This window comes from Xenopus tropicalis, chromosome 10 (assembly GCF_000004195.4).
Source record: "Xenopus tropicalis strain Nigerian chromosome 10, UCB_Xtro_10.0, whole genome shotgun sequence".
NCBI classification, from domain to species: Eukaryota; Metazoa; Chordata; class Amphibia; order Anura; family Pipidae; genus Xenopus; species Xenopus tropicalis.
Window position 1 is genome coordinate 2,216,040 of NC_030686.2, and position 71,133 is coordinate 2,287,172.

Genomic DNA, 71,133 nt, shown 5'->3' on the forward strand with positions numbered 1-71,133 from the left:
CTCCACAGCTTAACACTCTAACCCCCCAGCTTACACTCTACCCTCAGAGCTTACACTCTAACCACAGCTACACTCTAACCCACAGCTTACATCCTAACCCAGAGTGGAGCTTACCACTTAACCATGAGCTTACACTCTAACCCACAGCTTCACTCTAACCCCAACAGCTTAACTTACCGCAGAGTTACCTCTAACCACAGCTTACCTCTACCAGAGCTTAAATCTAAACCCCCCAGAGCTTACACTCTATACCCCCCAGCTTTACACTCTAACCACAGTTACACTCTATCCACAGCTTAACTCTAACCCCCAGCTTACCTAACCCCCCAGTTTACAGACTCTAACCCAGCTTAACTCTAACCACAGTACATTAACCCCAAGCTTAACTCTAACCCGCCAGTTTTTACACTCTAACCACAGCTTACACTCTAAACCCCCAGCTTACACTCTAACCCGGCTTACAACTTACCCGTTTAACTTAACCATTTAACTCTAACCCCATCTTAACTCTACCCAGAGTTACACTCTAACACACAGGCTTACCTCTAACACCACAGCTTACACCTCTAACCCCATCTTACACTCTAACCAGAGGAGCTTAACTCTAACCCATTTACACTCTAAACCCCCATCTTACACTTTAAAACCCCCAGGCTTCTCTAACCCCAGGCTTACCTCTAACCCCAGTTTACATCTAACCCCAAGTTACTCTAACACCCAGAGCTTAACTTTAACTCCCCAGCTTACACTCCTAACCACAGCTTAACACTCTACCCCCGCAGAGCTTAATTTCTAACCCAGAGCTTACAACTCTACCCCCATCTTACAACTCTAAACCCCAGAGCTTTACACTCTAACCCCCATCTTACACTTACCCCCTTTTAACACTTTAAAACCCAGCGCTTAACTCAACCCCAGAGCTTACACCTCTAATACCCCCCAGTTCTCTAACCCAAGCTTACTTAACCCAAAGCTTACTCTAACTACCAGCTTACACTCTAACCCCCCAGCTTACCTCTAACCCAGAGCTTAAATTCTAACCCAGAGCTTACACTCTACCCCAGTTACACTTCTAACCCAGCTTACACTCTAACCGGCCTGTGTCTGTCTATTGGCCCCCACAGTCATATCTCTCTTACTATTGGCCCCATTACTGATCTCTTTCCTACTATTGGCCCCCACAGTCATATCTCTCTTACTATTGGCCCAAGTCTATTTCTCTACTATTGGCCCCATTACTGATTACTCTTTCCATATTGCCACAGTCATATTTCTCTCTTAAATAGGCCCATTTTGATTCTTTCTTTATTGGCCAAGTCATATCTCTTACTTTGGCCCATTAGTGTCTCTTTCCTTCTATTGGCCCACAGTCATGATCTCTTTACTATTGGCCCATACTGATCTTTTCCTACCTTTGGCCCCAAGTCAATATTCTCTTACTGATTGCCATTATGATCTCTTTCTACTATTCGTGCCCGCACAGTATCTTTATTACTATTGGCCAGTTACGATCTCTTTTCCTTTATTGGCTCCACAGTCATATTCTCTTAACTATTGGCCCATTATGATTTTTCCTTCTATTGGCCAAGTCAATATTCTCTTACTATTGGCATTCTGATCTTTTCTACTATTAGCCCCACAGTCATATCTTCTTACTATTGGCCATCTGATTCTTTCTTCTTATGGCCCCAAGTCATATCTCTCTATATTGGCCCATTACTGATCTCTTTCCTTCTATTGGCCCCCACAGTCATATCTCTCTTACTATTGGCCCCATTAGTGATCTCTTTCCTACTATAGCCCCCATAGTCATCTCTCTTACTATTGGCCCCATTACTGATCTCCTTGCTACTATTGGCCCCTACAGTCATATCTCTCTTACTATTGGCCCCATTACTGATCTCTTTCCTACTATAGCCCCCACAGTCATATCTCTCTTACTATTGGCCCCATTACTGATCTCCTTCCTACTATTGGCCCACACAGTCATATCTCTCTTACTATTGGCCCCATTACTGATCTCTTTCCTACTATAGCCCCCACAGTCATATCTCTCTTACTATTGGCCCCATTACTGATCTCCTTCCTACTATTGGCCCCCACAGTCATATCTCTCTTACTATTGGCCCCATTAGTGATCTCTTTCCTACTATAGCCCCCATAGTCATCTCTCTTACTATTGGCCCCATTACTGATCTCCTTCCTACTATTGGCCCCTACAGTCATATCTCTCTTACTATTGGCCCCATTACTGATCTCTTTCCTACTATAGCCCCCATAGTCATCTCTCTTACTATTGGCCCCATTACTGATCTCCTTCCTACTATTGGCCCCCACAGTCATATCTCTCTTACTATTGGCCCCATTAATGATCTCTCTCCTACTATTGGCCACAACCCTCACCTGTCTATTCCTGTAGGCCCAAAAACTCATTTCTCTCCTACTATTGACTCCTACAGTTGTGTTTCTCTCATTATTGGTCCCAACACTGACCTGATCTCTTTTTCTACAATTGGCCCCAACACTGACCCGATCACTCTCCTACTATTGGCCCATACAGTCATAGCTGTCTTACAATTGGCCCCAATCACTGACCCGATTTAGCTCCTACTGTTTTCCTCTACAGTCCATACTCCATTACTATTGGCCTCACCACTGACCGGATTTCTCTCCTACTATTGGTCCTGGGTTGATGTTTTATTATGAGATGAATGAAGTACAGGGCAGGCTGTGCCAGGGGCCCTTTTTTTGCCCCAAGTGCCACTTGAGGTTGAGTTCTGACCGTCCCTTATGGCATAAGGAGATCAGACCTTCCCTTTAGACCACAGAGCTGATATATTGTGTGAAAGAGGCAGTTACATTGCTGAAGCAGCAGGGGGCAGCACAGTCTCAAAGGTATCAGCCCCCCAGATATGTCTGTGCCCAACTCACATTGTCCTGTTGGGGGACATGGTACCGAGCAGGATCATACTGTTATCAGATATGTGTGTGCCAAAAATATGCAAAAGTGTGTGATTTTGGGGGTGGGACTTGCAGGGAGTAGGCGGGGTTTGGCCAGATCATGGGTGGGGTTTGCAAATTAGTGTTGTGACCATGAACCCAAGGGGCATTTGTTTTTATTGGAGCCTCATTGTACCTGTTGGGTCCAAGGTGGCCAATGGGCTACTAACTTGGGTCCCTGACCCTGGTTACCTGTCTGAGCTGTGGGTACTGATCCGTTGATGGTTTAGAAACCCATTATGAATCCAGTACCGGTTTTGCCAAGTTATTGGGGGATACTGGGAAATGTAGTTCAGCAGCAGCAGCTGGGGGGGGGCTATATGGAGCCCTGCTTGGTGCTGGGTTTAACCCTTTCCTGACTGGAGGCTGCACCTGCTGTAAGGAAGCGCATTTGGCTCTTTTGTTTGGGATTGTGACGGCGGTGCCCCTTTAAGACATTCTCTGCCCCTCCCTCCCCCCCACTCCCAATGGTGATCAGGGATCTGAGGGGTGGGGGGAGCAGCATCCCACTATGGGAATGAGCATCTGCTCCTGCACATCACCCCTCTCCCAGGCACTATGAGCCGGCAGGGAGACAGCTAGCCCAGGAGGAAGACTGCTAGCCCAGGAAGAGACTGCTAGCCCAGGAGGGAGACAGCTAGCCCAGGAGGGAGACAGCTAGCCCAGGAGGGAGACAGCTAGCCCAGGAGGGAGACAGCTAGCCCAGGAGGGAGACAGCTAGCCCAGGAGGGAGACAGCTAGCCCAGGAGGGAGACAGCTAGCCCAGGCAGAGACTGCTAGCCCAGGAGGGAGACAGCTAGCCCAGGAGGAAGACAGCTAGCCCAGGCAGAGACTGCTAGCCCAGGAGGGAGACAGCTAGCCCAGGAGGGAGACAGCTAGCCCAGGAGGGAGACAGCTAGCCCAGGAGGGAGACAGCTAGCCCAGGAGGGAGACTGCTAGCCCAGGCGGCTTGTGCTTGAGAGGGATTCCTGGCCAAACCCATGCCCCCCCAGCCTAGAGGATGGCCTGCTGTACTGGGAGATGCACCTTAATTCTACTCTGCACCCTCCAGCTGGTAAGTACCCTACTCACTTACCTAATGGGGGTTTCACTTTTATTCAAGGGTTAACTAGTAACCCAGTTTTGCGGAGCTTGCACTCTATTTCCGCTGGATGCCTGCCCTGAGCTTCCACTTATTTTACTTGCAGCCCTGCACCACAGAGCTTGCACTTTAACTTGCAACATTGTTCCACGGCGCTTCCACTCTAAACCTACATCCCTGCACCACAGAGCTTGCACTTTAGTCCTTTTAGAGTTTATCCTATATCCTTGTCTTGTAGAGCTTGCACTCTATTTAACCCCCCATTTAATTAACCAGTATACCCACTATGCAAACCTTGGTGCAACCTACATTCCTTCCATTCTAAACTCTCCAAATCCCACGCTCCAAATATAATCTTGCCCTGCAGAGCTTGCACTTTAATGGTAAAATAAAACTGCCAACTTTGGAAAGCTCTATGCCGGCACATTAGCTCTTTGGGGAAGCTGAGAGTTGTAGTTCAACAATAGCAGAACCTGCAGACTCCACATCACACCACAAAGAAGCAGAACTGCCCCCCCTGCCCCACCCATTTGCCCTACAGACAAGGTGCCAAAGGGACTATTATTGGGCCACAATTCCAAGTGATATAGGAATGTGCTAATCGACTTAGCGAGTAGAACCTACTGGGGGGTTTGCAGTTCCACTAAAGCCTTAAATAATTCATATTGCTGCCAGGTAAATAGAACTAGCACCCCCACTGCAAGCGAACAATGGAACAACCCGGCGGCTATTCCTGCTCGGTAGTCGTAGGGCGGGGGGGGGGGTAGATGGGGCACATTCTCCCCAACATCTAAGTGTGCAAGGTTCTCCGAGATCATGTAGCGGAAGCCGTCTCTCCTCTAGTTCCGCCGGCTTCTGCTACATTGTTTCAGGAGTCAGAACCAGCAGTGCAGGGAATATAAACAGCTTTCAGTAGCAATTACTTTTACACGTTCCATTGGAAACAAGGAATAAATGTATATTGGGACCTTCTTAGAATGATGTGTTTTGTTTTTTCATTGGGTGGATTTCCCCTTTATTCTCTTTCTTAGGGCCAATATCTGGGCAGATCTCGATCGGGCAGGTTTGATGCATACCTCTGTCCAATTGTAAGATTAGAATGTAAGCTCATCAGCACAGATGTGATTGAGAACTGGTCAGTGTGGAATATGTTGGTGCTATAGAAATAAAGAATAATAATAATAATAACTATAATTTGTTTTATTGGCCTCAGCTTATTACACCTGTCTGTAGAGTATAATATAATTACTCGCATCATCTCCTGAGGAGCTTACACTCTACTTAAGAAGCAGTCTGATCAGGGCCCAGTTACCCTATGGGGTGATATAGAGATAAAATGCACCCAGATGCCACTTCAGGACCAAGGAAACTCCACACAGCTGGGATCAAACCCCCAAACTGTAGGCTCAGCCAATGGAGTGGTCGGTATTGGGGTACCCGTGCAGCCCACCTATCACATCAATGGAAAGATAGTAGATCCCAGAGAGATTACATTGATTGGTCTTCATTTTTTTATTTTTCACTGTTTTTAGGTTATTCAGGTAGGTTGTTGTTCAGCAGCTCTCCAATTTGTTATTTAAGCGGCTATCTGGTTGCTAGGGTCTCATTAACCTTAGCAACCAGGCAGTAGTGTGAATGAGAGATGGGAATATAAATAGGAGAGGAGTCTGCATTGTAAAATGAGTAATAAAAAGTAAGAATTACAATAAAACTGGAGCCTCACGGAGCAATAGGGTTTGGCTGCCGGGGTCAGCGACCCCCATTTGAAAGCTGCAAAGAGTTTGAAAAAGAAGGCAAATAATTCAAAAACTATAAATAATATAAACCAATTGCAAAGTTGGTAGGAATAAACCATTCTATAACATAATAAAAGTTAACTTAAAGGTGAACTGCCCCTTTAAAATCAGATTTTTGTCGCCCCTGGAAACTGACCTCATGGCAGGAGTGGCCCTTCATTTTTTCCCTAGCAACAGGGCATTGGTTTGAATGACAGAATAGATCAGGAAAATCTGCTGTTCTGATTATAAAGAAAAAGTAATGATAATAACTCTAACCTGCCCGTGTGTATTGGGGTCCCCCCCACTGTCACAGTGTAACCCCCATATCATGTATGCACATAATGTAACTGTATAATATATAGGCACAGATATACCCCCCATCTTTCCCCCAGCCCCCCCCCACTGTCACAGTGTAACCCCCATATCATATATGCACATAATGTAACTGTATAATATATAGGCACAGATATACCCCCCATCTTTCCCCCCCCCCCCCCCACTGTCACAGTGTAACCCCCATATCATATATGCACATAATGTAACTGTATAATATATAGGCACAGATATACCCCCCATCTTTTCCCCCACCCCACTGTCACAGTGTAACCCCCATATCATATATGTACATAATGTAACTGTATAATATATAGGCACAGATATACCCCCCATCTTTCCCGCCCCCCCCCACTGTCACAGTGTAACCCCCATATCATATATGCACATAATGTAACTGTATAATATATAGGCACAGATATACCCCCCATCTTTCCCCCCCCCCCCCCACTGTCACAGTGTAACCCCCATATCATATATGCACATAATGTAACTGTATAATATATAGGCACAGATATACCCCCCATCTTTCCCCCAGCCCCCCCACTGTCACAGTGTACCCCCATATCATATATGCACATAATGTAACTGTATAATATATAGGCACAGATATACCCCCCATCTTTCCCCCCCCCCCACTGTCACAGTGTAACCCCCATATCATATATGCACATAATGTAACTGTATAATATATAGGCACAGATATACCCCCCATCTTTCCCCCAGCCCCCCCCCCACTGTCACAGTGTAACCCCCATATCATATATGCACATAATGTAACTGTATAATATATAGGCACAGATATACCCCCCATCTTTCCCCCAGCCCCCCCCACTGTCACAGTGTAACCCCCATATCATATATGCACATAATGTAACTGTATAATATATAGGCACAGAGATATACCCCCCATCTTTCCCCCAGCCCCCCCCCCACTGTCACAGTGTAACCCCCATATCATATATGCACATAATGTAACTGTATAATATATAGGCACAGATATACCCCCCATCTTCCCCCCCCCCCCCCCACTGTCACAGTGTAACCCCCATATCATATATGCACATAATGTAACTGTATAATATATAGGCACAGATATTACCCCCCATCTTCCCCCAGCCCCCCCCCACTGTCACAGTGTAACCCCCATATCATATATGCACATAATGTAACTGTATAATATATAGGCACAGATATACCCCCCATCTTTCCCCCCCCCCCCCCACTGTCACAGTGTAACCCCCATATCATATATGTACATAATGTAACTGTATAATATATAGGCACAGATATACCCCCCATCTTTCCCCAGCCCCCCCCCCACTGTCACAGTGTAACCCCCATATCATATATGCACATAATGTAACTGTATAATATATAGGCACAGATATACCCCCATCTTTCCCCCCCCCCACTGTCACAGTGTAACCCCCATATCATATATGTACATAATGTAACTGTATAATATATAGGCACAGATATACCCCCCATCTTTCCCCCCCCCCCCCCCCCCACTGTCACAGTGTAACCCCCATATCATATATACACATAATGTAACTGTATAATATATAGGCACAGATATACCCCCCATCTTCCCCCCCCCCCCCCCCCCCACTGTCACAGTGTAACCCCCATATCATATATGCACATAATGTAACTGTATAATATATAGGCACAGATATACCCCCCATCTTTCCCCCAGCCCCCCCCCCCACTGTCACAGTGTAACCCCCATATCATATATGCACATAATGTAACTGTATAATATATAGGCACAGATATACCCCCCATCTTTCCCCAGCCCCCACTGTCACAGTGTAACCCCATATCATATATGCACATAATGTAACTGTATAATATATAGGCACAGATATACCCCATCTTTCCCCCAGCCCCCCCCCACTGTCACAGTGTAACCCCATATCATATATGCACATAATGTAACTGTATAATATATAGGCACAGATATACCCCCCATCTTCCCCCAGCCCCCCACTGTCACAGTGTAACCCCCATATCATATATGCACATAATGTAACTGTATAATATATAGGCACAGATATACCCCCATCTTTCCCCCAGCCCCCACTGTCACAGTGTAACCCCCATATCATATATGCACATAATGTAACTGTATAATATATAGGCACAGATATACCCCCCATCTTTCCCCCAGCCCCCCACTGTCACAGTGTAACCCCATATCATATATGCACATAATGTAACTGTATAATATATAGGCACAGATTATACCCCCCATCTTTCCCCCAGCCCCCCCCCCACTGTCACAGTGTAACCCCCATATCATATATGCACATAATGTAACTGTATAATATATAGGCACAGATATACCCCCCATCTTCCCCCAGCCCCCCCACTGTCACAGTGTAACCCCCATATCATATATGCACATAATGTAACTGTATAATATATAGGCACAGATATTACCCCCCATCTTTCCCCCAGCCCCCCCCCCCCCCACTGTCACAGTGTAACCCCATATCATATATGCACATAATGTAACTGTATAATATATAGGCACAGATATACCCCCCATCTTTCCCCCAGCCCAGTGGGGGGGCAGTCAGACACTGAGGTGCATGTTTACCCAATGGCTGTTTGTTTAACAGGGGAAACACATACACAAAGCTGGATCCTGGGAGGTCAGGTTGGAAGTGGGGGGGGGGGGGGGGGTTGGGACACAGGAGGGGGTAGGAGGGGGGGGATGTCAGGTTATTGCCCCTGGGATCCCAGTTACTAAGCACCCTGGGAAGGAACTCAAGAAATAAGTATCTGGCCTCTCTGCCTAATAAATCCACATTCACTTTAACCTCTGCATTGCCAGGTGGCCTCTTGCCTTTGGGTACAAACTGTGACAGATCTTGTATTGATGTTGTCTATATTTTTAGATTGTAAGCTCATATGACCAGTGTAATATCTTTTTACCTTTATATATTCTGTTTATTGCTCATGTTTCTCTTTAGCTCTTTTCCATTTCACTCTTTGTGTTGCCATTCATACAACTGCCTGGTTGCTAGGGACAGCGGAGCTAGCTACCAGCTATCTTTTATTTCTAAATTAGAGGGAAAATAGTCTAATAATTCGAAAAAATTAAGACCAATTGCAACTGTCGTGGACTTTCAGTAGCCAAATTGATAAAAGTCAACTGAAAGTTTTCCTTCCCCTTTAATTCTTTTATCACTGAGACTGTGCCTGTCCCATATGTTTGCCTCAGGCAATGGGGGATGATGGGAAAGCCCCAGGGAAGTGTGGGATACCTGTGGGAATTTGGGGGTCCGGGGGTGGAGAGAGTGCGTTTGGATGTCAGGGAGGTGTCGGGGGCCGGGAGGGGGGGGATTTTCCAATTAAATGAAGTGCTAATTTCCCTGCCTCAGGTTGCTATGGAGAATCCCTGCCTCCCCCCACCCCAGCCCCCCTTCTGTCAGCCCCCCCCTTACATTGTTCTGTGAGAGAAGCGCCAGCCGCACACTCTCTATCTCTCTGTTAAACAGGTGCCGTGTTGTCGCTGGGTACTGGGACTGCCCCCGATAATGATCTATTTACTGTATGGATTGCGCTCATTGCGCTGCGGCCACTAACTGTTATACAATGTGGGGGGGGAACTATTTCCCAGGGCGCACTTGGCTACATAAGCAGCTCCCTGGATCAGAACCAGTGACCCACAAGGCAAACTTGTCGCTGGGTACTGGGGCCGCCCCCGATAATGATCTACTTACTGTATGTACTGCGCTCATTGTGCTGCGGCCGCTAACTGTTACACAATGTGGGGGGGGGGGATCTATTTCCCGGGGCGCACTTGGCTACATAAGCAGCTCCCTGGATCAGAACCAGTGACCCACAAGGCAAACTTGTCGCTGGGTACTGGGGCCGCCCCCGATAATGATCTACTTACTGTATGTACTGCGCTCATTGCGCTGCGGCCGCTAACTGTTACACAATGTGGGGGGGGGGGATCTATTTCCCAGGGCGCACTTGGCTACATAAGCAGCTCCCTGGATCAGAACCAGTGACCCACAAGGCAAACTAATTTGTCGTTCAGAGAGACTTATGCCCCCCAACTATAGTTGTACCCCAGTTTCCACCTCTGCAGTTTGTAGCTCACTGTCTATGGCATCAGTTTTGGGGTGTTCTGGTCTCTATTATTTTACCCCCGATGGTAGGTGGTGAACAGTACTGGATCTTACCCCACATGCACCCCTGTGCAGATACAGTAAGGATTAAACTTTCCAGCATTTATTGCTTCAACCCCATGGGGCAATTCCCCCCCCTCTCTATGCCATAATACCCCCCTTTTACTTGGTTCTGCCCAGAGCTCGCCGGTACATCCTTGTTGTGTCTATTAATTTACCCTTCCGGCCGCAACACAGAGCTTTGTAGGAACAATAATCGGAGAATTCAAGGCCCTGGGGAACCCGCAGCTACAGACAAAGGGAAATGAGTGTATTTGCCCCCACAGGCTTTATGGCTGGAAGATATAAATGAAAGCGCATACACTGTGGCATGGCTAGTTAAACAAACGGCAGCTGTACGGGCAGCAGCGGGCATTTGGCTGGGAGACAGCAGAGAAAATAACCCGTTTGGGCCGCACAATAAACCCACCAGATGGTCCTGTTGCCTCACTTGTCCTTTTTGTTTTGCCTTTGAAAATATTCTGGATTATTTCCAGGTTTAGGGTAGGGACCCCAGCATGGCACAAAGCCCGGGACCCCGGCATGGCACAAAGCCCGGGACCCCAGCGTGGCACAAAGCCCGGGACCCCAGCATGGCACAAAGCCCGGGACCCCAGCGTGGCACAAAGCCTGGGACCCCAGAGTGGCACAAAGCCCGGGACCCCAGCGTGGCACAAAGCCCGGGACCCCAGCGTGGCACAAAGCCCGGGACCCCAACATGGCACAAAGCCCGGGACCCCAGCGTGGCACAAAGCCCGGGACCCCAGCGTGGCACAAAGCCCGGGACCCCAGCGTGGCACAAAGCCCGGGACCCCAACATGGCACAAAGCCTGGGACCCCAGCGTGGCACAAAGCCCGGGACCCCAACATGGCACAAAGCCCGGGACCCCAGCGTGGCACAAAGCCCAGGACCCCACATGGCACAAAGCCCGGGACCCCCAGCGTGGCAACAAAGCCCAGGACCCCCAACATGGCACAAAGCCCGGGACCCCAACATGGCACAAAGCCCGGGACCCCAGCGTGGCACAAAGCCCAGGACCCCAACATGGCACAAAGCCCGGGACCCCAGCATGGCACAAAGCCTGGGACCCAAAGCCCGGGACCCCAACATGGCACAAAGCCCGGGACCCAAAGCCCGGGACCCCAACATGGCACAAAGCCTGGGATCCAAAGCCGGCATGGTACAAAGCTCGGGACCCCGGCATGGCACTCAGTATGGTTTGTGCCTATTACCCCCAGACATACCTCAGTATGGTTTGTGCCTATTACCCCCAGACATACCTCAGTATGGTTTGTGCCTATTACCCCCAGACATACCTCAGTATGGTTTGTGCCTATTACCCCCAGACATACCTCAGTATGGTTTGTGCCTATTACCCCCAGACATACCTCAGTATGGTTTGTGCCTATTACCCCCAGACATACCTCAGTATGGTTTGTGCCTATTACCCCCAGACATACCTCAGTATGGTTTGTGCCTATTACCCCTGGCATCGCATCATCCTGGTACTGAACCCTGAGAGGGGCAACTTGTGTGACATATTGATATTGGCACAGAGTATTACCCCCGTACTATTCCTGCATTGGCACTGCTGGGGTTAATATAATGGTTGTCAGGCTGTAAAACTGCACTTAACATCCCTGCTCCAGAAATGCAGCCAACGGGGTGGGGGGGGGGACTTTCTCCTAAGGCATCAATCACACATGACCTTTGGTGCCATGCAAAGGATGCTGGAACATTGAGGGACCCCAAGGAGTGTTACCATAGCAACCCCAGTAGGTTGTAAACCAATTAAATCCAGCAGTGAGTAGCAGCAGGTATATGTGGGGCGAGAGAGTGTGGGGCAGTGATTGGCTTTCCCCCGAGTCACTCCCATAATCCTTCCCTACATACCCCCCATCTTTCCCCCAGCCCCCCCCCCACTGTCACAGTGTAACCCCCATATCATATATGCACATAATGTAACTGTATAATATATAGGCACAGATATACCCCCCATCTTTCCCCAGCCCCCCCCCCACTGTCACAGTGTAACCCCCCATATCATATATTGCACATAATGTAACTGTATAATATATAGGCACAGATATACCCCCCATCTTTCCCCCCCCCCCCACTGTCAACAGTGTAACCCCCATATCATATATGCACATAATGTAACTGTATAATATATAGGCACAGATATACCCCCCCCATCTTTCCCCCCCCCCACTGTCACAGTGTAACCCCCCATATCATATATGCACATAATGTAACTGTATAATATATAGGCACAGATATACCCCCCATCTTTCCCCCAGCCCCCCCCCCCCCACTGTCACAGTGTAACCCCCATATCATATATGCACATAATGTAACTGTATAATATATAGGCACAGATATACCCCCCATCTTTCCCCCAGCCCCCCCCCCCCCACTGTCACAGTGTAACCCCCATATCATATATGCACATAATGTAACTGTATAATATATAGGCACAGATATACCCCCCATCTTTCCCCCAGCCCCCCCCCCCCACTGTCACAGTGTAACCCGCATATCATATATGCACATAATGTAACTGTATAATATATAGGCACATATATACCCCCCATCTTTCCCCCAGCCCCCCCCCACTGTCACAGTGTAACCCCCATATCATATATGCACATAATGTAACTGTATAATATATAGGCACAGATATACCCCCCATCTTTCCCCCAGCCCCCCCCACTGTCACAGTGTAACCCCCATATCATATATGCACATAATGTAACTGTATAATATATAGGCACAGATATACCCCCCATCTTTCCCCCAGCCCCCCCCCCCCCACTGTCACAGTGTAACCCCCATATCATATATGCACATAATGTAACTGTATAATATATAGGCACAGATATACCCCCCATCTTTCCCCCAGCCCCCCCCCCCCACTGTCACAGTGTAACCCCCATATCATATATGCACATAATGTAACTGTATAATATATAGGCACAGATATACCCCCCCCATCTCCCCCCCCCCACTGTCACAGTGTAACCCCCATATCATATATGCACATATGTAACTGTATAATATATAGGCACAGATATACCCCCATCTTTCCCCCAGTCCCCCCCACTGTCACAGTGTAACCCCCATATCATATATGCACATAATGTAACTGTATAATATATAGGCAGCAGATATACCCCCCATCTTTCCCCCAGCCCCCCCCCCCCCCACTGTCACAGTGTAACCCCCATATCATATATGCACATAATGTAACTGTATAATATATAGGCACAGATATACCCCCCATCTTTCCCCCAGCCCCCCCCCACTGTCACAGTGTAACCCCCATATCATATATGCACATAATGTAACTGTATAATATATAGGCACAGATATACCCCCCCACTGTCACAGTGCCCAATGCCCCCTACAGTGGGTATAGGAAGGGCAGGGGGGGCAGGATGAGGGATGGGGCAGCAGTAGAACAGGACACAGATATAAATCGTATTTCAGACGGAGACTGTTTGGGACACAACCTCTAGCCGGACCCATTGGCAGTGATCTCTGGCTACAAACTACCCCCGGGGGGGGGAGGGGGGGTAGAACAGCATATTCCTTCTCGGCTCAGTAACAAGGGCAGATTAATAAGTGTAATGCCCCGGTTGATGCCACGTCTGTGCCCTCACCCGTGTATCTCTCCCCCCAGGTCGCTGCACTTGAGCGCCAGGTCTTTGATTTCCTCGGCTACCAATGGGCCCCCATATTGGCCAACTTCCTGCACATCGTGGCCACCATCCTGGGCCTGTTTGGGACCCTGCAGTACAGACCCCGCTATGTCATCGCTGTGAGTATCGCCCACATTATTGCCCCACACAGGGCACTGTATGAAGAGGTGGCGCCATGAGAACTCCCCGCCCCTTGGCCACCCAGGGCTCTAACCGATCAGTACCCCAGTAACCCCAATAAGGATTGGCCCTTCTGTAGGATGCATTATGGGAATTGTATATAAACTGCCCCTTCTCTCCCCCCTGCCAGTATGCCCTGTGGGCCGCCGTCTGGGTCACCTGGAATGTTTTCCTCATCTGCTTCTACTTGGAAGTGGGAGATCTGAATAAGGTAAAAATGGGGATCATTGGGGTTCTGGGAGTTTAGGGCCACAAGATAGAGGGGATATATGGGACAATATAAAGGGGTATATAGAGCAATAGGAGTTATAGGGGGAAGTATATGGAGCAATGGGAGGAGTTATAGGGAGGAGTATATGGAGCAATGGGAGGAGTTATAGGGAGGGGTATATGGAGCAATAGGAGGAGTTATAGGGGGAAGTATATGGAGCAATGGGAGGAGTTATAGGGAGGAGTATATGGAGCAATGGGAGGAGTTATAGGGAGGGGTCTATGGAGCAATAGGAGGAGTTATAGGGAGGGGTATATGGAGCAATGGGAGGAGTTATAGGGAGGGGTCTATGGAGCAATAGGAGGAGTTATAGGGGGAAGTATATGGAGCAATAGGAGGAGTTATAGGGAGGGGTAATATGGAGCAAGAGGAGGAGTTATAGGGGGAAGTATATGGAGCAATGGGAGGAGTTATAGGGAGGGGTCTATGGAGCAATAGGAGGAGTTATAGGGGGAAGTATATGGAGCAATAGGAGGAGTTATAGGGAGGGGTAATATGGAGCAAGAGGAGGAGTTATAGGGGGAAGTATATGGAGCAATGGGAGGAGTTATAGGGAGGGGTAATATGGAGCAATAGGAGGAGTTATAGGGGGAAGTATATGGAGCAATGGGAGGAGTTATAGGGAGGGGTCTATGGAGCAATAGGAGGAGTTATAGGGGGAAGTATATGGAGCAATAGGAGGAGTTATAGGGAGGGGTAATATGGAGCAATAGGAGAAGTTATAGGGAGGGGTATATGGAGCAATAGGAGGAGTTATAGGGAGGGGTATATGGAGCAATAGGAGGAGTTATAGGGAGGGGTAATATGGAGCAATGGGAGGAGTTATAGGGAGGGGGTATATGGAGCAATAGGAGGAGTTATAGGGAGGGGTAATATGGAGCAATGGGAGGAGTTATAGGGAGGGGTATATGGAGCAATAGGAGGAGTTATAGGGAGGGGTAATATGGAGCAATGGGAGGAGTTATAGGGAGGGGTATATAGAGCAATAGGAGGAGTTATAGGGAGGGGTAATATGGAGCAATGGGAGGAGTTATAGGGAGGGGTATATGGAGCAATAGGAGGAGTTATAGGGGGAAGTATATGGAGCAATGGGAGGAGTTATAGGGAGGAGTATATGGAGCAATGGGAGGAGTTATAGGGAGGGGTCTATGGAGCAATAGGAGGAGTTATAGGGAGGGGTATATGGAGCAATGGGAGGAGTTATAGGGAGGGGTCTATGGAGCAATAGGAGGAGTTATAGGGGGAAGTATATGGAGCAATAGGAGGAGTTATAGGGAGGGGTAATATGGAGCAAGAGGAGGAGTTATAGGGGGAAGTATATGGAGCAATGGGAGGAGTTATAGGGAGGGGTCTATGGAGCAATAGGAGGAGTTATAGGGGGAAGTATATGGAGCAATAGGAGGAGTTATAGGGAGGGGTAATATGGAGCAAGAGGAGGAGTTATAGGGGGAAGTATATGGAGCAATGGGAGGAGTTATAGGGAGGGGTAATATGGAGCAATAGGAGGAGTTATAGGGGGAAGTATATGGAGCAATGGGAGGAGTTATAGGGAGGGGTCTATGGAGCAATAGGAGGAGTTATAGGGGGAAGTATATGGAGCAATAGGAGGAGTTATAGGGAGGGGTAATATGGAGCAATAGGAGGAGTTATAGGGAGGGGTATATGGAGCAATAGGAGGAGTTATAGGGAGGGGTATATGGAGCAATAGGAGGAGTTATAGGGAGGGGTAATATGGAGCAATGGGAGGAGTTATAGGGAGGGGTATATGGAGCAATAGGAGGAGTTATAGGGAGGGGTAATATGGAGCAATGGGAGGAGTTATAGGGAGGGGTATATGGAGCAATAGGAGGAGTTATAGGGAGGGGTAACATGGAGCAATGGGAGGAGTTATAGGGAGGGGTAACATGGAGCAATGGGAGGAGTTATAGGGAGGGGTAACATGGAGCAATGGGAGGAGTTATAGGGAGGGGTAATATGGAGCAATGGGAGGAGTTATAGGGAAGGGCATGCCTTTAAGATGCCTTGTGTTGTTCTTCCCAGGAGAGTGAGCTCCTCACCTTCCACGTGTCCCAACACCAGTCCTGGTGGAGTGAACATGGGCCCGGCTGTGTGAGGAAGGAAGCCCCCGTGGCTGGTGTGGCCGAACTGGAAAGTCACTCCTATGTCTCTGTAATTGGCTGCAATGTTGAGTACCAGTACATCGAGGTGATGCACAGCGCCCTGCAGATTCTGCTGGCGGTGAGTCTACAAAGCTATAGGGAAGCCTGGGAAAGCGATATGGCAGCTCCTATCCATATGTATAAATACAAATATACAGAGAAGGAATGTTCTGGGCACACAATAAGCTGTACCCCCATACTGTACTGTCTAAGGGAAACACTATGGCACCCCCTACCCATATGTATAAATACAAATATACAGAGACGAAATGTTCTGGGCACACAATAAGCTGTACCCCCATACTGTACTGTCTAAGGGAAACACTATGGCACCCCCTACCCATATGTATAAATACAAATATACAGAGACGAAATGTTCTGGGCACACAATAAGCTGTACCCCCATACTGTACTGTCTAAGGGAAACACTATGGCACCCCCTACCCATATGTATAAATACAAATATACAGAGACGAAATGTTCTGGGCACACAATAAGCTGTACCCCCATACTGTACTGTCTAAGGGAAACACTATGGCACCCCCTACCCATATGTATAAATACAAATATACAGAGAAGGAATGTTCTGGGCACACAATAAGCTGTACCCCCATACTGTACTGTCTAAGGGAAACACTATGGCACCCCCTACCCATATGTATAAATACAAATATACAGAGAGGAATGTTCTGGGCACACAATAAGCTGTACCCCCATACTGTACTGTCTAAGGGAAACACTATGGCACCCCTACCCATATGTATAAATACAAATATACAGAGAGGGAATGTTCTGGGCACACAATAAGCTGTACCCCCATACTGTACTGTCTAAGGGAAACACTATGGCACCCCCTACCCATATGTATAAATACAAATATACAGAGACGAAATGTTCTGGGCACACAATAAGCTGTACCCCCATACTGTACTGTCTAAGGAAACACTATGGCACCCCCTACCCATATGTATAAATACAAATATACAGAGAAGGAATGTTCTGGGCACACAATAAGCTGTACCCCCATACTGTACTGTCTAAGGGAAACACTATGGCACCTCCTACCCATATGTATAAATACAAATATACAGAGAAGGAATGTTCTGGGCACACAATAAGCTGTACCCCCATACTGTACTGTCTAAGGGAAACACTATGGCACCCCCTACCCATATGTATAAATACAAATGTACAGAGAAGGAATGTTCTGGGCACACAAAAAGCTGTACCCCCATACTGTACTGTCTAAGGGAAACACTATGGCACCCCCTACCCATATGTATAAATACAAATATACAGAGAAGGAATGTTCTGGGCACACAATAAGCTGTACCCCCCATACTGTACTGTCTAAGGGAAACACTATGGCACCCCCTACCCATATGTATAAATACAAATATACAGAGAGGGAATGTTCTGGGCACACAATAAGCTGTACCCCCATACTGTACTGTCTAAGGGAAACACTATGGCACCCCCTACCCATATGTATAAATACAAATGTACAGAGAAGGAATGTTCTGGGCACACAATAAGCTGTACCCCCATACTGTACTGTCTAAGGGAAACACTATGGCACCCCCTACCCATATGTATAAATACAAATATACAGAGAAGGAATGTTCTGGGCACACAATAAGCTGTACCCCCATACTGTACTGTCTAAGGGAAACACTATGGCACCCCCTACCCATATGTATAAATACAAATATACAGAGAGGGAATGTTCTGGGCACACAATAAGCTGTACCCCCATACTGTACTGTCTAAGGGAAACACTATGGCACCTCCTACCCATATGTATAAATACAAATATACAGAGAAGGAATGTTCTGGGCACACAATAAGCTGTACCCCTATACTGTACTGTCTAAGGGAAACACTATGGCACCCCCTACCCATATGTATAAATACAAATATACAGAGAAGGAATGTTCTGGAATGATCTATACCCACACACAGTCAGACACATTCTCCTCATTAAGGTGCAAACATCAAACAGTCGGTTGGTCTCTGGATGGGGGGGGGGGGGGGCCCGGCTGCGTTTCCCTATTAACCTGCTGAATTATTCACAGATAATTGGCCGAGTGCTGCCAGTTCTATCTACCCCCCCCCCCCCCCATGGGCTTTGTAAATCTCCCTGGCCCCTCCCCTGCTCCCATTTTGAGTCTATCTGATGTATCAGTCTATGTATCACCATCAGCTGCCTGTGTGCCAGAGAGCTAGCAATCTAATCGGGGGGCCAGATATATTCCTGCACTAATGTTTAAGTTAAAAAAACATTTTCTTTATTTTGATCCATTAAAACCCACTTACACCCCAAATACAAAGCCGTTGGGTTTATAAGGATATTATTTACTGGATATTCACTGGGTACTATATACAGATATACAGACGGGTTCCATTACTGTCCCTCTGCTAGTAATGTCTGCCCCCCATACCCAGCCATATGATGGGACCCTTTCTGCTAGTAATGTCTGCCCCCCATACCCAGCCATATGATGGGACCCTTTCTGCTAGTAATGTCTGCCCCCCATACCCAGCCATATGATGGGACCCTTTCTGCTAGTAATGCCTGTCCCCCATACCCAGCCATATGATGGGACCCTTTCTGCTAGTAATGTCTGCCCCCCATACCCAGCCATATGATGGGACCCTTTTATGCCTGTCCCATACCAGCCATAATGGGCCCTTCTGCTTTCCCCCCATACCCAGCCATATGATGGGACCCTTTCTGCTAGTAATGTCTGCCCCATACCAGCCATATATGGGACCCTTCTGCTAGTATGTCTGTCCCCCATCCCAGCCATATGATGGGACCCTTTCTTGCTAGTAATGCTGTCCCCATACCCAGCCATATGATGGGACCCTTTCTGCTAGTAATGCCTGTCCCCCATACCCAGCCATATGATGGGAACCCTTTCTGCTAGTAATGCCTGTCCCCCATACCCAGCCATATGATGGGGACCCCTTTCTGCTAGTAATGCCTGTCCCCCATACCCAGCCATATGATGGGACCCTTTCTGCTAGTAATGCCTGTCCCCCATACCCAGCCATATGATGGGACCCTTTCTGCTAGTAATGCCTGTCCCCCATACCCAGCCATATGATGGGACCCTTTCTGCTAGTAATGTCTGTCCCCCATACCCAGCCATATGATGGGACCCTTTCTGCTAGTAATGCCTGTCCCCCATACCCAGCCATATGATGGGACCCTTTCTGCTAGTAATGCCTGTCCCCCATACCCAGCCATATGATTGGGCCCTTTCTGCTAGTAATGTCTGCCCCCCATACCCAGCCATATGATGGGACCCTTTCTGCTAGTAATGCCTGTCCCCCATACCCAGCCATATGATGGGACCCTTTCTGCTAGTAATGCCTGTCCCCCATACCCAGCCATATGATGGGACCCTTTCTGCTAGTAATGTCTGTCCCCCATACCCAGCCATATGATGGGACCCTTTCTGCTAGTAATGCCTGTCCCCCATACCCAGCCATATGATGGGACCCTTTCTGCTAGTAATGTCTGTCCCCCATACCCAGCCATATGATGGGACCCTTTCTGCTAGTAATGCCTGCCCCCCATACCCAGCCATATGATGGGACCCTTTCTGCTAGTAATGCCTGTCCCCCATACCCAGCCATATGATGGGACCCTTTCTGCTAGTAATGCCTGTCCCCCATACCCAGCCATATGATTGGACCCTGCTAGTAGACTGTCCGCACACAGCCGAGTGTTAAGTTTTTACTGTGCGGCAGGTTTGGGCGAATTCTAAGCATCTTTTCCCCATGTTTGGCCGGCAGTGGGGAGATGATTACAGATGGGGTTCTCAAGTCCTATGTTATCCCTATGGAGAGCTGGGCTGGGGCTGATGAGACCAGACTGGTTCTGACTAATGGAGGGAGCTGCCCTGTCTGATACCTGATCCCCCGTTGGGCCCCAGTGTGGGGGAGATACAGTTTCCCTGCCCCTCTGTCTGCACTTCCAGGGCCGGCGATGCTTCCCAGGGGCAGGAATGTCCCCCCCCCGCCTGATACTGCCTGATACTTGCACATTCCTCTGCCCCTGCCCTCTCTCCCAGCTGTGGGGCAGGAATTCTGTGCCCCTGGGGGGTGCGACTGGCGACAATTCCCCTGGAACACACAGTCCATTAATATCAGCAAGAAGGTTCAGCAACCTGCCGGCCCCCTGGTACTGAACTGTAACTACCAACATCCCGGGGGCAGCTAAAGGCCTCTGGGGGTTCTGGAACCTTTAGTGAGGCACCAAGAATCCAATGGCCCCCCCTGAGCGCCTGATCTCTACACATTGTGTCAACCAATCAGATGACACTTTCCCCTCTCTGCTCTTTTGCAGCTCCTGGGATTTGTGTATGCCTGCTACGTCACCAGCGTCTTCACAGAAGAAGAGGACAGTTGTAAGTACCGGGGCATCTGTGCTGTAATGGGAGAGACCCTGATGGTTGGCAAGGCAGGGGGCTCCAAGGAAGGGCAAGTGAGAGAAAAATCTGGCAAGATGGTGACAATTGGACAAGATAGAGACAGAATGGGCAAAATGGAGACAGTAGGACAAGATGGGGACAGTAGGGCAAGATGGAGACAGTAGGGCAAGATGGAGGCAGTAGGGCAAGATGGAGACAGTAGGGCAACAGGGAGACAGTAGGGCAAGATGGAGACAGTAGGGCAAGATGGAGGCAGTAGGGCAAGATGGAGACAGTAGGGCAACAGGGAGACAGTAGGGCAAGATGGAGACAGTAGTGCAAGATGGAGACAGTAGGGCAAGATGGGGACAGTAGGGCAAGATGGAGACAGTAGGGCAAGATGGAGACAGTAGGGCAAGATGGGGACAGTAGGGCAAGATGGAGACAGTAGGGCAAGATGGAGACAGTAGGGCAAGATGGAGACAGTAGGGCAAGATGGAGACAGTAGGGCAAGATGGAGACAGTAGGGCAAGATGGAGACAGTAGGGCAAGATGGAAACAGTTGGACAAGAGGGAGACAGTAGGGCAAGATGGAGACAGTAGGGCAAGATGGAAACAGTTGGACAAGAGGGAGACAGTAGGGCAAGATGGAGACAGTAGGGCAAGATGGAGATAGTAGGGCAATATGGACACAGTAGGGCAAGATGGAGACAGTAGGGCAAGATGGAAACAGTTGGACAAGAGGGAGACAGTAGGGCAAGATGGAGACAGTAGGGCAAGATGGAAACAGTTGGACAAGAGGGAGACAGTAGGGCAAGATGGAGACAGTAAGGGCAAGATGGAGATAGTAGGGCAATATGGACACAGTAGGGCAGATGGAGACAGTAGGGCAAGATGGACACAGTAGGACAAGATGGAGACAGTAGGGCAAGATGGAGACAGTTGGACAAGAGGGAGACAGTAGGGCAAGATGGAGACAGTAGGGCAAGATGGAGACAGTAGGGCAAGATGGGGACAGTAGGGCAAGATGGAGACAGTAGGGCAAGATGGGGACAGTAGGGCAAGATGGAGACTGTAGGGCAAGATGGAGACAGTAGGGCAAGATGGAGACAGTAGGGCAAGATGGAGAGAGTAGGGCAAGATGGGGACAGTAGGGCAAGATGGAGAGAGTGGGGGCAAGATGGGGACAGTAGGGCAAGATGGAGAGAGTGGGGGCAAGATGGAGAGAGTGGGGGCAAGATGGAGACACTAGGGCAAGATGGAGAGAGTGGGGGCAAGATGGAGACAGTCATACAGTATATAATATCAATGTTGCCCAACCTGCAGCCCTTCAGTAGTTGAGTTACAGATTGTGAGACTTGTAGTTTAGCAGCAGCCGAAGAGAAAAAAAAATAAAGCACCCCTTTTCCTCGGGGGGGGGCCACTACAGCTGAAAGGGCCCGTATGTCGGTGCAGACAAATAGAAGAGGTTCCAGGCTGAACCCACATCTCTCAGTTTCTCACAGTTATTTGTCTGAATGAAATACGACGGGTTATTGGCGGTGCCACCATTTCCCATCATGCCCGGGGGCAAAGGCAACTCCTGTACCCAGCTCCTCTCTCCTAACTGCCTTCCCTCTGTGCCCCCCCAGGCCTGGCACACACAGCCGTCTGCCCTGGGAGTGGAATCTGGGTCAGTCAGCTGACACCCCCGGCACCATGTAACCCCCCCCCCCCCATGCATAACATTCCCAGCAACCTTTCCCGTTGGCTCAGCGTTCATTCACCAGCACACAGGGGGTTAATGTACTAGAATCCCCCCACCCTTTCCCCAACTGACCCCCTTCATTTCGGGTGCTGAGTTATTTAATGTCACACAGAGGGGAGTGAAGCCCCCCGGGGGGGGGGGGGTACAGTATTATGTTTGTCTGTGGTTCTGACCCAGAGTTACTGGTCAATACGGGGGGTCCGTCCCCTACAGCAGCAGTGACAGCGCCAACCCCCCCCCCCCCCCCCCCCCCCCCCCCCGGCTTCCCTGGGGCCCTAGTGGCTTCGTTTCATTGGAAGATTTCCATTTATTCATTTTGGTCCCAGTTTATTTTCACAAATGTTATTAAAAATTCAGTTTTGTTCATTTTTTTTTTATATATTTGTCTGCCATTTGTCTTCTCATGCACCATAAGCCTCATTTCTGTATATTACCCCTCCACTTCCTGTATCCTCCCCTCCTGCACTTCCTGTATCCTCCCCTCCTGCACTTCCTGTATCCTCCCCTCCTGCACTTCCTGTATCCTCCCCTCCTGCACTTCCTGTATCCTCCCCTCCTGCACTTCCTGTATCCTCCCCTCCTGCACTTCCTGTATCCTCCCCTCCTGCACTTCCTGTATCCTCCCCTTCTGCACTTCCTGTATCCTCCCCTCCTGCACTTCCTGTATCCTCCCCTCCTGCACTTCCTGTATCCTCCCCTCCTCCACTTCCTGTATCCTCCCCTCCTGCACTTCCTGTATCCTCCCCTCCTGCACTTCCTGTATCCTCCCCTCCTCCACTTCCTGTATCCTCCCCTCCTGCACTTCCTGTATCCTCCCCTCCTGCACTTCCTGTATCCTCCCCTCCTGCACTTCCTGTAACCTTCCCTCCTGCACTTCCTGTATCCCCCCTCCTACACTCCCTGCACTTCGTGTATCCTACACCACATTTCCAGTATCCTTTCCTCCTGCACTTCCTGTATCCTCCCCTCCTACACTCCCTGCACTTCCTGTATCCTCCATTACTCTATTTCCTGTATCCTCCCCTCCAGCACTCCCTGTATCCTCCATTACTCTATTTCCTGTATCCTCCCCTCAAGCACTCCCTACACTTCCTGTACCCTCCCCTCCTGCACTCTCTGCACTTCCTGTATCCTCCCCTCCAGCACTCCCTGCACTTCCTGTACCCTCCCCTCCTGCACACTCTGCACTTCCTGTATCCTCCCCTCCAGCACTTCCTGTATCCTCCCCTCCTGCACTTCCTGTATCCTCCCCTCCTGCACTTCCTGTGCCTTCTCTATTGATCCCTGCCCCCCATTCTGTGTGCCCCCCTCCCCATCTCATGTTTTTTTTTTGTTTGACCATTGGTTTCTTTCAGTTGATTTCATTGGTGGATTTGACCCATTCCCTCTGTACCATGTCAATGAAAAGTCCAACCACCTGCTATTCAAGCAGAGCTACCTGTAAGTATGAGGGGCCCCAGCTCTGTGTTACCGGGGCCCGGCCCCAGGAAGAGGCGGGGCCTAATACACAGTGCTACGTGGCAGCCCCAGGCTTTGTGTGGGGGTTCCTGGCACCTTGGCTTCTGTTCTGCCCTCACTCAGTGCCAGTTGGTGCCCCCTAGTGGCATGGCTCCTATATGCCCCTCCCCTGGGCACTTCCAAGGGCCCCACTGCACTTTTCTATTCATCTGAAGCTAAAATGGGACTCCCAGGCCCCCATATTCTGTGCATCTTTGTTTGGGGCCCTGTGAGATTGTTTCTGTCCCCAGTGTTGGGGCCGGAAGACAAATGAATGTTCTCCTGCTCGTTAGTGTAATTAATGTCGTTAGAGCCGGATGGCACTGTGAGTGCAGGTCATTAGATAAAACAATTGGAGCTACTGAAAGGCCTGAAGCCTTATTACTGTGTAGGGGTAAATAATCCCCACCCCTTGCCTGTATATGGGGGGGTAGGTAATGTGCCCCTTGGCATGGCTGTATGGGAACCAGAACGGGCTGCAGCCTACCTCATTAGCTGGGGTCATAGAAGGGATAGATATTGTGGGCAGATGGAGTGTGTTGGGGGGGCAGTTGCTTAGGGCTTTATGTCTTGCCGTGATGCCCAGCTGCCCTAATGTCTTTCTCTCCCCCCCCCCCAGGCCGGCGTAAGTGACCGATGCCCCCAAAACAAGGAAGAGGATTTCCTTCTGCCAACGACCCACAGCAATAATTGATCTTTCCAGCAGGGACAGGGTTAAAGCAACAGGATCTGTGCCCACAGCCCATGCCAACAAGTTCCTGTGCCATTCAGACTCCCAGAATCCCCCTGAAGTGTGACCAATGGCAAGAAGACCCCCCCAAAACTGCTCCTGTGCCCATTCTGCTTTGGGCCCTTACTGCAAACAAGTGGGACATTAGGAGTTAAATGTAGGCGGCTTTTGTAGCAACAGGTGGAACAGCGCAACATCTGTCTATGGCCGAACGGGCCACAGTAGGTTATGGAGACGACGCGCTGCTATGGGGGGGGGGGGGGTGTTGTTTATGGATCTGGGTGCAGGGTCTATACTGATTTGCCCCCCGTGTTACTGTCCAGTTTTATTCTAAATACATTTTTATAGTGTTTTCCCCTTTTGTCTTTTTATTCTTACATTTAGTGGGTACAGCAGGGAGCTGGGCATTTGGGGCACCCCTATTCCATTGACCCAAGTCTGCCTGCAGCCTCTGCTTTAAACATCAGAACCAACGTCCCCCTCTAGTGGACACTCAGGCTTATTACAGGCAGGAGTGAATAGAAAAGTCACTTTATTGCACAATATTATTACACAGCAACACGTTCACCTTTATTACAATAATTACCTTAATTAACTGGTTAAATAAATATTCTCTCAATGCAAATTACTCTCCAAACAGGGAAGAGGGGGAGGTTGCGGCATGAACGACACAGGGAAGAGTGCTGCCCCCCTCAGGTCAGTAAGCGCAGCAGCAGTCAAGGGCAAAAAGGGACTTGGTGAAGCCTCTCCTGTGTGGGGAGAGAAAGGGAACATTAAGGGGCTGATGATGCTCCAAACACGGGGTCTCTCATGGCTTCACCCACCTTCCCGTGGCATCAGGACATGAAGGCTCTGACGCTGCCCCTGATGGCTGCCCGGCAGATTGGGCAGTGCCTGAGGTTGGGGGCACACTCCGTACAGACCACTAGATGCCCACAGGGCACGAATACCATGGAAACATCATTATCCATGCACACTTTGCACATCCGCTCTTCCTTCAGCTGCCGCAGCTGCTCCTCTGTGCTGAGTGGGGGCGCTGCAGGGAGTTAGGGGCACATAGGGTTAATTACCAGTTTGCCTCATTATACACACACTATCCCCCCACCCTGCCCTACTACACACAATGACCCACAAGTCTCCTTACCTGGTTCCTTGGGTGGTTCAGGCCTTTCCCTTTGAGTTGGGGCCCTTGGGACACTCACCGACTCTGGCAGAGAAACCATAGGGTTATTTGAAATGAACCACTAGGGGGCAGTAGTGCAGAGCTGCATTGCAGGGGGGTATATGTACGAGACCCACTAATACACAGTATTTGGTACTTCTGCCTGCTGATTGGGATCTGGATCAGTACCCGCACACATTATGTCCCAATGGTCATGCCGCCCAACCAGCAATGAGCTCTGATCTGTCCAAAGCAACTAAACAGTTGAAAGCAAAGCTCTGATTGGATACTGGCCTGGCGTTGGCTAAACCCATTTGTGGCGGCCCTAGCGCTATACCTGTGCCGTGGATCTCTTCTGCCCGTATCAGGTCCGTGACCAATTCCGACACGGAGCCATAACAAGACCCAGTCAGGATAAACCGGTTTATCATCAGACTCGACACCCGGTTCCGCTTGAAGCCCATCTGCAGGGCGCCCTGTGCCACAGAGGTAGAGAGGAACGGGCAGACTGGGGGAGAACCTGCAAGCAACCAGGGTTTACTGCCCCTTTAGTCCGTCTCCCAGAGAGTCACTAGGTGGCGATAGTTCCCAACACCAAAGTCAGATCCCTTTCTACCCAGAAGCCCCTATAAACCTTAGAGAGTCATGAGCTTCTGTCAGTACCAGCACCAAGAACATGCACCGCTGGCACCCTGAGGCCCCACCCACATGCCGTGAATAAATGCCCAGTAGGGCAGGTAATTGTGACATCAGTGCAGGAAAGGAACAACAACTAAATGGTGCCCAAAGAAACTCAATGGCGGAGGCCACACTCACCTGCGGAAGAGACTGGACTCCCCTCATAGGACCCCACAGATTCAGGCTGTAAAGAGATAATAAGGGGGGGGGTTAACAAAAAAAAAAAAAAAAACCTGCCCTGTGGTGATGCCCCCCACCCTGATCATAAGCCTTAAAAGGAGATATATGGGCTAAACATTAACCCTATCTGTAACAATGGCCCCTTTATTGGAGCTCCCTATAGATCCTCTCAGGTCCCTGTCTGGGTTTCATATGAGGGGTGGGCGTGTCCTAGCGGTCCCTGCTAGCAGCACAGTAGGAGGGGGAGAGCCAATCACAAATTAGGGGTGGGCATGTCCCAATGGTCCCTGCCAGAAGCAAAGTAGGAGGGGGAGAGCCAATCACAGCCCTGCACTCACACAAGCACAGACAGGCTGCAGTTCCCTATCAGGTCAGCCTAGCTGCTGATTGGTTCCTATCCTACAGTCAAAACAAGGGGTTCATAATCTATTTGTTGGCCCCTGGCACATCAGGCTCCTCCCATTTCCCCCCAGGGGGTGGGGTCCAACTCACCGAGGTCTCCGGGCTGCTGAAGAACGACTCCTGAACGCTACGGATAAAGGCCTCGCCCTTGACCTGAAGCAGAAAGTCGCACCTGTAGGGGGAATAAGAGCCACAGTGATTGGTTACTGGACTCCCACATTGTTTCTCATTAGCCAATCAGATTTCCCGGGGCTTTTTGGACTTACATTGGAAACCATTTGGCATGTTCTGTCCAGGGGTCGTCGCCTTGTTCCCAGTTGCGCAGCCCCCCATCACAGTGGAAACACTTGACGTGGTCTCTGTGCCCTGCGGGGGGGGGGGGGGGGGAGGAAAATACATCCAGTAAATATGGGGGGCTTTATATACCCCGTCAGCAAGAGTGGCCCCAATATGTGCCAGTCAGTATTCTCCCACAGAATGCTTTGCAGCAGTGCCATATGTCAAGGACTTTAAAAGGCAACAAAACAAACCAGCCCTCCTGTCAGTCAGCTGTGTGGCCCCATGGGGTGCATTACCTTGGCGCATCTCCATAAGGCTCTATATATCTGTAATGGGACACCGGCCCTTTAAGGCTTAAGGGGGCAGGATACAAAACCAAAGGTTTTAGCCAGGGGCCAACAGTTGGCCGGTTCCCTGCCCCATTGCTAGTGACTTCCCTGCATTGTATCCCAGGCAGGAACCAGAACCTGCTGCACTCAGCTGACTGGGCCATGTGAGACCGGGGGTTCTGGGGCAGCCGGTGCAATAGAAGCTACAGATACCACTTAAAGGGGCAGTTCACCATTAACTTTACTTTTAATATGTTATAGAATGGCCAATTAACCTTTCAATTGGTCTTCATTATTTTTTATAGTTTTTTTTTTATTTTTTGCTTCTTTAACCACCATTAAGTAAAAATGAAGACCAATTGCAATAACTCTCTCTACATCATAACAAAGGTTAACTCAAAGGTTTATAGGATTAGGGTACAAAACCGATAGGATACCCCCAAATCCACATTTACCCCCCCACCATGTATATAAATGCCCCCTTACACTCCGGTGGGATTTAACTCCCACAGAAATACACTATATTGCCCCAAGGGTTCACATTCAGGCTTACCCCTTCCCTGAGCCCCAAGAGCTGACACTTACAGGTGTAGAAGAAGCCGGCCCCTGCCAGTTGCTGGGGGTCCCCGTTGGCATACCATTCATATTCAGGCTTACCCCTTCCCTGAGCCCCAAGAGCTGACACTTACAGGTGTAGAAGAAGCCGGCCCCTGCCAGTTGCTGGGGGTCCCCGTTGGCATACCATTCATATTCAGGCTTACCCCTTCCCTGAGCCCCAAGAGCTGACACTTACCGGTGTAGAAGAAGCCGGCCCCTGCCAGTTGCTGGGGGTCCCCGTTGGCATACCATTCATATTCAGGCTTACCCCTTCCCTGAGCCCCAAGAGCTGACACTTACAGGTGTAGAAGAAGCCGGCCCCTGCCAGTTGCTGGGGGTCCCCGTTGGCATACCATTCACATTCAGGCTTACCCCTTCCCTGAGCCCCAAGAGCTGACACTTACCGGTGTAGAAGAAGCCGGCCCCTGCCAGTTGCTGGGGGTCCCCGTTGGCATACCTGGGCCAGGTGCTGAAGGAACCCAGTCGGTCCCCTTCCCCCGCCATTTGGGGGCACACTGGCTCCCAGGTCCGGTCCGGTTCTTCCCCAGAAAGCTGCCCCAGTATCTGCCCATCCACAGAGTCCGTACCCTCGGGGGGGCCCCGCCGCACCTGGAGGAAGGGGCAGGAAGGGAAGAACTTGCGGTGCTCGGTGTCCGGCCGGTCCCCCGGCTCCCAGCTCCTCAGGACCCCCCCACAGGAGAAACACTGCACTCGGTCCCCCGGTCCCAGGTAGTAGAACCCCGAACGCGCAAGTTCCGCGGGGGAGACGGTGCGGCAAGTGTGAGGCCACGCCCTAAAGCTCCGCTGCCTCTCGGCTTCGCTCCTCATATTGGGGGGAACCCGGGGCACCCCCCGTCCGCTCAGCGTCGGTCCCCTATCTCCGTCCATACTCAGCGCTCTGTGCCGCAGCTTGGGATGCGCAGCGACTGACTCTCCCGTGTGGCTTCTGGAACAGACAGCGGCTGAGTCAGCGGGACCTGGGGGGCAGCGACAGGGTCAGGGCCGCCCCCCACCCACCGGGATCCCGGCGCAACAACGGGTGTCCCAGGTAATTATGGGGGGGCCGTTCACTTAACACCCCGGTAACTCAAACAGGGACCGTAGGACCTACAAGCCCCCCCCCCCCCCAAATTTCACTTACATACAGGCAGAATGGGGAGACCTTTACCTCTATATACGGAGCATCCTCCAGCCCTAATCCTACATGAGCCCCCCCCCCACACACACAGGGGCCCCTAATCCTACATGAGCCCCCCACACACACACACAGGGGCCCCTAATCCTACATGAGCCCCCCCCCACACACACACGGGCCCCCTAATCCTACATGAGCCCCCCCCACACACACACAGGGGCCCCTAATCCTACATGAGCCCCCCCACACACACACAGGGGCCCCTAATCCTACATGAGCCCCCCCACACACACACAGGGGCCCCTAATCCTACATGAGCCCCCCCCACACACACAGGGGCCCCTAATCCTACATGAGCCCCCCCCACACACAGGGGCCCCTAATCCTACATGAGCCCCCCCCACACACACACAGGGGCCCCTAATCCTACATGAGCCCCCCCACACACACACACAGGGGCCCCTAATCCTACATGAGCCCCCCCCCACACACACAGGGGCCCCTAATCCTACATGAGCCCCCCCCACACACACACGGGCCCCTAATCCTACATGAGCCCCCCCCACACACACACGGGCCCCCTAATCCTACATGAGCCCCCCCATCCTACATGAGCCCCCCCACACACACACGGGCCCCCTAATCATACGTGAGCCCAGACACAGGGGCCCCTAAACCAACATGAGCCCCCGACACACACAGGGGCCCCTAATCCTACATGAGCCCCCCCCACACACACAGGGGCCCCTAATCCTACATGAGCCCCCCCCCCCCCACACACACAGGGGCCCCTAATCCTACATGAGCCCCAACCCACACACACACAGGGGCCCTTAATCCTACATGAGCCCCCCCACACACACAGGGGCCCCTAACCCTACATGAGCCCCCCCCCACACACAGGGGCCCCTAATCCTACATGAGCCCCCCCCACACACAGTGGCCCCTAATCCTACATGAGCCCCCCCCACACACACACAGGGGTCCCTAATCCAACATGAGCCCCCCCCCACACACACAGGGGCCCCTAATCATACATGAGCCCCCCCCCCACACACACAGGGGCCCCTAATCATACATGAGCCCAGACACAGGGGCCCCTAATCCAGTGAAGGTACTTACCTATGGGCAGGTAAATAGGTTACTCTCCCCCAGTAGAACCTTTGTACTTCTGTGACACAAGCCACGCCCCAGTTCTCCCAGCCTGCTGCACATTCCCTAATTAGTGCCCCTCCCATATAACAGATTTGTAGCCCCACCCCCTTTCCCAACCTGCAGCTGGGACTCCCCCCCCATCTCATTTACATTTGACCCCTTCCTGACCAGAAAAAGACAATGACTGCTGAGTTTTTGGGGCAACTTGTAGCAGGTTGCAAATCCGTTGCACTGCTTTCTATGGGCCAGGCCACATGGGCTTTCATTTGTAGCACAGCCGGTCCCCCATAAGAAAGACGAGTATCTTTTTTTTTTATTTTATCTATTTTCTTTATTTATTTTTTTATCAAATAAATAAAAAACAAGACAATTACAAAATCTGTACAATGCAATGTGTTTTTATAACCAATAAAACTGCTATTGTGCTACAGGCCGGGGCCCCGACAGCTTGATATTCTAAGCAACGTCTGTCCCAAGCTGCACTGCTGGTTCTGACCCGTGCAATGATGGACACTCTCCTCCAGTGAGGGCCATGTCAGACCCAGCAGTAGTGAGGGTTTATATACCCTTTAGGAGGGCAATGTAGCTCTTTGTTGCCCCCCGCTGGAGACTGGGGGCAATAAAGCACCTTGCGGAAGAACCGGGGTCGGAATGGTATATAATATCAGGTCGGGCCCAACCCTTCGCGTGGGACTTCAGAACCAAATACTGGACCTTTTTTTGTGGCAATGTGGTTCCCCCCTATTAACCCAGTGTTGGAATGTGGGGCAGAAGGGGTCCCTATTCATTTCAGGCTCCGCCTATTTCTGCAACGAGACGCCTACAGACGCGCAGAAGAACCCATCATCATCATCATCACATTGCCTGACGGCAGGGTTGGACTGGGACACCGGAAAAAAACCCGGTGGTGGCCAACCACCTTGGGGGGTGTCGGGCACCTGGAGCTGCAGCCCCCGTGGCCCCCGACCCTGCCTGTTAATGTTATAGAATTCCCTATTCCTAGCAACTTTGCAATTAGTTGTCATTAGTTATTTTCTATAGTTTTTTAATTATTTCCCTTTCTCTTCCGACTCTTTGCAGCTTTCAAATGGGGGTCACTGACCCCGGCAGCCAAACCCTATTGCTCTGTGAGGCTCCAGTTTTATTGTTACTTTTTATTAATTATCTTTCTATTTAGCCCCTCCCCTATTCATATTCCTGTCTCTCATCCAACCCACTGCCTGGTTGCTAAGGTAACTTGGACCTTAGCAACCAAAACCTATTGCTCTGTGAGGCTCCAGTTTTATTGTTATTGTTACTTTTTATTCCTTATCTTTCTATTCAGCCCCTCCCCTATTCATATTCCTGTCTCTCATCCAAACCACTCCCTGGTTGCTAAGGTAACTTGGACCTTAGCAACCAAAACCTATTGCTCTGTGAGGCTCCAGTTGTATTCTTATTGTTACTTTTTATTGCTTATCTTTCTGCACAGGGCCCTCTGCTATTTATAATCCCATCTCTCATATAAACCACTGCCTGGTTACTGGGGTAAAAAAGACCCTAGCAACCAAACAGAGCGCTCAACAAAAACCTAAATAACCAAAAAAAAACCATCGATAATAAAAAATGTAGACCAACTGCTAATTGTCAAACAATATCAATGTCTACAACATATTAAAAGTTGAACTACCCCTTTAAAGGGTAAATAAACAAATGCTGTATGTGGAGAGAAAAGGCAGGAGTCTGCCGCAGAGCTTACAATCTACAGTTTGGCAGAGCCTATTGGGCAGAGTGGGGATTGGATGGCCTCTGAGTGCAATAGGAGCTCAGCGAATTGGGGGGTGGGACCCATAGGAAGGGGCCACATTGCTCTGCACCATGATTGGGGCAGTCAATCTCCCACTATTGGGGCAAATAATCAGGGGCCCAACTTTAAAACCCGCTGGTAGGAACCAGCCCTATGGGGAAACACAGCGCTACTCAGTAACAGCCAGAGAACCCCCTGCCATAGACAGTACTGGGAATTGCCCCTGCCATAGACAGTACTGGGAATTGCCCCTGCCATAGACAGTACTGAGAATTGCCCCTGCCATAGACAGTACTGGGAATTGCCCCTGCCATAGACAGTAATGGGAATTGCCCCTGCCATAGACAGCATTGGGAATTGCCCCTGCCATAGACAGTAATGGGAATTGCCCCTGCCATAGACAGTACTGGGAATTGCCCCTGCCATAGACAGTACTGGGAATTGCCCCTGCCATAGACAGTACTGGGAATTGCCCCTGCCATAGACAGCATTGGGAATTGCCCCTGCCATAGACAGTAATGGGAATTGCCCCTGCCATAGACAGTACTGAGAATTGCCCCTGCCATAGACAGTACTGGGAATTGCCCCTGCCATAGACAGTACTGGGAATTGCCCCTGCCATAGACAGTAATGGGAATTGCCCCTGCCATAGACAGTAATGGGAATTGCCCCTGCCATAGACATACTGGGAATTGCCCCTGCCATAGACAGTAATGGGAATTGCCCCTGCCATAGACAGTAATGGGAATTGCCCCTGCCATAGACAGTACTGGGAATTGCCCCTGCCATAGACAGTACTGGGAATTGCCCCTGCCATAGACATACTGGGAATTGCCCCTGCCATAGACAGTAATGGGAATTGCCCCTGCCATAGACATACTGGGAATTGCCCCTGCCATAGACATACTGGGAATTGCCCCTGCCATAGACATACTGGGAATTGCTAAACACACAGATAATTATCAGTAAATGATCAGCATTGTCTGTCTGTGTCGCTGCTACTAGTCGCTGGGGGCAGGACACACGGGCAGAGGAGGCGCAGGAAGCAATAAATCAGCCCCAGGCACAAAGGCTACTGAAGCCAGTGTCTCACAGGGTCACATGACTCGGCGCCCCGCCCACTCGCCTATCCCCAGGCCTCTCGCAATGAGCCCCCTCTGCACATGCTCTCGCTTTATACCGGTAATAGGAACTTGCAATCACGTGGTTCGCTGCAGCCAATGAGACACTTCCGGTTATTCCCCAAGTCTTGCGCTACTTCCGCCACTGGTTTGCGCGACGCATGCGTAGTTTTTTTTCATTCCTTCCCGACGTGCACTGCGTGGTTGCTGACGTCAGCCGCACTCTGCCCAGTCTCCGCCGCCATTGGTGAGTGTGAAGCCTGTTCCCTCCCGGGCCAGAACCGAAGCAGCGGGGCTCTCCGTCCGAACCGAACCTCCCCGCACCGCCGCGACTCCCCGGGCCCTCGCCTGCCTCCTCCATCCGAGGCCTACACCCGCTCCTGGGCCTCGACCTGCACTGAGGCCCCGGCCTGCCCAGCCCCTTGCGTCTCCCGGACCCGCTCTTCATGAAGGATGTCTGCTACTAGCGTGGATCCCCAGGTGAGTGAGCCCCCGTACCCTCTGCCCCGGGGTATCCCCCCCCCCCCGTACCCTCTGCCCCGGGGTATCCCCCCCCCCCCGTACCCTCTGCCCCGGGGTATCCCCCCCCCGTACCCTCTGCCCCGGGGTATCCCGCCCCCCCCCCCGGGGTATCCCGCCCCCCCCCCCCGGGGTATCCCGCCCCTGCCCCAGGATCTGCCCCAGGATCTGCCCCAGTACGGCCGGTACCGCTGTTCTACCCACTCCCAGGATCTGCCCCAGGCCTCCATACTTATTGCCCCGCACCCGTCTAAATACCCCGAGATCTGCCCCCTAATTCCCCCGCCACCTCCTAATTCTAATCTGTTGGCCCCGCCCCCGATTCTTCCTGCCCGCCACACCCATCGCATTGCCCCGCCCACTTACCCCATCTCTCTAACTTTACCCCTCCTGCCCGGTACCAGTCTCTGCCAGTTGCCCCAACACCCCCTTTATTTCTGCCCCAGCCTTACCCCCCGGTTTCATTTTATTCCCCTTAATCCCCATCTCACCCCCCCAGTTACCCCTGTATTTAACCCTTTATTATCCCAGCTCCCCCCATTCCCCCACCAGAAACTTGGTACCCTTTTTCCACCAGCCATATTCATTTGTGGGGCAATTTAACTGCCCTGGTGCTAGGGCACCCTATAGCCCCCCACCCCTCCCTCCTGCCCTGCACCCTATAGCCCCCCACCCCTCCCTCCTGCCCTGCACCCTATAGCCCCCCATCCCTCCCTCCTGCCCTGCACCCTATAGCCCCCCATCCCTCCCCCCTGCCCTGCACCCTATACCCCCCATCCCTGCCCTGCACCCTATAGCCCCCCATCCCTCCCTCCCTTCTGCCCTGCACCCTATAGCCCCCCCATCCCTCCCTCCTGCCCTGCACCCTATAGCCCCCCCATCCCTCCCTCCTGCCCTGCACCCTATAGCCCCCCCACCCCTCCCTCCTGCCCTGCACCCTATAGCCCCCCATCCCTCCCCCTGCACCCTATAGCCCCCCATCCCTCCCCCTGCACCCTATAGCCCCCCCACCCCTCCCTCCTGCCCTGCACCCTATAGCCCCCCATCCCTCCCCCTGCACCCTATAGCCCCCCACCCCTCCCTCCTGCCCTGCACCCTATAGCCCCCCATCCCTCCCTCCTGCCCTGCACCCTATAGCCCCCATCCCTCCCTCCTGCCCTGCACCCTATAGCCCCCCATCCCTCCCCCCTGCCCTGCACCCTATACCCCCCATCCCTGCCCTGCACCCTATAGCCCCCCATCCCTCCCTCCCTTCTGCCCTGCACCCTATAGCCCCCCCATCCCTCCCTCCTGCCCTGCACCCTATAGCCCCCCCATCCCTCCCTCCTGCCCTGCACCCTATAGCCCCCCCACCCCTCCCTCCTGCCCTGCACCCTATAGCCCCCCATCCCTCCCCCTGCACCCTATAGCCCCCCATCCCTCCCCCTGCACCCTATAGCCCCCCCACCCCTCCCTCCTGCCCTGCACCCTATAGCCCCCCCATCCCTCCCCCTGCACCCTATAGCCCCCCCATCCATCCCTCCCTTCTGCCCTGCACCCTATAGCCCCCCCATCCCTCCCTTCTGCCCTGCACCCTATAGCCCCCATCCCTCCCCCTGCACCCTATAGCCCCCATCCCTCCCTTCTGCCCTGCACCCTATAGCCCCCCATCCCTCCCTCCTGCCCTGCACCCTATAGCCCCCATCCCTCCCCCTGCACCCTATAGCCCCCCATCCCTCCCTCCTGCCCTGCACCCTATAGCCCCCATCCCTCCCCCTGCACCCTATAGCCCCCATCCCTCCTTCCCTTCTGCCCTGCACCCTATAGCCCCCCCATCCCTCCCTCCTGCCCTGCACCCTATAGCCCCCCCATCCCTCCCCCCTGCCCTGCACCCTATAGCCCCCCCATCCCTCCCCCCTGCCCTGCACCCTATAGCCCCCCCATCCCTCCCCCCTGCCCTGCACCCTATAGCCCCCCCATCCCTCCCCCCTGCCCTGCACCCTATAGCCCCCCCATCCCTCCCCCCTGCCCTGCACCCTATAGCCCCCCCATCCCTCCCCACTGCCCTGCACCCTATAGCCCCCTGCACCCTATAGCCCCCCCATCCCTGCCCTGCACCCTATAGCCCCCCCATCCCTCCCCTGCCCTGCACTCTATAGCTCCCCCATCCCTCCCTCCTGCCCTGCACCCTATAGCCCCCCATCCATCCCTCCCTCCTGCCCTGCACCCTATAGCCCCTCCCATACCTCCCTCCTGCCCTGCACCCTATAGCCCCCCATCCATCCCTCCCTCCTGCCCTGCACCCTATAGCCCCCCCATCCATCCCTCCCTTCTGCCCTGCACCCTATAGCCCCTCCCATACCTCCCTCCTGCCCTGCACCCTATAGCCCCCCCATCCCTCCCTCCTGCCCTGCACCCTATAGCCCCCCCATCCCTCCCTCCTGCCCTGCACCCTATACCCCCCCCCGCTCCGTGCCTGTAACTGTGTGCCACTTACGGCCCCTCTCTCTCTTTTTCTCTCCCCCATGTGGCCCCACAGCGACCAAAGGGACAAGACAGTAAAGGTAAGTTATAATAATAATAATAATTCTGTGTTGGGGGTGACCCTGCCCTGAATCCCCACCCTAGCTATATAATATATATATATTTCTGGACAGGGCTTCGTGGGTGGGACTTTGCCCCTTAGAGGCGGAATAGCGCAGCCCCATTAATGCCCCAATTTTCTCTAAACGGGGGGCTTCACCCAATGTAATTGGAAGCCGAGTCTCTGTCCATTTCTGTTCTGTGCCTGACTCATAATCCAGTGTAATGGGGGGGCTGGTCCCCCCCACGTCTGTTATTCAGCCCCTTCTGCTACATAGTTCAGGGGTCGGAGCCAGCAGTGCAGGGAATACACACGGCTTCCCATAGCAACGATATCTGCACAATAGTATCAGTGGGAATGTGTAACTAAAGGAGAAGCAAAAGTACAATCACTTCACTTTAAAGGATGTTATGAAGTTGCTTAAATTGATATTTTATCCCACTATATGGGTGGAGTTCCCCTTTAATTTTGCAATGCACAGGTTTGCTGGGTAAGCCCATCCGTTTCAGTTAAGTTGGGCAATCATTGCTCTGTGTGTGTGTGATTGGATTGATAAGACAATACTTTGCCATTGGCTGTATATATTAATACTTGGCCAGCCTTATTGCCCCAGCCTGGTATCTCATCGTCCTAGTGAAACTACCTTGGCACCTCGGCTGGCACTTAGTGCCTGTACCTTGGCACCTCGGCTGGCACTTAGTGCCTGTACCTTGGCACCTCGGCTGGCACTTAGTGCCTGTACCTTGGCACCTCGGCTGGCACTTAGTGCCTGTACCTTGGCACCTCGGCTGGCACTTAGTGCCTGTACCTTGGCACCTCGGGACTGGCACTTGACGGTGGCCTGTGGTACCTTGGCACCTCGGCTGGCACTTAGTGCCTGTACCTTGGCACCTCGGCTGGCACTTAGTGCCTGTACCTTGGCACCTCGGCTGGCACTTAGTGCCTGTACCTTGGCACCTCGGCTGGCACTTAGTGCCTGTACCTTGGCACCTCGGCTGGCACTTAGTGCCTGTACCTTGGCACCTCGGCTGGCACTTAGTGCCTGTACCTTGGCACCTCGGCTGGCACTTAGTGCCTGTACCTTGGCACCTCGGCTGGCACTTAGTGCCTGGGAGCTGTAGTGCTGTCTGCCCCCAAGATGGCGGCGCACGTGGCTGGTGCTGACGGTACATAAGGAAGTACCGGTGTCACATGTAATCCCTTCCCTAGTGGAACTCAAGGGCACAGTTACTTCCTTACCCTCCATGTCATGTAGTCGTGTTACACGCGTGCGCCAGTAGCTGTACATGTATGTGTGTGTTTATCTGCTTCCCCAGCCCAATATACTCCCATTCCTACAGGCAGATAATTGTTACTTGGGTTTTATTTCCCCTTTAACCACGTTAGTTGCAAACTTAATTTCTCCCCCAAAGTTTTTCCACTAGGGCGCTCAAACAATGATCTTATTTCAGTTCAAAACGGAACCCTGCACCAGAAGGACAGCGTGCACGATAATGACTTCGAGCAGTACCTGTCGGGACAGTCCAATCAGGTGAGCAGCCCGGCCAATCACCAGAGGCGCGCCCGGAAGCCGTGCAGCAGCAGCCGTAGGGCAGGCTTATCTATTATTAATCACGGCTATGGATATAGAAGCCCTTCCCAGTGACTGGGATTCCCTGGGGGCAGCGGCCATGCTGTATTCCTGCTTATGGCGCTCAGTACTGAAACGTATTAACCCCTATTAGTAGCTGGTTATATACACTGATTAAAACCTATTTTTCTAGGAAGGAGGCCATAAAGGGGTTAGAGTAAAAGTCCAACACAATTTGCAATTGGTCTTCATTTTTTATTATTCGTGATTTTTTAATTTTGTTCAGAAATTCCCCAGCTTGGAATTTTGGCACTTATCTGGTTACTAGGGATCAGATTACCTTAGCAACCAGTGGGTAGTGTGAATGAGAGGCTGGTATATGAATAGGGGAGGGGGTGAATAGAAAAATAATTAATTAATAAAAAGTAACAGTAACAATAAAACTGGAGCCTCAGAGAGCGATAGGGTTTGGCTGCCGGGGTCAGTGACCCCCATTTGAAAGCTGGAGAGATATAGATGAAGGCAAATAATTAAAAAAAACTATAACAAATAAATAATGAAGACCAATTGCAAAGCTGCTAGGAATAGTACATTCCCTAACTTACTGCAAGTTACTTTAAAGGGAAACTACCCCTTTTAAGGATTGGATCTGCGAGCTTCACCAATGCCCTGTGGGGTGCTCTGCAGAAAAGTGGGCACTAGGAACACCCCAAAAATAACGAAGCCCAATTTATCTTGTTCAGCATTGGCTTCCTGTCCCATAGGTACAGACCCCACAGGGTTAATCCATAAGCAGTAAAAGGGGCAGTTCACCTTTAAATTAACTGTTATGTTGTAGACATTAATATTCTGAGACAATTTGCAATTGGTCTTCATTTTTTATGGTTTTGCATTTATTTAGCTTTTTATTCAGCAGCTCACCATTTGGTATTTTAGCAGCTCTCTGGTTGCTAGGGTCTTTTTTTTTTTTTTTTTTTTTTTTACCCTAGTAACCAGGCAGCGGTTTAAATAAGAGATGGGAATATGAATGGGGAGGGGCTGAATAGAAAGATAAGTGATAAAAAGTAACAATAAAACTGGAGCCTCACAGAGCAATAGGGTTTGGCTGCCGGGGTCAGTGACCCCCATTGGAAAGCTTGGGTCAGAAGAGAGAGGCAAATAATTCAGAAACTATAAAGAATAAATAATGGAGACCAATTGCAAGGTTGCTAGGAATAGGGCATTTTATAACGTACTAAAGTGAACCCTCACTTTAACCCTTGCGCCCATTGGTGCAGAGGCCTTGTGAGATTACGTTTGTGACCCAGTTACGCACATCTCGGCCAATGGGACGAGGGATACCTGCCGTAGTTCTGCCCCAGGCTGTTACATGTTGCCCTAGGCACCTTGTAGTACCTGCTTACTGCCATAGACACAATAGGAGGCCAATGCGCGTAAACTTGAACCCTCATTGTGATCTTGTAAGCTTAGAATCCCACCTCCCTTTCTATGCAGAACTACAACTCCCAGCATCCCGTGCTGCTCAATAGAGGGTTAGGTTAGATTTTGTAGCATTTGTCGCTGTTTGTCTCATTCTCCTTATTAAGAAGCAGAGACTGACCCTTCTCTTTCTCCTTCCAGAGTAACAGCTACCCTTCCATGACCGACCCGTACCTGTCCAGTTACTACCCTCCTTCTATCGGCTTTCCGTATTCGCTCAGCGAAGCTCCTTGGTCAACCGGCGGGGACCCCCCGATCCCGTACCTCACCCCGTACGGACAGCTCAGCAACGGAGACCACCATTTCATGCACGATGCGGTCTTTGGGCAGCCCGGCGGCCTGGGGAATAACATCTATCAGCACCGGTTCAACTTCTTCCCTGAAAACCCAGCCTTTTCCGCATGGGGGACGAGCGGCTCCCAGGGGCAGCAGACCCAGAACTCCGCCTACGGGGGCAGTTACAGTTACCCACCCAGTTCCTTGGGCGGGACCATAGTGGACGGACAGACCGGGTTTCACAATGAAACTCTGAACAAAGCCCCCGGTATGAACAGCATTGAGCAGGGCATGGTGGGCCTTAAGATCGGGAGTAACGTCACCGCTTCCGCCGTAAAGACGGTGGGCTCTGTGGTTAACAGCGTGGGGATGCCCAGCGCTCTGTCCGGCAATGGCGGCACTAGCATAAGCATGCCCCCCTCCAAACCCACGTCCTGGGCGGCCATCGCCAGCAAACCGGCCAAGCCGCAGCCCAAAGCAAAAACTAAACCAGTCACTATAATCGGAGGGGCCCTCCCACCTCCCCCGATCAAGCATAATATGGACATAGGTACTTGGGACAATAAAGGACCCGTGGCTAAGCCCCCGATGCCGCAACAAATCCCGTCCCCCCAGTCCATGCCTCCGCCTCAACCTCAGCTGCTGCAGCCAATCCCGGCTCAGCCTCCACCAATGTCTCAGACTCCGTACCAAAACCCACCGCCCCCTCAGCAGCAGCCACAGGCCCCTCAGAACCGCTGGGTGGCCCCACGGAACAGGAACGCTGCTTACGGCCAGGGCGGAGGCCCGGACGGGAACCCTCTGGGCGGGGCTCAGTCTCACTCCGCCCCTGGGAACGAGTCCCACCCCGTGCTGGAGAAACTGAAGGCCGCCCACAGCTACAACCCCAAGGACTTTGACTGGAACCTGAAAAACGGGCGCGTGTTCATAATAAAGAGCTACTCCGAGGACGACATCCACCGCTCCATCAAGTACTCCATCTGGTGCAGCACAGAGCACGGCAACAAGCGCCTGGATAGCGCCTTCCGCTCCATGAACGGCAAGGGCCCCGTCTACCTTCTGTTCAGCGTCAACGGCAGCGGACACTTCTGCGGCGTGGCCGAGATGAAGTCCCCCGTGGACTACGGCACCAGTGCGGGCGTCTGGTCGCAGGACAAGTGGAAGGGCAAGTTCGACGTCAAGTGGCTCTTCGTCAAGGACGTTCCCAACAACCAGCTGAGGCACATCCGCCTGGAGAACAACGACAACAAACCGGTCACAAACTCGCGCGACACGCAGGAGGTGCCCTTAGAAAAAGCAAAACTGGTGCTCAAAATCATTGCCACTTACAAGCACACGACCTCCATCTTTGATGACTTTTCTCATTACGAGAAGCGGCAGGAAGAGGAAGAGGTCGTGCGCAAGGTAATGGCTAAACCCGACTCTTGCTAGAAACCTAAATGCTTGCCCCCGCCCCCTGCCCCGCCCACCCTCCCCGTCTGGCTGCTTGGCGCCTAAATCCGGGGGAGGAAGTCACGATTCCATTAAAGGAGAAGTTCACGTTTGAACCAACTTGTTCTGTGATGTAGACATTGATATTCTAAGACGATTTCCCATTTTTGTTTTTTTTTTTTGGCTAATTTTTCTGTCCGCTCCTATCCAGTTGCCCCCCTCTCCTTATTCATCTCCTTTTTTTCTGTTATCGATGCCACTGCCTGGTTGCTAGGGCAAGGTGTCATCCTAGCAACCGACTATGTTTAAATTGCTAACTGCAGATTAAAAGATTGAATCAAAACCCATCGTTAAGTTGCCTTAGAATACCACTCTCTACAGCGGCTGCAAGTTAATTCCAAGGTGAACTTTGCCAACGGGAAATCGCTGTGTGTAGTAATGTCGCTCGAGGGCAGTTTGGGACTCCAGCCTCACCCCCAAATAAGTACAGTATGGCACTATGGACAACAAGATGATACGGGCAGGCTAATACCCCATGCAAATGTCCTTAAACAGAGGTTTTAACCTCCCAGCGTAGGCCTTTGGCACAAGTTGCCCCGCAGCATCTACATTAGCCAATGAGCATTCACTCTTTTTATCACATGACTTGTATCAAACTCTATTTGAACCCTATACCTGTAAATCAGTAGTGACCCTTCTGCCCCCTGTGTGAGGGCCAACTGCCTACCCTGGGTCTGGCTGGGGGTAGTCATGGTTAGAGACTTATTGACTAAGTGCCTACCGAGGGCTGCTTGCCCACTGCTGGCACTTAATCATTAATCCAGACTCTCTTGGTCAGATATATAAAGAGCTACAGTTCCAAGTGTGCCAGCACAGGCATGCTGGGAGTTGTAGTTCTCCCTCAATTGAGCTGTATTGGTGGTGGTTGGAAGTGGCCTGGCTATTTGGTTGGGTGCGTTGAGACCTTGGGTTGGCCAATGGGCTCCCAGTACCTACATAAATACACAAGCTGGTGAGTGTAGCGCCACCTAATGAGTGGTTATTGTAACTGAGCTCCCCTGGGGCCGCAGCGCTGGGGGAGTTATTAAAGCAACCGAATGGATTGTGTAAATGTCTCTGCTGATTTCTGTACAAAACACTCTGTGCCAGGGAGATGCCACGGGCATGGGCTAAACTGTAACTGGCAGCGGGCACACTGGTAATGACTGACACTCAATATGTTCATTAATCTGCTCCTAGTGAATCTGTGCCTCTGCTCGTTATCGTTAGCTTGCTAATAAATGACTTGCTATTTAGCGACTAAAGAAAAGGGTAATTAATGTGAGTCTGGGAGAGGCGGAGCCTGAATTCCCTGTCCCTCATTGGGAGGGGGGGGGTCTGAAATGAAGCCCCCCATTATAAGACCGAGGCCCACCCTCGCACTCACAGTAGCTCTGTATGACTGGCCCCTTATATAAAGGATGGTGGGCTGAGTGCTGTCACGTAACAGTCACTGACTTCTGCCCCGGGGGCAAGTTTGCCTGCATGGGGGGGGGAGACAGGTGGGTGTTGCTGAGGTTCTGTCTCCCCAGTAGCAGACAGGGTCCCGGTGCTGTGGCCCCTCACTAGAGTGGGATTCCCTGCAAAATGTGTTTCCCTAAGGGGCGGGGCTATGGCAGCACTGGGCGGTTTCTCCTATCAATCTGTGTCAGAATCTTCACAAAGGGCTAATGTGGCCTTGTAACTGGAGAGCTGGGTGCAGGTGTATAGCCCTGTATAATCAGCCCCCCCCCCCCACTGGCCTGCTGCCGCCATACGTATAAACACTCTGTCCTGCTCTATGAAGGCCAGTTAGGGGGGGATTTGGGGTGAGTGCTTATTTGTGCCCTGGGTACCCCTGGAACTATAGCAGGGTGACTGTTACCCCAATGTTTCTATATATCTGTAACCTTGTTATGGGCTAAGGGGGCCCAGCCTGAAGGCCAGTTAGGGGGGGATTTGGGGTGAGTGCTTATTTGTGCCCTGGGTACCCCTGGAACTATAGCGGGGTGACTGTTACCCCAATGTTTCTATATATCTGTAACCTTGTTATGGGCTAAGGGGGCCCAGCCTGAAGGCCAGTTAGGGGGGATTTGGGGTGAGTGTTTATTTGTGCCCTGGGTACCCCTGGAACTATAGCGGGGTGACTGTTACCCCAATGTTTCTATATATCTGTAACCTTGTTATGGGCTAAGGGGGCCCAGCCTGAAGGCCAGTTAGGGGGGGATTTGGGGTGAGTGCTTATTTGTGCCCTGGGTACCCCTGGAACTATAGCGGGGTGACTGTTACCCCAATGTTTCTATATATCTGTAACCTTGTTATGGGCTAAGGGGGCCCAGCCTGAAGGCCAGTTAGGGGGGGATTTGGGGTGAGTGCTTATTTGTGCCCTGGGTACCCCTGGAACTATAGCGGGGTGACTGTTACCCCAATGTTTCTATATATCTGTAACCTTGTTATGGGCTAAGGGGGCCCAGCCTGAAGGCCAGTTAGGGGGGGATTTGGGGTGAGTGCTTATTTGTGCCCTGGGTACCCCTGGAACTATAGCGGGGTGACTGTTACCCCAATGTTTCTATATATCTGTAACCTTGTTATGGGCTAAGGGGGCCCAGCCTGAAGGCCAGTTAGGGGGGGATTTGGGGTGAGTGCTTATTTGTGCCCTGGGTACCCCTGGAACTATAGCAGGGTGACTGTTACCCCAATGTTTCTATATCTGTAACCTTGTTATGGGCTAAGGGGGCAGACAGTAAGCTGAAGCTGGGGGGGTTGCTAATAGGGAGCCGGGGGGCTATAAATAGACAGACACGGCTCTATTTCTGGGAGGTATTTATATAAAGGTTATACTCACAGACCTGACACAACACAAAAACTACATATGGGGGCGCTGTTCTGTTGCCACCACTTGAACAGCCCAGTAGCCTATCACATTTCTGTTTGTGCCGCTCTCTTGTATCATTGCCGGCGTCTCTATGGTTGCCATTTGCATTCTCCCTTAGTGACAGCCTTACGGCCGCTGCTTATTGAATAGAATGCAAATGGGGCTCCTGTATCTGACGCTGAACCCTATGAGAGTGGCAGATGTTCCTTTGGTCTCAGGGAACCCACTGTACCTACTGCACTGGGAGGGACTATGTAACCCCGCCCCTCTCCCCCCTGCACAGGAAGTACCTCCCCCAGATACCCAGGGAACCCACTGTACCTACTGCACTGGGAGGGACTATGTAACCCCGCCCCTCTCCCCCCTGCACAGGAAGTACCTCCCCCAGATACCCAGGGAACCCACTGTACCTACTGCCCTGGGAGGGACTGACTGTGTAACCCCGCCCCTCTCCCCCTGCACAGGAAGTACCTCCCCCAGATACCCAGGGAACCCACTGTACCTACTGCCCTGGGAGGGACTGACTGTGTAACCCCGCCCCTCTCCCCCCTGCACAGGAAGTACCTCCCCCAGATACCCAGGGAACCCACTGTACCTACTGCCCTGGGAGGGACTGACTGTAACCCCGCCCCTCTCCCCCTGCACAGGAAGTACCTCCCCCAGATACCCAGGGAACCCACTGTACCTACTGCCCTGGGAGGGACTGACTGTGTAACCCCGCCCCTCTCCCCCCTGCACAGGAAGTACCTCCCCCAGATACCCAGGGAACCCACTGTACCTACTGCCCTGGGAGGGACTGACTGTGTAACCCCGCCCCTCTCCCCCCTGCACAGGAAGTACCTCCCCCAGATACCCAGGGAACCCACTGTACCTACTGCACTGGGAGGGACTGACTGTAACCCCGCCCCTCTCCCCCCTGCACAGGAAGTACCTACCCCAGATACCCAGGGAACCCACTGTACCTACTGCCCTGGGAGGGACTGACTGTGTAACCCCGCCCCTCTCCCCCCTGCACAGGAAGTACCTCCCCCAGATACCCAAGAAACCCACTGTACCTACTGCACTGGGAGGGACTGACTGTAACCCCGCCCCTCTCCCCCCTGCACAGGAAGTACCTACCCCAGATACCCAGGGAACCCACTGTACCTACTGCCCTGGGAGGGACTGACTGTAACCCCGCCCCTCTCCCCCCTGCACAGGAAGTACCTCCCCCAGATACCCAAGAAACCCACTGTACCTACTGCACTGGGAGGGACTGACTGTAACCCCGCCCCTCTCCCCCTGCACAGGAAGTACCTCCCCCAGATACCCAAGAAACCCACTGTACCTACTGCACTGGGAGGGACTGACTGTAACCCCGCCCCTCTCCCCCTGCACAGGAAGTACCTACCCCAGATACCCAGGGAACCCACTGTACCTACTGCACTGGGAGGGACTGACTGTAACCCCGCCCCTCTCCCCCATGCACAGGAAGTACCTACCCCAGATACCCAGGGAACCCACTGTACCTACTGCCCTGGGAGGGACTGACTGTAACCCCGCCCCTCTCCCCCTGCACAGGAAGTACCTCCCCCAGATACCCAAGAAACCCACTGTACCTACTGCACTGGGAGGCACTGACTGTAACCCCGCCCCTCTCCCCCTGCACAGGAAGTACCTACCCCAGATACCCAGGGAACCCACTGTACCTACTGCCCTGGGAGGGACTGACTGTAACCCCGCCCCTCTCCCCCCTGCACAGAAAGCACCTCCCCCAGATACCCAGGGAACCCACTGTACCTACTGCCCTGGGAGGGACTGACTGTAACCCCGCCCCTCTCCCCCTGCACAGGAAGTACCTCCCCCAGATACCCAGGGAACCCACTGTACCTACTGCCCTGGGAGGGACTGACTGTAACCCCGCCCCTCTCCCCCCTGCACAGGAAGTACCTCCCCCAGATACCCAGGGAACCCACTGTACCTACTGCCCTGGGAGGGGCTGACTGTAACCCCGCCCCTCTCCCCCATGCACAGGAAGTACCTCCCCCAGATACCCAGGGAACCACTGTACCTACTGCCCTGGGAGGGAATGACTGTAACCCCGCCCCTCTCCCCCTGCACAGGAAGTACCTCCCCCAGATACCCAGGGAACCACTGTACCTACTGCCCTGGGAGGGACTGACTGTGTAACCCCGCCCCTCTCCCCCCTGCACAGGAAGTACCTCCCCCAGATACCTGTAGGGTTCTGTCTCATTGGCAGGTTATAATATAAATGCCCCAAGGCAGTCACTTACCCCACCATGTGACAGAATCCCAAAGCTGTTTGCGCCTGGGGCTCTATTCAGCCAATGGGAAATCACTTCCCCACGTTGCCTGCTGCCTCCCATTGGATGGTAAGTGCCTGAGGTGCCCACTAGGGATTGTTCCCTTCCAAGCCAAAAGGGGGCAGTTTGGGGTTCTCTTGTTTTAAAGGACAGAGTGACAATTTGGGGTGTTCCCCCCCCCCAAGTTATCAGTCCATGATGTCTCCTCCATAATAGACTTACCTCTATTTGCCCCAGCCTCCCAGGGGCAGAAAGCTCAGAGAGTCAGGTGTAAGGGGGGTGCTTCACTGTGCCTTCACCTAGTCACTTATACCATGTGACATGCCAATGGAATGATGGGTAAGTGGGTGGGACCTGCTGCATGTAACCCTATTCTAGTTCAGGTCTGTTTTTCTGTCCTTTCTTAAAGGGGAACTAAAGCCTGAACTTTAAAGCCGCCCTATAACAGCAATGATCCCGCCCCCCCATCTGGGATCTTGTTAGCCCATCCTCTGTGTGTCAGTGGCACCGCACATGCTCAGTGGGCTTAGGGGTCCTGGGGAATTCATCTAGCAGGAAGTGAGGTCCCGTCTGTCATTGAAGCTGATGCTGCAGGATTGGTTAGAAAGCTATTGTGATGCAGACTGCACTGGTCCCTATGCTGCTGTGTAATGTCAATCTAAATGATACTGTATATAGGGGTATATAGACTGTATAAGGGCTGGGGGGGCCTGGGAACCCCAAAACATAATATGTAATGTTTCTACCCTAATTCTGCTTTACTTCTCCTTGAATAAAGAGCTAGAGTTGCCTAGGGGTTTGCTTGGCCACCTCTTGCCCCAGGTAATGGTAATGGGAAGGGAGATTTGCCCCCCCCAGAACTGCAGGAGTATTTGCTAGAGCCCTGATCTGGGCCAGTAACGGTGCTTTCATGGGCGGGGCCAAGGTGGTGTTTGCAGCAATGCCATATTCCAAGGACTCTTATAGATACCAACAAGTGTAACTCTAGGATATATATATATATTAATGGATACAAGTAACTGGGTTGGGCAGATCCGGTTACATGGAACCCACCCTGGGGAGCCAAATGGTTCAGCACAACCTTCCTGGCCTGTCATTGGGCGGCCATAGGGCAGGGGGGTTGTTAGGCCTTAAAAAGCCTTCAAATTTAGTGTCCTTAAATATGGCCCGGCAGCCCCAGCTGGTCATAATGGGCACAGAGTGGCCAATCAACTTCCTGTCCCTGGGGGCGGTCACTGAGCAGGAAGCTTGTGCAGTTGGAGGCGGGGCCAGATGATAAACACAGCTCTTTACTTCCCCTTTAATGTCATCCAGCCTGTGGTTTTGCTTCCCCTTTACTGTGTGACCTATTGTCTCTTTGTGTCCCCCCGCTGCAGGAACGCCAGACTCGGAGCAAACAATAAGGAGCCCCCCCCCCCCCCCGTACCTCTAGGACTGATCTTACAAACACAGTAACTTTGGGGAGGGATCAGAAAGAAAAAACTTACAAACAATTTGTGGTGCGGCCCGTAGGCTTGGGCACTGATTGGGCGCTTTCGGCATCTATGTATCTTCTAACGCAAGCTACAAATAACCATTCACCCCCCCATTTCTTCACTTCCCCCCATTTCCCCCTATATCTATATATATGGGGGGTTTTCGGCCAGTTCATTAAACGCCTGTAGTTTTTATATAGCCCCTCCTACTTGCCACTCTGTCTCCGCCCCCTACTTGGCACTCTGTCTCCACCCCCTTTCCAAGGAAACGTCCAACCCAGCGCGTCTGCGGCAGCGCAAACTCCAAAGATTCCCGTGACCGTTGGGAGAAAATCCTGAATTCTGTGTGTGTTTTTATGGATTCTGAGCTGGCCAATGAAATTGCTGGCCCGCCCCCCTCATGAGGTTCATTAGGACTGTAATGGCGCCGCCCTGGTGGTCGCTAATATATCTTTTCCCTATTATTTTTTATTTGAAAGGTAAGTTTTTGTTTGTTTGATGGGAGAAACGCGCCCGTCCATTGGGTGAGGTTTGTGATTAATTAGGGGATGTCCCCGCCTCTCCCCGACTAATGAGGCTAAACTACAATTCCCGGAGAATTCTGGGAACTGTAGTTCAGTAGCCCCAGCTGCTTCCCTTCGTGCCATTGGCCTGTTGGAGAGGTTCCTGGGATTCCATAGGCCGATGGCACATAAGCTGGGATTGGAAGGTAAAACCCAATTGGTTTTTAAATGAATTGTGGTTCTGGACCAGTTTATAAGGTTCCCTGTTCTGATTCCTGTCTCTCATTCACCTCACTGCCTGGTTGCCATGGTACATTGTACCCTAGCAACTATTTAACAGTGAGATTTACAAGCAGTTGACTGATTCCCCTTTATAATTCTGGCAGTACCGGGCCTCGTTCAGGGAAACGTGTGGGTTACGTGTAGGAATTGAGTCCCCCCCTCCCCGTACCTGCCAATCACAGCTTAGGGCCCCTCTTACCCCCCCCTGTCACCTCTGCACCTTCAGTCGGTCACACCCTGCATGTTACCCTATTGGGTCTTGGCTACTGAGCCAGGCAAGGCTATGGCCCGTGGCTATCTGGCCTGTGTGCCCATATGACTGTGGGTGGGCACAGGGTGGGCAGCCTATGCCAGTGGCCCTGTCTGCCCGTAATGAGGCCCTTTGCCCCCTGTCCCTGCCGTCTCTCAGGGCTTATACTAACGCCATGTTCTTCTAAATGGAGCTTTCTCTATTCTGTATTAAACCATGAAAGTGCAACCGGCTCCGTGTCTGTCTCTTTCAGGGGCGGCTTATGGGGCATGCTGGGAGTTGTAGGCCATGCCTGGCCATGGTTACTGGGCTGAAATAGAAGAGAATATGTAACAGTCTGTTCTGCTGCCAGGGAGCACCCACTGCATTAACCCTTATGTAACCTCGCTGCACCCAGGGCGCCACCCCAGGGTTATGGAAACCTTTGGGGCGACAGGGCCCCCCTGCTCCTTCTGAGCCACTGACAGCTCACTATTATTTACAGTTCCTGGGGGGGCACCTAAAGGAGGGTGCTATTGGCCCGACTCCACCCCTGGGTCCTATAGTAACCAGAGCTGGTTTTGGGTTGAGCCATTGGCCAACATGGCATCTCCAGAGCCTGTGATTGGACATTGCTGATGGGCACGGTGTATCTCAGTACTCTATGCTGTCCCCTTGCACCCTGCCCAAAAGTGCCCAATGCCAGTCTCTGCCCATGGAGTTTGGCCCCTGCAGTCCCCCCTCTGTCTGAGGTCGGGGTGACCCTTAGCATTGGCCGGGCATCTGCCCAAACTTCTGGTGTATGGGCCCCAGAGGGCATTGCGCATTCTGTGTAACCACAAAGCTGCCCAAGCTGTGTAAATAGGCACTGCCAGGCCCGGGCAAGGGAAATCTAGGGTTAAACATTGATCCGGCCAATAGTGTTAGACTTGCAATGCCTGTGGCCTCCAGAAGGGGGAGCTCTGGCCCTGTCACAGGTCTGTCACTGGATGCTGCCTGGGGCTCCGCTTTATACAAAAGACTGGGCAGCAGAATTTATGTTGGTCAGGAAAGAACTGGGTCCGAATCAGCCCGATAAGTAGCCAGGACTGTAGGTAAGGGGGGCAGTTAGGGGGGCAAAGGGTAAATTTATTTCTTCTCTTTTATCATGTGTATATATATCTGATAGAGGAGGGTTAGAAAGCACTGCAGGTAGTTATAAATGGGGGGGCTTGGGAGGGTTGGGGGGCTCTGTGCCCATGAAGGAGAGGCCTGTGAGAGTTGGGGGGCTCTATGTCCATGAAGGAGAGGCCTGTGAGAGTTGGGGGGCTCTATGTCCATGAAGGAGAGGCCTGTGAGAGTTGGGGGGCTCTATGTCCATGAAGGAGAGGCCTGTGAGAGTTGGGGGGCTCTATGTCCATGAAGGAGAGGCCTGTGAGAGTTGGGGAGCTCTATGTCCATGAAGGAGAGGCCTGTGAGAGTTGGGGGGCTCTATGTCCATGAAGGAGAGGCCTGTAAGAGTTGGGGGGCTCTATGTCCATGAAGGAGAGGCCTGTGAGAGTTGGGGGGCTCTATATCCATGAAGGAGAGGCCTGTGAGAGTTGGGGGGCTCTATGACCATGAAGGAGAGGCCTGTGAGAGTTGGGGGGCTCTATGTCCATGAAGGAGAGGCCTGTGAGAGTTGGGGGGCTCTATGTCCATGAAGGAGAGGCCTGTGAGAGTTGGGGGGTTCTATGTCCATGAAGGAGAGGCCTGTGAGAGTTGGGGGGCTCTATGTCCATGAAGGAGAGGCCTCTGAGAGTTGGGGGGCTCTATGTCCATGAAGGAGAGGCCTGTGAGGGTTGGGAGGCTCTATGTCCATGAAGGAGAGGCCTGTGAGGGTTGGGAGGCTCTATGTCCATGAAGGAGAGGCCTGTGAGAGTTGGGGGGCTCTATGTCCATGAAGGAGAGGTCTGTGAGAGTTGGGGGCTCTATGCCCATAAAGAAGAGGCCTGTGAGAGTTGGGGGGCTCTATGTCCATGAAGGAGAGGCCTGTGAGAGTTGGGAGGCTCTATGTCCATGAAGGAGAGGCCTGTGAGAGTTGGGAGGCTCTATGGCCATAAATGAGAGACCTGTGAGTGTTGGGGGGCTCTATGTCCATGAAGGAGAGGCCTGTGAGAGTTGGGGGGCTCTATGTCCATGAAGGAGAGGCCTGTGAGAGTTGGGGGGCTCTATGTCCATGAAGGAGAGGCCTGTGAGAGTTGGGAGGCTCTATGGCCATAAATGAGAGACCTGTGAGTGTTGGGGGGCTCTATGTCCATACAGGAGAGGCCTGTGAGAGTTGGGGGGCTCTATGTCCATGAAGGAGAAGCCTGTGAGAGTTGGGGAGCTCTATGTCCATGAAGGAGAGGCCTGTGAGAGTTGGGGGGCTCTATGTCCATGAAGGAGAGGCCTGTGAGAGTTGGGGGCTCTATGTCCATGAAGGAGAGACCTGTGAGAGTTGGGGGGCTCTATGGCCATAAAGGAGAGACATGTGAGTGTTGGGGGGCTCTATGTCCATAAAGGAGAGGCCTGTGAGAGTTGGGGGGCTCTATGTCCATGAAGGAGAGGCCTATGAGAGTTGGGGAGCTCTATGTCCATGAAGGAGAGACATGTGAGTGTTGGGGGGCTCTATGTCCATAAAGGAGAGGCCTGTGAGAGTTGGGGGGCTCTATGTCCATGAAGGAGAGACCTGTGAGAGTTGGGGGGCTCTATGGCCATAAAGGAGAGACATGTGAGTGTTGGGGGGCTCTATGTCCATAAAGGAGAGGCCTGTGAGAGTTGGGGGGCTCTATGTCCATGAAGGATAGGCCTGTGATAGTTGGGGGGCTCAATGTCCATGAAGGAGAGGCCTGTGAGAGTTGGGGGGCTCTATGGCCATAAATGAGAGACCTGTGAGTGTTGGGGGGCTCTATTTCCATACAGGAGAGGCCTGTGAGAGTTGGGGGGCTCTATGTCCATGAAGGAGAGGCCTGTGAGAGTTGGGGGGCTCTATGTCCATGAAGGAGAGGCCTGTGAGAGTTGGGGGGCTCTATGTCCATGAAGGAGAGGCCTGTGAGAGTTGGGGGGCTCTATGTCCATAAAGAAGAGGCCTGTGAGAGTTGGGGGGCTCTATGTCCATGAAGGAGAGGCCTGTGAGAGTTGGGGGGCTCTATGTCCATGAAGGAGAGGCCTCTGAGAGTTGGGGGCTCTATGTCCATGAAGGAGAGGCCTGTGAGAGTTGGGAGGCTCTATGTCCATACAGGAGAGGCCTGTGAGAGTTGGGGGGCTCTATGTCCATGAAGGAGAGGCCTGTGATAGTTGGGGGGCTCTATATGAAGGAGAGGCCTGTGAGAGTTGGGGGGCTCTATGTCCATGAAGGAGAGGCCTGTGAGAGTTGGGGGGCTCTATATGAAGGAGGGGCCTGTGAGAGTTGGGGGGTTCTATATGAAGGAGAGGCCTGTGAGAGTTGGGGGGCTCTATATGAAGGAGAGGCCTGTGAGAGTTGGGGGGCTCTATGTCCATGAAGGAGAGGCCTGTGAGAGTTGGGGGGCTCTATGTCCATGAAGGAGAGGCCTGTGAGAGTTGGGGGGCTCTATGTCCATGAAGGACAGGCCTGTGAGAGTTGGGGGGCTCTATGTCCATGAAGGAGAGGTCTGTGAGAGTTGGGGGGCTCTATGCCCATAAAGAAGAGGCCTGTGAGAGTTGGGGGGCTCTATGTCCATGAAGGACAGGCCTGTGAGAGTTGGGGGGCTCTATGTCCATGAAGGAGAGGTCTGTGAGAGTTGGGGGGCTCTATGCCCATAAAGAAGAGGCCTGTGAGAGTTGGGGGGCTCTATGTCCATGAAGGAGAGGCCTGTGAGAGTTGGGAGGCTCTATGTCCATGAAGGAGAGGCCTGTGAGAGTTGGGAGGCTCTATGGCCATAAATGAGAGACCTGTGAGTGTTGGGGGGCTCTATGTCCATGAAGGAGAGGTCTGTGAGAGTTGGGGGGCTCTATGCCCATAAAGAAGAGGCCTGTGAGAGTTGGGGGGCTCTATGTCCATGAAGGAGAGGCCTGTGAGAGTTGGGAGGCTCTATGTCCATGAAGGAGAGGCCTGTGAGAGTTGGGAGGCTCTATGGCCATAAATGAGAGACCTGTGAGTGTTGGGGGGCTCTATGTCCATGAAGGAGAGGCCTGTGAGAGTTGGGAGGCTCTATGTCCATGAAGGAGAGGCCTGTGAGAGTTGGGGGCTCTATGTCCATGAAGGAGAGACCTGTGAGAGTTGGGGGGCTCTATGGCCATAAAGGAGAGACATGTGAGTGTTGGGGGGCTCTATGTCCATAAAGGAGAGGCCTGTGAGAGTTGGGGGGCTCTATGTCCATGAAGGATAGGCCTGTGATAGTTGGGGGGCTCAATGTCCATGAAGGAGAGGCCTGTGAGAGTTGGGGGGCTCTATGGCCATAAATGAGAGACCTGTGAGTGTTGGGGGGCTCTATGTCCATACAGGAGAGGCCTGTGAGAGTTGGGGGGCTCTATGTCCATGAAGGAGAGGCCTGTGAGAGTTGGGGGGCTCTATGTCCATGAAGGAGAGGCCTGTGATAGTTGGGGGCTCTATATGAAGGAGAGGCCTGTGAGAGTTGGGGGGCTCTATGTCCATGAAGGAGAGGCCTGTGAGAGTTGGGGGGCTCTATATGAAGGAGGGGCCTGTGAGAGTTGGGGGGTTCTATATGAAGGAGAGGCCTGTGAGAGTTGGGGGCTCTATATGAAGGAGAGGCCTGTGAGAGTTGGGGGGCTCTATATGAAGGAGAGGCCTGTGAGAGTTGGGGGGCTCTATATGAAGGAGAGGCCTGTGAGAGTTGGGGGGCTCTATATGAAGGAGAGGCCTGTGAGAGTTGGGGGCTCTATGTCCATGAAGGAGGGCCTGTGAGAGTTGGGGGGCTCTATATGAAGGAGAGGCCTGTGAGAGTTGGGGGGCTCTTATGAAGGAGAGGCCTGTGAGAGTTGGGGGGCTCTATGCTACAAACAGCAATGCAACTTTAAGGCATTCTGCCATTTGACCAGCAGATGGAGCCAATGGGCTGTTGGAAGGAGAGTAAGTGGGAAGGACCCCTGGGGGTCAGTAACGTGCAATGTTTTGGGGTGAGTAGGGGAGAACGCATTGCATTGTGGGCCATGAACATCCTTTGCCTTTTTTTGTGTATTTAGTTTAGTGAATTTGTGTGAGATTCCCATTTACTTACATAAAGGCGGAGCCTGAACCTCTCAAACTCTGGGGGTCTCGATGGGGCCCGGGGGGGCTTTGTGGCCAGAGACTTGAGGGCAGAAGTGGTGGAATAGGTGTGGCAGGTCTCCCATGGGGGGGGGGGGAATATCATGGGGGGCTGTTTGTTGGAGGAGTAGTGTTTTCCAGGGTGAAATCCACCCAATGTGCCCCTCGTAGTTGCCCAAGTGGGTTGGAATGGGGAAGATGCCGGGGGCAAAAGCAGTTCCACCATTCCCAGTCTTCCACTGCTGGAATTCAGCCTGTGCCCCTCACCCAGTCCCATGGGCACCAAGCCAGTGCCACTGCCCCTCCCTCACCCCAACCAGTCCCATGGGCACCAAGCCAGTGCCACTGCCCCTCCCTCACCCCAACCAGTCCCATGGGCACCAAGCCAGTGCCACTGCCCTTCCCTCACCCCAACCAGTCCCATGGGCACCAAGCCAGCGCCACTGCCCCTCCCTCACCCCAACCAGTCCCACGGGCACCAAGCCAGTGCCACTGCCCTTCCCTCACCCCAACCAGTCCCATGGGCACCAAGCCAGTGCCACTGCCCCTCCCTCACCCCAACCAGTCCCATGGGCACCAAGCCAGTGCCACTGCCCTTCCCTCACCCCAACCAGTCCCATGGGCACCAAGCCAGCGCCACTGCCCTCCCTCACCCCAGCCAGTCCCACGGGCACCAAGCCAGCGCCACTGCCCTTCCCTCACCCCAACCAGTCCCACGGGCACCAAGCCAGTGCCACTGCCCTTCCCTCACCCCAACCAGTCCCATGGGCACCAAGCCAGTGCCACTGCCCCTCCCTCACCCCAACCAGTCCCATGGGCACCAAGCCAGTGCCACTGCCCCTCCCTCACCCCAACCTGTCCCATGGGCACCAAGCCAGTGCCACTGCCCCTCCCTCACCCCAACCAGTCCCACGGGCACCAAGCCAGTGCCACTGCCCTTCCTTTACCCAAACCAGTCCCATGGGCACCAAGCCAGTGCCACTGCCCTTCCCTCACCCAAACCAGTCCCATGGGCACCAAGCCAGTGCCACTGCCCCTCCCTCACCCCAACCAGTCCCACGGGCACCAAGCCAGTGCCACTGCCCTTCCTTTACCCAAACCAGTCCCATGGGCACCAAGCCAGTGCCACTGCCCTTCCCTCACCCCAACCAGTCCCACGGGCACCAAGCCAGTGCCACTGCCCCTCCATCACCCCAACCAGTCCCACGGGCACCAAGCCAGTGCCACTGCCCTTCCTTTACCCAAACCAGTCCCATGGGCACCAAGCCAGTGCCACTGCCCTTCCCTCACCCCAACCCGTCCCACGGGCACCAAGCCAGTGCCACTGCCCTTCCCTCACCCCAACCCGTCCCACGGGCACCAAGCCAGTGCCACTGCCCCTCCCTCACCCCAACCAGTCCCACGGGCACCAAGCCAGTGCCACTGCCCTTCCTTTACCCAAACCAGTCCCATGGGCACCAAGCCAGTGCCACTGCCCTTCCCTCACCCCAACCCGTCCCATGGGCTCCAAGCCAGTGCCACTGCCCTTCCCTCACCCCAACCCTCCCACGGGCACCAAGCCAGTGCCACTGCCCTTCCTTTACCCAACCAGTCCCATGGGCACCAAGCCAGTGCCACTGCCCCTCCCTCACCTCAACCTGTCCCATGGCACCAAGCCAGTGCCACTGCCCTTCCTTTACCCAAACCAGTCCCATGGGCACCAAGCCAGTGCCACTGCCCCTCCCTCACCCCAACCAGTCCATGGGCACCAAGCCAGTGCCACTGCCCTTCTCTCACCCCAACCTGTCCCATGGGCACCAAGCCAGTGCCACTGCCCCTCCCTCACCCCAACCTGTCCCATGGGCACCAAGCCAGTGCCACTGCCCTTCCTTTACCCAAACCAGTCCCATGGGCACCAAGCCAGTGCCACTGCCCTTCCCTCACCCAAACCAGTCCCATGGGCACCAAGCCCAGTGCCACTGCCCCCCCTCAACCCCTAACCAGTCCCACTGGGCACCAAGCCAGCTGCCACTTCCCTTCCTTTACCCAAAACCGTCCCATGGGCACCAAGCCAGTGCCACTGCCCTTTCCCTCACCCCCGCCAAAAACTAGGTTCCCCCACGGGCACCAAGCCAGTGCCACTGCCCCTCCATCACCCCAACCAGTCCCACGGGCACCAAGCCCAGTGCCACTGCCCTTCCTCTTCCCAAACCAGTCCCATGGGCCACCAAGCCAGTGCCACTGCCCTTCCTCACCCCAAACCCGTCCCACGGGGCACCAAGCCAGTGCCCACTGCCCCTTCCCTCACCCCAACCCGTCCCCAGGGCACCAAAGCCAGTGCCACTGCCCCCTCCCTCACCCCAGACCAGTCCCACGGGCACCAAGCCAGTGCCACTGCACCTTCCTTTACCCAAACCAGTCCCTATGGGCACCAAGCCAGTGCCACTGCCCTTCCCCTCACCCCAACCCGTCCATGGGCTCCAAGCCAGTGCCACTGCCCTTCCTCACCCCAACCCTCCCACGGGCACCAAGCCAGTGCCACTGCCCTTTCCTTTACCCAAACCAGTCCCATGGGCACCAAGCCAAGTGCCACTGCCCCTCCCTCACCCCAACCTGTCCCATGGGCAGCCAAGCCAGTGCCACTGCCCTTCCTTTACCCAAACCAGTCCCATGGGCACCAAGCCAGTGCCACTGCCCCTCCCTCACCCCAACCAGTCCCATGGGCCACCAAGCCAGTGCCACTGCCCTTCTCTCACCCCAACCCGTCCCACGGGCACCAAGCCAGTGCCCACTTGCCCTCACCCCAACCCGTCCCATGGGCACCAAGCCAAGCACCACTGCCCTCCCTCACCCCAACCAGTCCCACGGGCACCAAGCCAGTGCCACTGCCCTTCCTTTACCCAAACCAGTCCCATGGGTACCAAGCCATTGCCACTGCCCCTCCCTCACCCCAACCAGTCCCATGGGCACCAAGCCAGTGCCACTGCCCCTCCCTCACCGCAACCCGTCCCATGGGCACCAAGCCAGTGCCACTGCCCTTCCTCACCCCAACCAGTCCCATGGGCACCAAGCCAGTGCCACTGCCCCTCCCTCACTCCAACCCGTCCCATGGGCACCAAGCCAGTGCCACTGCCCTTCCTTTTACCCAAACCAGTCCCATGGGCACCAAGCCAGTGCCACTGCCCTCCCTCACCCCAACCAGTCCCATGGGCACCAAGCCAGTGCCACTGCCCTTCCCTCACCCCAACCAGTCCCACGGGCACCAAGCCAGTGCCACTGCCCTCACCCCAACCCATTCCCATGGCACCAAGCCAGTGCCACTGCCCTCACCCCAACCCGTCCCATGGGCACCAAGCCAGTGCCACTGCCCTCACCCCAACCCGTCCCATGGGCACCAAGCCAGTGCCACTGCCCTTCCCTCACCCCAACCAGTCCCACTGGGCACCAAGCCAGTGCCACTGCCCTCACCCCAACCCATCCCATGGGCACCAAGCCAGTGCCACTGCCCCTCCCTCACCCCAACCAGTCCCATGGGCACCAAGCCAGTGCCACTGCCCTTCCCTCACCCCAACCAGTCCCGTGGGCACCAAGCCAGTGCCACTGCCCTCACCCCAACCCGTCCCGTGGGCACCAAGCCAGTGCCACTGCCCTCACCCCAACCTGTCCCATGGGCACCAACCATCTGCCCTTCGCTCCAGTCCAACTCTCTGCCCTCTGCCCCCTCTCTCACATTCCAGCCGGCTGCCTTCCCATGGTGCCATGCACATACCCACAATGGTGCCATACGGTATGTGCCCACCTGGGTCATGTTGTTCCGCTCATTGTTGTGCCGGAGTTGCCGGGCAGAATAGAGCCCTGGCTGAAGCCCCTGGGGTAACAGTGTTGTTGGGTTTCCTGCCCTCACAGTGTGGGACCCTCTCTCATTGGTTGATTTTGAGCTGGGGGAGGGGCGGGGGGGTATAGAGATAATGCTCAGGGCAGCAGCTGTACTATTCGCAGGGATCATAATGCCATCTGCCACCCTATAGGCTAATGCCAGGGCCCATATGCCAGTCCGTAGGCTGCCCGGCCATTATAGTGCTGGGGGGGGCACCTTCCTGGGCCATTAATGCCATAAGCAGCTTTAAACCCAACTGTTGGGGCTGGAGATGCTTCTCCTCTGGCCACTTCCTGTAGAGTGTAAGCTCTGGGGCCTACTTTCCATGGGGGGCACAGACTGCCCAAAATATACCCCCTCCCCCCACAGTAGAACACAGCCAATAAGAAATGACACAGAACATCACCAGTTCACAATAGATTTATTGGTAAAAGTAACGAGGAGAGATAATAGGAGGAACAGAGTGTCAGCTCTTGGTACAACTGCCCCTCCCCCCCACACACACTTACACACATGTACATACGGGGGGGGGGGGCTAATGATGATATATATACACTGATACACAACAAGTCTGTATAAAATACTGTACCCCCCCCAAATGTACCTCAGATATGTGACCCCCCAAATCAAAACTGCCCCAATCCTGCCCCCCAATGTGCCCCTGGGAGAATCATCCCATGTGACGGGAGGTGGGGTCTGGGCTGTTCCACAGTGTTACCCGGGGGGGGGGCAGTGTAGGGAAGCGGCCAAACTGTACCCCCCACCAGCTGTTGTTGCCCCACACAAATACAATCCCAGAACGCCCAATCACAAGCTGTATCTGGGGGGCCCATTGTGACATCACTACAAACATCCCCAGAGAATAGCGACGGGTTAGAGGGGTTCCGCCTCCCCCCAAAAGAGACCGACTATAAGTTACACATTGTATTGTTACCCCCCAACCCCAAATGGCACCCTCTACCCCCAACTTCATACGTGACAGGATTCATTGATGTCACAATGGGCAGCGGGATATCAGTTCTCAGCTGGTTCCCCAATAACAGGCAGAGACCCCACAGGTATCGGGAAGGGGGTGTCAGGCTGGGCCCCCCCAGCGGAAGCGATAAAGCCCCTCTCTTGGCATTCACCGCGTGCCTTAATTGTATGGACATTAAATCAAGGTCCGCTGTGAACACGCAGAGGGGGGCTCCGTGTGGCTGGGGGGGGCAATAAGGGGGGGTGGGAACAGAACAGTGGGGTACATGGGGCTGTGAACACGCAGAGGGGGGCTCCGTGTGGCTGGGGGGGTCGCTGATACAGGGGGGGCAATAAGGGGGGGTGGGAACAGAACAGTGGGGTACATGGGGCTGAGAACACGCAGAGGGGGGCTCCGTGTGGCTGGGGGGGTCGCTGATACAGGGGGGGCAATAAGGGGGGGTGGGAACAGAACAGTGGGGTACAGGGGTACGGGCAGTGGCACTAACCAGGGGTATCAGGAGAATAACCCCTAATATGCACTGGGGGGGCATCTGGGGCAATAACTGGAAGTTGGGGGGGAGAGATTTTGCCCTATAACTGTTTTACATAGGGGCAGTCACGGACTGTCTGAGTCTATCTGTCTATTTGTCTGTCTGTCTGTCTTCCTCTTGTCTCTGCATTAGGCATCACCCATTGGTCTGTCTGTCTGTGTGTTTGTATCTGTCTGTCTCTCTGTGTGTTTGTCTGTCTCTCTGTGTGTCTGTCTCTCTGTATCTGTCTCTATGTATCTGTCTGTCTGTCTATGTGTCTGTCTCTCTCTGTATCTGTCTCTCTGTATCTGTCTCTCTGTATCTGTCTGTCTCTCTCTGTGTCTGTCTCTCTGTATCTGTCTGTCTCTCTCTGTATCTGTCTCTCTGCATCTGTCTCTCTGTATCTGTCTGTCTCTCTCTGTGTCTGTCTCTCTGTATCTGTCTGTCTCTCTCTGTATCTGTCTCTCTGCATCTGTCTCTATGTATCTGTCTGTCTCTCTGTATCTGTCTGTCTCTCTCTGTATCTGTCTCTCTGTATCTGTCTGTCTCTCTCTGTATCTGTCTCTTTGTATCTGTCTGTCTCTCTCTGTATCTGTCTCTCTGCATCTGTCTCTATGTATCTGTCTGTCTCTATGTATCTGTCTGTCTCTCTCTGCATCTGTCTCTATGTATCTGTCTGTCTCTATGTATCTGTCTGTCTCTCTCTGTATCTGTCTCTCTGCATCTGTCTCTATGTATCTGTCTGTCTCTATGTATCTGTCTGTCTCTCTCTGCATCTGTCTCTATGTATCTGTCTGTCTCTATGTATCTGTCTGTCTCTCTCTGTATCTGTCTCTCTGCATCTGTCTCTATGTATCTGTCTGTCTCTATGTATCTGTCTGTCTCTCTCTGCATCTGTCTCTATGTATCTGTCTGTCTCTATGTATCTGTCTGTCTCTATGTATCTGTCTGTCTCTCTCTGTATCTGTTTCTCTGTATGTCTCTCTGTGTGTCTGTCTGTCTGTGTGTTTCTGTCTGTCTGTCTCTCTCTGTATCTGTCTCTCTATGTGTCTGTCTGTCTCTGCCACTTGTCTCTCATTTTTACTCTTTAACTGTTAAAAAACAGCAGAAATGCCCAAACTCAATGTATAATATATATCATCAAACAGCCCCACTCACACTCACACTCACTCACACTCACACTCACACTCACTCACACTCACACTCACTCACTCTCACTCTCACTCACTCACACTCACTCACACTCACACTCACTCACACTCACTCACACTCACTCACACTCACACTCACTCACTCACACTCACTCACACTCACACTCAGGTGTAACAGGACACAGACACACACGTTCCTTATACAAAACTGTTAAATGATCTGATTGTGAACAAGGGAAATAGTTCTGAAGGTTCTGTCCGGGTTTAACCCCTCAGACCCGGCCCCTTAGTCGGAACCGCGACTCAGCAGCAAAGGAAATTCATCAAGTGCCGACACTGCGTCACCGTTGGGCCAATGACGTCATCACAGCTGCAGCCGCCAATACGCATGTGCCCCTACTGGGGTAACAGCTGACCCTGAGGAACCCCTAATCTCTCTGCACCCCAACATATATCCAGCCGCAGGGTGTACAGTCAGCCCCTAGGGGCCACAATGTGTGCGGGGGGGGGGCAAGGGCAGAATAGACTGACAGACACATACAGATGTACAGAGAAAGATGGGGGGCAGTATGACTGGGAGGGGGGCAGTATGACTGGGAGGGGGCAGTATGACTGGGAGGGGGGCAGTATGACTGGGGGGGGCAGTATGACTGGGAGGGGGGCAGTATGACTGGGAGGGGGCAGTATGACTGGGGGGGGCAGGCTGGGGGAGCTGCGCTGATGCCCGTTATGTTGGGGTTACCGTGAGGCCCCAGGTGGGGGCAAGTGAGGAGGCGGGTCGGTTATAGAGAAGTTCCCTATAGAGGGGAGTGAGGGGGCAGAACCGGGAGTTAGAATAGAGAGGGGACCCCAATGGGGGGAGAACATCATTTCGGGGAAGGAGAGAGAGCGTAGGGGGGGCAAGTACCAGGAATGAGCCGAGGGGGAGAGGAAAGGGGAGTATTTAGCGAGGGCAACTGAGGGTAGGTGGGGGGCAACTGGGGGCAGGTGGGGGTAACTGAGGGTAGGTGGGGGGCAACTGAGGGCAGGTGGGGGTAACTGAGGATAGGAGGGAGTTACTGAGGGTAGGGTGGGGGTAACTGAGGATAGGAGGGGGTGAGATGGGGGCAGGCGGTTTGGGGGGTGAGATGGGGGCAGGCGGTTTGGGGGGTAAGATGGGGGCAGGCGGTTTGGGGGGTGAGATGGGGGCAGGCGGTTTGGGGGTGAGATGGGGGCAGGCGGTTTGGGGGTGAGATGGGGGCAGGCGGTTTGGGGGGTAAGATGGGGGCAGGCGGTTTGGGGGTGAGATGGGGGCAGGCGGTTTGGGGGGTGAGATGGGGGCAGGCGGTTTGGGGGGTGAGATGGGGGCAGGCGGTTTGGGGTGAGATGGGGACATGGCTTAGGGGTAAGATGGGGGCAGGCGGTTTGGGGGTGAGATGGGGGCAGGCGGTTTGGGGGTAAGATGGGGGCAGGCGGTTTGGGGGTGAGATGGGACATGGCTTAGGGGTAAGATGGGGGCAGGCGGTTTGGGGGTGAGATGGGGGCAGGCGGTTTGGGGGTAAGATGGGGGCAGGCGGTTTGGGGGTAAGATGGGGCAGGCGGTTTGGGGGTGAGATGGGGGCAGGCGGTTTGGGGGTAAGATGGGGGGCAGGCGGTTTGGGGGTAAGATGGGGCAGGCAGTTTGGGGGTGAGATGGGGACATGGCTTAGGGGTAAGATGAGGGCAGGCGGTTTGGGGGTGAGATGGGGACATGGCTTAGGGGTAAGATGAGGGCAGGCGGTTTGGGGGTGAGATGGGGACATGGCTTAGGGGGCAGGAGGAAGAGCCTCAATTGGGGTAAGAATGGATAAACCTGGAGCTGTAGAAGGAGCAAGGGGTCCCGGTGCGCTGTCCGTTCTGCCCCGGTGTGGGGTCCGTTCTGCCCCGGTGTGGGGTCCGTTCTGCCCCGGTGTGGGGTCCGTTCTGCCCCGGTGTGGGGTCCTTTCTGCCCCGGTGTGGGGTCCGTTCTGCCCCGGTGTGGGGTCCGTTCTGCCCCGGTGTGGGGGTCCGTTCTGCCCCGGTGTGGGGTCCGTTCTGCCCCGGTGTGGGGTCCGTTCTGCCCCGGTGTGGGGTCCGTTCTGCCCCGGTGTGGGGTCCGTTCTGCCCCGGTGTGGGGTCCGTTCTGCCCCGGTGTGGGGTCCTTTCTGCCCCGGTGCGGGGTTCGTTCCTCAGAGCCGGCAGTTTCACCCCCAGACACTGGGGCCAATGAGCGCAGAGTCCCGACATTCCATCAAAGCGGAGGGGCCCATCCCGGCTCCGGGAGACCCTGTACCCTCAGCATCCTCTCCCCTCTCCTTCCTCCTCTCTCCCGGCGCCTCTATAAAGGGGCTGGGAGGGGTCTGTTTATCCGTCTCCTCCTGATCTGCCTTCCAGCGGGGGCCTCCAGCCGGCACCTCATCTGATCCTGTCTGTGGGATTAGAGCCTCCTGTGCCTCTGCCGGCCCCCCAGCACCCACTCACTGACTCCCACAAGAGGATTAGTTGGGCACCCAGTGACGTCACCTCCAGGAGGCTGATCCCCTTCCATTGCCCAAATCCCATCAGCCTATGGGGGGGGGGGGAAACACGTGTCAGGCCCCTCCCACTGCTGCCGCCCCCCCAGCACAATGACAGTCCCGGGCTGCTACACACAGGTACCTGCTAGCCACTAGCCACAAACAGGGACCTTGTAGCCAGTACAGCCTAAACAGGGACCCTGTAGCCAGAACAGCCCAAACAGGGACCCAGTAGCCAGTACGGCCCAAACAGGGACCTTGTAGCCAGTACAGCCTAAACAGGGACCCTGTAGCCAGTACAGCCCAAACAGGGACCTTGTAGCCAGTACAGCCCAAACAGGGACCTTGTAGCCAGTACGGCCCAAACAGGGACCCAGTAGCCAGAACAGCCCAAACAGGGACCCAGTAGCCAGTACGGCCCAAACAGGGACCCAGTAGCCAGTACAGCCCAAACAGGGACCTTGTAGCCAGTACAGCCCAAACAGGGACCTTGTAGCCAGTACGGCCCAAACAGGGACCCAGTAGCCAGAACAGCCCAAACAGGGACCCAGTAGCCAGTACGGCCCAAACAGGGACCCAGTAGCCAGAACAGCCCAAACAGGGACCCAGTAGCCAGTAAGGCCCAAACAGGGACCCAGTAGCCAGAACAGCCCAAACAGGGACCCAGTAGCCAGTACGGCCCAAACAGGGACCCAGTAGCCAGAACAGCCCAAACAGGGACCCAGTAGCCAGTACGGCCCAAACAGGGACCCAGTAGCCAGAACAGCCCAAACAGGGACCCAGTAGCCAGTACGGCCCAAACAGGGACCCAGTAGCCAGAACAGCCCAAACAGGGACCCAGTAGCCAGTACGGCCCAAACAGGGACCCAGTAGCCAGAACAGCCCAAACAGGGACCCAGTAGCCAGTACGGCCCAAACAGGGACCCAGTAGCCAGAACAGCCCAAACAGGGACCCAGTAGCCAGTACGGCCCAAACAGGGATCCAGTAGCCAGAACAGCCCAAACAGGGACCCTGTAGCCAGTACGGCCCAAACAGGGACCTTGTAGCCAGTAGAGCCCAAACAGGGACCCAGTAGCCAGAACAGCCCAAACAGGGACCTTGTAGCCAGTACGGCCCAAACAGGGACCGTGTAGCCAGTACAGCCCAAACAGGGACCTTGTAGCCAATACAGCCCAAACAGGGACCTTGTAGCCAGTACAGCCCAAACAGGGACCTTGTAGCCAGTACAGCCCAAACAGGGACCTTGTAGCCAGTATGGCCCAAACAGGGACCGTGTAGCCAGTACAGCCCAAACAGGGACCTTGTAGCCAGTATGGCCCAAACAGGGACCGTGTAGCCAGTACAGCCCAAACAGGGGCCGTGTAACCAGTACGGCCCAAACAGGGACCTTGTAACCAGTACGGCCCAAACAGGGACCTTGTAACCAGTACGGCCCAAACAGGGACCTTGTAGCCAGTACAGCCCAAACAGGGACCCAGTAGCCAGAACAGCCCAAACAGGGACCTTGTAGCCAGTACAGCCCAAACAGGGACCGTGTAGCCAGTACAGCCCAAACAGGGGCCGTGTAGCCAGTACAGCCCAAACAGGGACCTTGTAACCAGTACGGCCCAAACAGGGACCTTGTAGCCAGTACAGCCCAAACAGGGACCTTGTAGCCAGTACAGCCCAAACAGGGACCTTGTAACCAGTACGGCCCAAACAGGGACCTTGTAGCCAGTACAGCCCAAACAGGGACCCAGTAGCCAGAACAGCCCAAACAGGGACCTTGTAGCCAGTACGGCCCAAACAGGGACCGTGTAGCCAGTACAGCCCAAACAGGGACCCTGTAGCCAATACAGCCCAAACAGGGACCTTGTAACCAGTACAGCCCAAACAGGGACCTTGTAGCCAGTACAGCCCAAACAGGGACCTTGTAACCAGTACAGCCCAAACAGGGACCTTGTAGCCAGTATGGCCCAAACAGGGACCTTGTAGCCAGTACGACCCAAACAGGGACCTTGTAACCAGTACGGCCCAAACAGGGACCAAGTAGCCAGTACAGCCCAAACAGGGACCTTGTAGCCAGTACGGCCCAAACAGGGACCTTGTAACCAGTACGGCCCAAACAGGGACCCAGTAGCCAGTACGGCCCAAACAGGGACCCTGTAGCCAGAACAGCCCAAACAGGGACCTTGTAGCAAGTACGGCCCAAACAGGGACCCAGTAGCCAGTACGGCCCAAACAGGGACCTTGTAGCCAGTACGGCCCAAACAGGGACCCTGTAGCCAGAACAGCCCAAACAGGGACCTTGTAGCCAGTACGGCCCAAACAGGGACCCTGTAGCCAGAACAGCCCAAACAGGGACCTTGTAGCCAGTACGGCCCAAACCGGGACCTTGTAGCCAATACGGCCCAAACAGGGACCTTGTAGCCAGTTCGGCCCAAACCGGGACCTTGTAGCCAATACGGCCCAAACAGGGACCTTGTAGCCAGTACAGCCCAAACTGGGACCCTGTAGCCAGTACGGCCCAAACAGGGACCTTGTAGCCAGTACGGCCCAAACCAGGACCTTGTAGCCAGTACAGCCCAAACAGGGACCCAGTAGCCAGTACACTTGGCAAGTAAGCTAAAGACTTTTCAGGTTGATCTTCTCATTGGGTTGAATAAGCAGAAACCTACCAGGGGTAAATGGCAGGGCGCCCCCTACTGACTGGGTTAGGGAGAGGCCAATGCACAGGTACTTATTTCCCACACACCTGGGCCCATTCTGTCCCATACCCCCCCCATATATAACAGGTACAGTAGGGCAGCCCCACCAATGTGCCCAGTTCTGAACGTTATATCCAGTACAATGACAGCCGGGGGTCTCTCTGCCTCCTGTCTGGCTGCCGGGGCACCAGGATTCACTCTTTTGCCCCATGGGTCCTGGAACCTTTTAAATCCCAATATGTCTCCCCATACCCAGAGGTCCTGTTCTCTGCCCCAGGGTCCAACAGCTCCGCCCCAGGGTCCAACAGCTCCGCCCCAGGGTCCAACAGCTCCGCCCCAGGGTCCAACAGCTCAGCCCCAGGGTCCAACAGCTCCGCCCCAGGGTCCAACAGCTCCGCTGGTACAGTGTCATGGGGTATATGGGTAACAGGGCATAGTATCAGGGGTATATGGGTAACAGGGCATAGTATCAGGGGTATAGGGGTAACAGGGCATAGTATCAGGGGTATATGGGTAACAGGGCATAGTATCAGGGGTATAGGGGTAACAGGGCATAGTATCAGGGGTATATGGGTAACAGGGCATAGTATCAGGGGTATATGGGTAACAGGGCATAGTATCAGGGGTATATGGGTAACAGGGCATAGTATCAGGGGTATATGGGTAACAGGGCATAGTATCAGGGGTATATGGGTAACAGGGCATAGTATCAGGGGTATATGGGTAACAGGGCATAGTATCAGGGGTAGGGGTAACAGGGCATAGTATCAGGGGTATATGGGTAACAGGGCATAGTATCAGGGGTATAGGGTAACAGGGCATAGTATCAGGGTATATGGGTAACAGGGCATAGTATCAGGGGTATAGGGGGTAACAGGGCATAGTATCAGGGGTATAGGGGGTAACAGGGCATAGTATCAGGGGTATAGGGGGGTAACAGGGCATAGTATCAGGGGTATAGGGGGTAACAGGGCATAGTATCAGGGGTATAGGGGGGTAACAGGGCATAGTATCAGGGGTATAGGGGGTAACAGGGCATAGTATCAGGGGTATAGGGGGTAACAGGGCATAGTATCAGGGGTATAGGGGGTAACAGGGCATAGTATCAGGGGTATAGGGGGTAACAGGGCATAGTATCAGGGATATAGGCACAGCTGGCACACTCATCTGGGCACTGGGACTGGGCACTGGAAGGCACAGCTGGCACACTCATCTGGGCACTGGGACTGGGCACTGGAAGGCACAGCTGGCACACTCATCTGGGCACTGGGACTGGGCACTGGGAGGCACAGCTGGCACACTCATCTGGGCACTGGGACTGGGCACTGGGAGGCACAGCTGGCACACTCATCTGGGCACTGGGACTGGGCACTGGGAGGCACAGCTGGCACACTCATCTGGGCACTGGGACTGGGCACTGGGAGGCACAGCTGGCACACTCATCTGGGCACTGGGACTGGGCACTGGGAGGCACAGCTGGCACACTCATCTGGGCACTGGGACTGGGCACTGGGAGGCACAGCTGGCACACTCATCTGGGCACTGGGACTGGGCACTGGGAGGCACAGCTGGCACACTCATCTGGGCACTGGGACTGGGCACTGGGAGGCACAGCTGGCACACTCATCTGGGCACTGGGACTGGGCACTGGGAGGCACAGCTGGCACACTCACCCAAACACAAATATAAAGCGTTGGTACGAGTGCAGCCTGACCGCTAGTGTCACACACTCCCAGGCAAATCCCACCCATATCTGAGCTGTTGCCGGAAGGAGAGGCCCCACCCACAGGGGGTCTGGGGGCTCAGTCACCCGTAACTAATGGGGTCCCACCCGGCCTCCCCCACCCTGCACTCACATCTGCACTCACATCTGCACTCATCTGGCACTAATGCAGCATCCGCCGTGTAACACTCACACTCAGTCACCCCAATACTCCCACCTACCCACTCCCACTCTCACTCCCACCTACCCACTCCCACTCTCACTCCCTCTCTCACTCCCACCTACCCACTCCCACCTACCCACTCCCTCTCTCACTCCCACCTACCCACTCCCACCTACCCACTCCCACTCTCACTCCCACCTACCCACTCCCACTCTCACTCCCTCTCTCACTCCCACCTACCCACTCCCACCTACCCACTCCCTCTCTCACTCCCACCTACCCACTCCCACCTACCCACTCTGACTCCCACCTACCCACTCCCACTCCCTCTATCCCTCCCAACTACCCACTCCCACTCTCACTCCCTCTCTCATTCCCTCTCTCCCTCCCACTCTCACTCCCACTCCCTCTCTCACTCCCACCTACCCACTCTCACTCCCACTCCCTCTCTCACTCCCACCTACCCACTCCCACTCTCACTCCCTCTATCCCTCCCACCTACCCACTCCCACACTCATTCCCTCTCTCACTCCCTCTCTCCCTCCCACTCTCACTCCCACTCCCTCTCTCACTCCCACCTACCCACTCTCACTCTCACTCCCACCTACCCACTCTCCCACCTACCCACTCCCACTCTCACTCCCTCTCTCACTCCCTCACTCCCTCCCACTCCCTCTCTCTCTCCCACCTACCCACTCCCACTCTCACTCCCACCTACCCACTCCCACTCTGACTCCCACCTACCCATTCCCACTCTCACTCCCACCTACCCACTCCCACTCTCACTCCCTCTCTCACTCCCTCTCTCCCTCCCACTCTCACTCCCACTCCCTCTCCCACTCCCACCTACCCACTCCCACTCTCACTCCCACCTACCCACTCTCCCACCTACCCACTCCCACTCTCACTCCCTCTCTCACTCCCTCACTCCCTCCCACTCCCTCTCTCTCTCCCACCTACCCACTCCCACTCTCACTCCCACCTACCCACTCCCACTCTCACTCCCACCTACCCACTCCCTCTCCCACTCCAGCACTCACCCCTCACTCATTCCCTCATACTCGCTGCCTCTCTCACCAACCCACAAATCAGAGCAAACATAATGGGGTTCCGCCAGGGCAGGGCCAGGGGCTACTTACACCTGTATGAAGGAAGGGTTTGGATTATGGGGGGGGGTATTTACAGCAGGAATTGGGGGATTACAGTGCTGGGTGTGGATAACCGAGTCTCTAGAGATGCTGCCCCCCCTTAGTCGATTGCTCCAATGGGATTATGTCTCCGCCCACGAGGATCCTTGGGTTTTGTATCTCACTCAGGGACAGTGACTCTGGGAAAGTCGGAGCCCCCCGACCAAAGCATTTACTGAAGTGACTTCCTACTTGGGTCCCACTTCTCTGTCCCAGGTGTGCCCCCCCCCCACTCTGCAGGTACTGTTACTGGGTATGGGGCCTATCTCTGCTGTACAGAAGGACTAAGACACTGACACTCACTCTCACCCCCCCCCCAGCCCCCCAGTGTACAGGGTGGGAGCCCAGTTGGTACTTTCCAGGGGTAACAGAACATATAATTTAGCAAATAGTTGGGGAAGAGCTGAGCCTGAAGGGCCCTTAGTAATGTGTGGGGCAGAGAGGGAAACTCCTCCACAAAAGGCAGATTGTTAGTGAAGGAGGGGCCTTTTTTTGGGGGGGCAGGGTCTGTCCTGTACAATGAGCAGCGAGGGGGCTGATGTGAATAGAGGAGGCGACTCTCTCACAGGGGGACAAACAGAATCATAATGGGCTCTGAATAGCTCTCAGCTCTCCTCTGCATAAACAAACCCCCCCTCCATCTTCACAGGGTGTCAGTCCTAAACTAACCCCTATACTACCCTATACAGCCAGGGGGGCTGTAAGGTGCCACAGACAGTCACTATTTATTGGGCTGGGGGGGGGGGCTGTTTGTGCCTCTGGGTACTGGGAATGCCAGGGGGGCTGTAAGGTGCCACAGACAGTCACTATTTATTGGGCTGGGGGGGGTCTGTTTGTGCCTCTGGGTACTGGGAATGCCGGGGGGGGGGCTGTAAGGTGCCACAGACAGTCACTATTTATTGGGCTGGGGGGGGCTGTTTGTGCCTCTGGGTACTGGGAATGCCAGGGGGGCTGTAAGGTGCCACAGACAGTCACTATTTTATTGGGCTGGGGGGGGGCTGTTTGTGCCTCTGGGTACTGGGAATGCCGGGGGGGGCTGTAAGGTGCCACAGACAGTCACTATTTATTGGGCTGGGGGGGGGGGGCTGGTTGTGCCTCTGGGTACTGGGAATGCCAGGGGGGCTGTAAGGTGCCACAGACAGTCACTATTTATTGGGCTGGGGGGGCTGTTTGTGCCTCTGGGTACTGGGAATGCCGGGGGGGCTGTAAGGTGCCACAGACACTCACTATTTATTGGGCTGGGGGGGCTGTTTGTGCCTCTGGGTACTGGGAATGCCGGGGGGGCTGTAAGGTGCCACAGACAGTCACTATTTATTGGGCTGGGGGGGCTGTTTGTGCCTCTGGGTACTGGGAATGCCGGGGGGGCTGTAAGGTGCCACAGACAGTCACTATTTATTGGGCTGGGGGGGGGCTGTTTGTGCCTCTGGGTACTGGGAATGCCGGGGGGGCTGTAAGGTGCCACAGACAGTCACTATTTATTGGGCTGGGGGGGGGCTGTTTGTGCCTCTGGCGGGTGTCGGTGCCACATCAATGATCCGTCGAGGCCCCCGATCCGATGGAAAATCCAACCTGCAGTTGGTCGGGCAGATGCCGGTCGGTTGGGCAGTCGGGGGCCACACACGGGCAGATAAGCTGCTGAATCGGTTTGAAGGGCCCAAGTCTGCCCAGGGGGGGGGTCCCTTTAGATATAAGATACTATAAG

At 53.6% G+C, this 71,133-nt stretch overlaps 3 protein-coding genes across 8 annotated transcripts; 2 read left to right on the forward strand and 1 right to left on the reverse strand.

The window, feature by feature from the left end:
• The first annotated feature begins 3,495 nt into the window (after positions 1-3,495).
• nkain4 (Sodium/potassium transporting ATPase interacting 4) lies at positions 3,496-25,444 on the forward strand. 2 transcript variants are annotated; one of them, NM_001005067.1, is given in 7 exon segments: positions 3,599-4,054; positions 14,066-14,203; positions 14,395-14,475; positions 16,576-16,773; positions 21,052-21,112; positions 24,218-24,302; positions 24,979-25,442. In NM_001005067.1, coding segments are annotated over 7 exon segments (627 nt in total). In that variant the 5' UTR covers positions 3,599-4,000; the 3' UTR covers positions 24,989-25,442.
• Positions 25,445-25,603: 159 nt separating this feature from the next.
• Positions 25,604-31,060, reverse strand: birc7 (baculoviral IAP repeat containing 7). Of its 4 annotated transcripts, none has more exon segments than NM_001113122.1 (9): positions 25,604-25,838; positions 25,914-26,125; positions 26,234-26,296; positions 26,589-26,771; positions 27,068-27,113; positions 27,602-27,683; positions 27,778-27,877; positions 29,121-29,662; positions 30,974-31,003. In NM_001113122.1, coding segments are annotated over 7 exon segments (1,158 nt in total). In that variant the 5' UTR covers positions 29,605-29,662; positions 30,974-31,003; the 3' UTR covers positions 25,604-25,838; positions 25,914-25,925.
• A 2,984-nt stretch (positions 31,061-34,044) lies between these two features.
• ythdf1 (YTH N(6)-methyladenosine RNA binding protein 1) lies at positions 34,045-42,858 on the forward strand. Of its 2 annotated transcripts, none has more exons than XM_031894016.1 (4): positions 34,045-34,393; positions 36,951-36,975; positions 38,408-38,526; positions 40,186-42,858. In XM_031894016.1, exons 1-4 carry the CDS (start codon positions 34,367-34,369, stop codon positions 41,749-41,751), a joined length of 1,737 nt encoding a protein of 578 aa, XP_031749876.1. In that variant the 5' UTR covers positions 34,045-34,366; the 3' UTR covers positions 41,752-42,858.
• Positions 42,859-71,133: the final 28,275 nt, after the last annotated feature.

What these genes read in the sequence shown, in the direction of transcription:
- ythdf1 (XM_031894016.1), top strand. Translation starts at nt 34,367, where the DNA reads ATGTCTGCTACTAGCGTGGATCCCCAG. An exon ending in AAAGGGACAAGACAGTAAAG is followed by an intron (nt 36,976 to 38,407) that starts GTAAGTTATAAT and finishes TCTCCCCCAAAG; the next exon opens with TTTTTCCACTAGGGCGCTCA. An exon ending in TGTCGGGACAGTCCAATCAG is followed by an intron (nt 38,527 to 40,185) that starts GTGAGCAGCCCG and finishes TTCTCCTTCCAG; the next exon opens with AGTAACAGCTACCCTTCCAT.
- birc7 (XM_031893963.1), bottom strand. Translation starts at nt 29,604, where the DNA reads ATGGACGGAGATAGGGGACCGACGCTGAGCGGACGGGGGGTGCCCCGG. An exon ending in CATGCCAAATGGTTTCCAAT is followed by an intron (nt 27,684 to 27,777) that starts GTAAGTCCAAAA and finishes TTCCCCCTACAG; the next exon opens with GTGCGACTTTCTGCTTCAGG. An exon ending in TGAACCACCCAAGGAACCAG is followed by an intron (nt 26,126 to 26,233) that starts GTAAGGAGACTT and finishes AACTCCCTGCAG; the next exon opens with CGCCCCCACTCAGCACAGAG.
- nkain4 (XM_031894043.1), top strand. Translation starts at nt 4,001, where the DNA reads ATGGCCTGCTGTACTGGGAGATGCACCTTAATTCTACTCTGCACCCTC. An exon ending in TACTCTGCACCCTCCAGCTG is followed by an intron (nt 4,055 to 14,065) that starts GTAAGTACCCTA and finishes CTCTCCCCCCAG; the next exon opens with GTCGCTGCACTTGAGCGCCA. An exon ending in AAGTGGGAGATCTGAATAAG is followed by an intron (nt 14,476 to 16,575) that starts GTAAAAATGGGG and finishes TGTTCTTCCCAG; the next exon opens with GAGAGTGAGCTCCTCACCTT.